The sequence below is a fragment of the Simochromis diagramma genome, unplaced genomic scaffold (assembly GCF_900408965.1).
Source record: "Simochromis diagramma unplaced genomic scaffold, fSimDia1.1 OVJJ01000466.1, whole genome shotgun sequence".
In the NCBI taxonomy this organism is placed as follows: domain Eukaryota; kingdom Metazoa; phylum Chordata; class Actinopteri; order Cichliformes; family Cichlidae; genus Simochromis; species Simochromis diagramma.
The window spans coordinates 284,530-355,294 of NW_024387287.1; the positions used below are offsets into that span (position 1 = coordinate 284,530).

At 42.4% G+C, this 70,765-nt stretch overlaps 2 protein-coding genes across 3 annotated transcripts; both read left to right on the plus strand.

The window, feature by feature from the left end:
• Positions 1 to 17,789: 17,789 nt before the first annotated feature.
• On the plus strand, positions 17,790 to 22,396 carry LOC120716304. Of its 2 annotated transcripts, none has more exons than XM_040003783.1 (2): positions 17,790 to 18,333; positions 19,384 to 22,396. In XM_040003783.1, the coding sequence occupies exons 1-2, from the start codon at positions 17,870 to 17,872 to the stop codon at positions 20,054 to 20,056; spliced, it is 1,137 nt and encodes a 378-aa protein (XP_039859717.1). In that variant the 5' UTR covers positions 17,790 to 17,869; the 3' UTR covers positions 20,057 to 22,396. The 2 variants fall into 2 exon arrangements, with proteins under 2 accessions (XP_039859717.1, XP_039859716.1); XM_040003782.1 differs by having other exon boundaries at positions 17,790 to 18,328; positions 19,379 to 22,396.
• A 15,544-nt stretch (positions 22,397 to 37,940) lies between these two features.
• Positions 37,941 to 40,507, plus strand: LOC120716308 (programmed cell death 1 ligand 1-like). The gene is made up of 3 exons (XM_040003788.1): positions 37,941 to 38,085; positions 39,120 to 39,455; positions 39,650 to 40,507. The coding sequence occupies exons 1-3, from the start codon at positions 38,025 to 38,027 to the stop codon at positions 39,787 to 39,789; spliced, it is 537 nt and encodes a 178-aa protein (XP_039859722.1). The 5' UTR covers positions 37,941 to 38,024; the 3' UTR covers positions 39,790 to 40,507.
• Positions 40,508 to 70,765: the final 30,258 nt, after the last annotated feature.

The window sequence follows — 70,765 nt, forward strand, 5'->3', positions numbered from 1 at the left end:
AACCCTCCATGCATGGTAAGGAGCTTTCTTGTCTTTATGTCAGTGGCTTCTATCTCCTCCTTTGGCCAGCCTATTACCCCAGCAGGGTACCTGATCACGGGCAGGGCGTACGTGTTGATGGCCCGGATCTTGTTCTTACCATTCAGCTGACTCCTCAGGACTTGCCTGACCCTCTGCAGGTACTTGGTGGTTGCAGCCTTTCTAGCGGCCTCTTCATGGTTCCCATTTGCCTGCGGGATCCCCAGGTACTTGTAACTGTCCTCTATGTCTGCAATGTTGCCTTCTGGTAGTTCAATCCCCTCAGTTCTGACTACCTTCCCTCTCTTTGTTACCATCCGACTACACTTCTCCAGTCCGAACGACATTCCAATGTCATTGCTGTATAGTCTGGTAGTGTGGATCAGTGAATCGATGTCTCGTTCACTCTTGGCATACAGCTTGATGTCATCCATGTACAGGAGGTGGCTGACAACTGCTCCGTTCCGTAGTCGGTATCCGTAGCCAGTCTTGTTAATGATCTCACTGAGGGGGTTCAGGCCTATGCAGAACAGCAGTGGGGACAGAGCATCTCCTTGGTAGATCCCGCACTTGATGGTGACTTGTGCTATGGGCTTGGAGTTGGCCTCTAGTGTTGTACGCCACATCCCCATTGAGTTCCTGATGAAGGCTCTTAGGGTCCCATTGATCTTGTACAATTCTAGGCATTCCAGTATCCAGCTGTGGGGCATTGAGTCATAGGCCTTCTTTACCTGATTTACCCGATGCAAATCAGTTGAGTCAGGAGACCAAGATCGCAACAGCACACCGTTCTCAATGAAATATTTTACTGCAGCTTTAGATCCCTCTCTGTCCACAACAGAGGAAAAACAAGGCACCAGTGAAGGATCACCCTGCTGTGCTTTGATCAACGGCTCTCTGGTAATATTCAAGCTCTGATTAATGTCCTCAGGAATCATTTCAGGGACGTCACATGTGGAGATTTTCACAGAATCAATGGGTGACACGAAAGAGTCGTCTTCATCAAGCGTAGCCATAAACGACCCCGACAAATCCACAATCTCACCCATTTTACGAGCCTGAGCACGAGTAATTGCGCACGCAGGAAGCACCTCTGAAGCAGTGGAGCTTGAGTCAGCAGCAAGGGCAGGAACATCAACAACTTCTGGCGGGGGAAAAACATGCCCACCAGCTAGATCATTACCAAGAATGAAGGAAACTCCTTCGATTGGTAATCGCTGGCGCACGGCGACTTTAACGTAGCCCGACACTAACGGCGAGTGCAGGTGCACCATATGCAGAGGGGCTTTGGTGACGCTCATTTTTATTCCCCACACTAGTATGTCGGAACCACAGGATGTTTTTTCAGACAAAGGCAGCACAGACTCTAGTAGAAACGAGCGGTACCCACCCGTATCTCTAAGAATCGTCACTGGCACTTTATAATTTTCTTCACCCGTCAACGAAACAAAGCCACATGACACAAATGGTAGAAACTGCGGATCAACGCCTCCACTTGCACCTTTGGCGAGCAAGCGGTTTTAATCAAACCCACGCCTGCGGGGAATTTAGTGCCCCTCGCTTCTTTTCTTTTTAATACTGGACACGCAGCAATCAAATGTCCTGAGTCGTGACAATAAAAACATTCTCGACCGTTTGATTTAGCACTAAACTGTGATACGTTTTTACGCACTGCTCTTGGTGACCTTTTTCGTTCAGATAGATTTTCCTGAAACGAATTCTGTGCACAGAACACACTTTTGTGTGTTAAAACAAACTCGTCAGCCAGGAGAGCCGCGTTAGTGAGAGACGACACCTTTTGTTCGTTTAAATAAGTCACGATGCCTTCCGGCAAACACCTTTTAAACTCCTCCAGCAAAATAAGAGTTTTCAACTCGTCCACGGTTTTAACTTTACATGAACAACACCATTTCTCAAACAACACATTCTTTTCTCGCGCAAACTCAACAAAAGTCTGGTTAGCAGTTTTATTAAGAATCCTAAATTTCTGTTGATATGCTTCAGGGACAAGTTCATACGCCTGCAGCACAGTTTTCTTAAGAGTTTCATAGTCTAAACTCTGCTCAATAGACAGGCTTGAACACACTTCTTGGGCTTTTCCCACAAGCTTACATTAGAGTAAGAGGGACCAAAACTCTTTCGGCCACTTCAAAGCAGCGGCTATGCGCTCAAATGCACTAAAATAGGAGTCTAACTCAGACTCGCGAAACGGGGGAACCAACTTGATGTGCTTACTTATGTCAAAACCAGCAGAAGAAGAAGCACTTGTGCTTGATAACGTTGGGGAAACACCCGCTGAGCCCTTTTCAAGCTCAAGAGCCCTGATACGGAGATGCATAGCTTGCACTTCCAGCTGCCTGTTGCGGGTCTCCACCTCTTTTATGCGGAGCGTGAGGTGCAGATCCTCAGTGGACGTACCTTCACTGGATTCAGAAATCTGATCAGCCTCCGTGCCAGCAGCAGACGCATCAACTGCGTTAGCAGCCGCTTCAGATGCAGTGCCATCTGCGCCTGTCACTGGCTTGCTTTCCGCATCATCTCCCCGTGGTAGAAGCACACCTTTTTCCACTAGCTTTTCAGCCAGGGTTTCCTCCAACTCTGCCTTGCGAGCACTGTAAGACACTTCCACATCGTAAGAGTTAGACACAATGAGCAGGTCCGCTTTCTTACATTTGTCAATTTTTTCCCATGAAGGTGCCTTCACGAAATCGTCAAGTGAAAACTCCATTCTCACACACACCCCCCACACAAAAAATAAAACTGCTAACCAGAACAAGACACGCCAACCCCACAAACCAACAAGCGAGAAAAGAGACGGAACGAGCCCCCAATTATGTTATGGCCCATCTAGGCGCGGCCAGACCACAACATAAAGGGTGATCCATCCCCGTCCAACCCCAAGCAGCACGTCACACACTTAATATTTTGTGACAGTGATTTATTTACAATAGGTGCAGTTAAACAAAGGAAGGGAGCATATTATAACTTCAGGGTGAACCCAAGGCCAAAACAACAAACAAAAGTAACCTATCTCAGGAATAAACGCAACTTACCTACTCAAAAGAACTAAACCAAACGACAATCACTTTCCTCCCTGCCTAACAAAAACAGGAGAAAACTGATCAACCAAAAAGGCGGTCCACCCCTACATGCTTTTACATTAACATAGTACTTTGACACAGTGAACGGTCTGCCGGTTGGGTTGGGCCGAGGATGAATGAATTGGCAGTCCCTGGCGGTCTCTTCTTATCCCCTGCCTCCCAGTCCTCAGCCAATCGGTGTGAGCCATCCACCCTGGATGCACCAATCCCGGAGGAGCACCTGGACACTCAAATTCACACACAATTACGGTCACAGTCGTAACAATATATATATATTTAACAGTGATTCAGTTCTCCATCCGATCTGATATACTCATTTCTAAAATGGAAATGAGTAAAAAAAAGTAAAAGATCTTGGCGTCTTTAACTAATTTTGGGGGGAAGGGCATGTGGTACTCAAAATAACTCCTAAAGTTTTTGTCCAGTTTAAATTAAAGCTACATAGTCAGAAACCACCAGGTGAAATTACAGCGGGGAAAATAAGTATTTGACACATCAGCATTTTTATCAGTAAGGGGATTTCTAAGTGGACTATTGACACAACATTTCCACCAGATGTTGCCATCAAGCCAAATATTGAAGTCATACAAACAAATCAGAACATTTAAGTACACAAGTTGAATCATATTAAATAAAGTGAAATGACACAGGGAATAAGTATTGAACACACTTTATTTAATACTTTGTAGAAAAGCCTTTGTTGGTGATTACAGCTTCTAGACGCCTCCTGTATGGATAGACCAGTCGTCTGCATTGCTCAGGAGTGATTCTGGCCCATTCTTCCACACAAACGGTCTTTAAATCTTGAAGGTTCCTTGGGCCTCTTTTATGAACTTTGATCTTCAGTTCTCTCCATAGATTTTCTATGGGATTTAGGTCAGGTGATTGACTGGGCCATTCAAGCAACTTGATTTTCTTTCTTTGAAACCACTTCATTGTTTCCTTGGCCTTGTGTTTGGGATCATTGTCTTGCTGAAATGTCCACCCTCTTTTCATTTTTAGCTTCCTGGTAGATGGCAGCAGATTTTTATCCAGAATGTCACGGTACATCTCTCCATTCATCCTGCCTTCAATAATATGAAGTCTGCCAGTACCCCTTGCTGAAAAGCAGCCCCAAACCATGATGCTACCACCCCCAAACTTAACTGTTGGTATGGTGTTCTTGGGGTGGTGAGCAGTGCCATTTCTTCTCCAAACATGGTGTGTGGAATGGCTGCCAAAAAGTTCAATTTTGCTTTCATCTGACCATACTATAGTCTTCCAATAATCCACAGGCTTCTCCAAATGCTGTTGCGCAAATTTTAACCGAGCCTTGACATGCTTTTTGTTCAGCAATGGAGTCTTGCGTGGTGAGCGTGCATGGATGCCATGGCGGTTCAGTGCATTGCTTATAGTTTTCTTTGAAACAACAGTACCTGCTGATGCAAGGTCTTCCTGAAGTTCTGTCCGAGTGGTTCTTGGCTCTTGGAGAACTCTCCTGATTATTCTTTGGACTCCTCGGACAGGGATCTTGCGTGGAGCACCTGATCGTGGCAGGTTTATGGTGAACTGATGCTCTTTCCATTTCCGGATAATGGCCCCCACAGTGCTCACAGGAACATTCAGCATTCTGGAAATGCACCTATAACCATTCCCATCACAATGCTTTTCAACGATAAGATTACGAAGATCTTGAGAGAGTTCTTTGCTTTTACCCATCATGAAGTCTTTCCTGTGTGCCTTCTGGGTAATGAGGAGCCTTTATAGGCCATCAATTAGGACTAAAGCAGCTGATATCAATTAGTACTGATAGGGGACAGGATTTCTCTATCAATACTGACAGATTTCAGGTGATCTCCTGGCTTTCTATGTCATTTTGCCCCCTGTTATCTTCATGTATTCAATACTTATTCCCTGTGTCATTTCACTTTATTTAATATGATTCAACTTGTGTACTTAAATGTTCTGATTTGTTTGTATGACTTCAATATTTGGCTTGATGGCAACATCTGGTGGAAATGTTGTGTCAATAGTCCACTTAGAAATCCCCTTACTGATAAAAATGCTGATGTGTCAAATACTTATTTTCCCCGCTGTATATAGTGTGGGGTATGTTGCCGTGCTGGGTAGATGGGAACAGACATAATAGTCTGTATTTGCCGATTCTGCTTTTGTTCTGTCGTGGATATAACGGTACCAGGCATTGTTTATCCACGGAGGGATGTGGTCTTGCGTCATGTCTCTTAGGTGAGAGTTGTCATGTGTCCATCTTCTCTGCCTTCCTCCTGGTTCAGCTGATTCAGCCGTCACGCCTCGCACTTGGTTGCCCTAGAGTTGATCAGAGGCTGGAGGTTGAAGTGCGAGCTTACCCTACGGGGGCTCAATCAGCACTCCCCCCTCACCACTGAAACAATACTTATTTTCCACCCTGATTTACGAATAAATTCTTTACAAATCCTACCATGTGGATTCATGGATTTTTTTTTCACATTCTGTCTCTCACAGTTGAAGTGTACCTCTGGTGCAAATTACTGACCTCTGTCATCATTTTAGGTGGGGGAACTTGCACAATCGGTGGCTGACTAAATACTTTTTTGCCCCACTGTATAGGCCATCAAAGCCTCATCTGAACATGGATGCACCACTTGCATAGGTTTAATACTTGTAAATAAACGGCTAATCACACAAATCACTGCAACAATAATAGTAAACATTGTTTAATGTTAATTCTGGACCCCACCTCTTGACGCATGGACACTCTCATGCGTCAACTCATCAAACCTGGATCCCTGTCTTAAAAACTGGCTCCACCAGGAGCCTACATACACACCATCATGGCCTGGAAAACAAGATCTGGAAATAAAATCAAACTTCACACTTATAAACAATTATATCATAAGAGTAATAAGCATTCAGCACGGGCAAGACAAGTGTCATGTGCAGGTTTTCTCAAATCATTAAATCACTATTATTACCATAATTCGCCGCAGACATGGATCATCCCATGTGCTCAGTCAACATTAATGTAATCAGTGACTTCTCTTAAGTAAAGTCACTCAACTCATCAATCACTATGAGCTCAATAGCCCATCTCCAACTATTCCATAAACAATCCCTTATGTATTTTTCTCATGTCACTTGTCCGCTTCTGCTGACTCCTCTACATACATTCTCAGAAAAACAAACATTAGCAACACACATTGATTATCCTGGTATAAATCATCTAGTCACATAAAGAACTGTAATGATGTAGAGAAGAAATGCAAATGTTAGCGCTGCGCAGGTGTGTACACACTTTCTCACAGTGATCTCTGTGAGCAACACAAGGTAGTGAATAACACCCCTGGTAGATGCACAGACACAGAAAGTGGCATTTAACAGGTTAAATCGTCACGCAACCTCAGATGTTGCTGTCATCTTTCTGCTCCTGTAAAAGGAAACACACATAGATTCATCTGCACCTTTGTCAGGTGGGGGTTAACCTTGAGTCGTGTTACATCAGTAAAGTCTTGTCAGCTTTTGTCAGCTTTTACCAGTCAGTCAGTTTTTTTTTTCCTTTCACTCATCCATTCATACATTCTTTCTTTCTTTGCTGATAGTGGAATCAATTGTCGCATTTAGTTTCCACTCTCAGCAAAATGACGTCATTTCAAAAGAAAAAGAAGAACTTTAGATAGGATTACATCGCTGAATCCTTTTTTTGGCAGGGACTCTCATTTAATAATTGTCCCAAATAAGTAGCTTTCTCTAGAGCACATTTTAATGTGGAGAACCTCACTTGTAACGGTTTTCTCAACAGGTCGTATAGCACTTTTAATTCCTGACGTGCAGATCTGCTTAAAGAAAATAAATAGACAAACAAAATCAGTGCCTGTTCAAAAATGAAAAATGAAAAATAACAGAGATTATCAAACCAAACTTTCAGTGCACTGTGAAAGTATCAAAATAAAAAGGCCTTGTTAAGTCATGACACAAACTCCTCATCAACTTCACAACAGGAGAAGAATCATCAGCTAGATTCACTCCAAACCAACCATCAGCTGCACAACACACAACATAACCCTAATGTCTTATTAGCTATGAGTTTAATCACCAGGTCTGTGCTCTTCACTCATTTAGGCCACAGATCTATTTTATTCAATTTCCCTTTTTCCCTTCATCATAAAACATGTGACATGCTGTCATGCACTTCACAAAGGAAGTTTGTTCTGACGTATTCAGAGTTGTGTATCTAAATACAGGATTCACTCGCACATCAAAACAGGAAACTCAGTGTTTTAGAGTCTCCACTCAACACACAACAAACTCCAACACATCTCATTCACTCGTGCTAGAATTCAGTCACCTTTCATTAATCTAAAACTGATCAACTAATTTGCATACCAGCTATTAACCCACTAAGTTGACAGGACGACAGAAAAGCATGTTCAAAATAGTATCACAAAAGACAATTTCCCTCATACAGTAAATTACTTGCTGCATCAGTCAAGCAGGAAGCTTCTCCCAATTTACTATATCAACAACTAAATTTATTGTCTGATCACTGGTTGGTCAAACCAGGATCTTTTTTCCCACAAAGTTAAATTGTTGTCCTGCAACCTGGAGAGTCAATTGTCAGCATTGGATAAATTCAGTATTTGATAACAAGTGTCTGCTAAATTGACACTATTTTAACACTGATGAAAGATAACAAGCTAATTTTCATTGCATGTGTGTTTGTGTTATTAGGCAGGTTTAATGCATGTCTGTGGAGCTGCATCTCCAGCAGAGCATGTTCTTAAAGCTGCCTTTCCTACACACTTCTCTGCTATTATTTGATCATTTCTTAACTAATGTGCTATGAGTCCACTGGTCTTTGCATCACACGAGGTGACTTGGACAAGATGATAAACAGACTCACACGCTTAAGATGTTGTCTAATCTTCATGAGCTCTCTTGTGTTTGTGTTAGTAGGGTTAATGCATGTTCTGCTTGTTTGTGTGATTTTGTATATGTATTTCTATTTTCGCACTGTTTCAGACTCCTTCACAATTTTCCAACTTAAGCAGTCAGTTTTCTTTTCCCCAGGTTTGCTAACCCAAATTTTGATTTCCCACATTAAATAACAGCATTCCTCTGTGTTCTACTTACTCACTCTGTTGTCCTCTCCCACTTCAACAGTCCAACAGCCGGCAGTTTTCCTTCAGCTTCGTCCTGTGTTCCACTGTCTCTTCTTGCCATTTTACTCCAAACATGGCAAATGTCAAACTCAGACAGTCTCCTCAGAAGTCCTTCACACACAGTGAGGTTGCAGCTTGCTGGAAACGCATCTCCATCCATCCAATCTAGATGGTGGTTCTTCTCTTTCTGATGCCGTTTGCCCACAGCGCTGCTGGACCTCTCTGCTCAGAACTCTGGTATTGTCTCTTGGACTCCTGTCCACTGTTGATGTTCATGCTCGTGCTTCTGAAACTGCACTCGGTGTCTTCAGGGAGAGATTAGTTTCCTTGGAGCTTGCTTGTTCAGGATGAGGACGGGAAGCTGCAAAACAATTCAGCCAAAAAATTCTGGCTGGGTGTTTCTAATTTTTTCTAATGATATCAACCTATAATTTTCTTCCGACTGCTGCCCGTGGAGAATTGATTCAGGTCTGCTTTTCACCTGAAAGTGACAAACTAAGACATTTTCATTATTATTAACACTGCTTAATCAACACACATCTCTCTCTCTCTCTCTCTCTCTCTGTGTGTTTTTGTGAACAATCCTTTCTTAAAAGCAGGAAATAAGATTGTAGTTGTTCTTGGTTGATCAACACAAAACCTTTTTCCTATGAGTATTTTTCATCTACAATACAAATTCTTTCTTCTTCACTCTTTTTTTCCCTTTACAATAGCTGGTGACCTGCAGAATCACTGCTCTTCACAATCAGAGGCAATTACTTTTGCACAGCGCACAAAAACACTGTGACGTCAAACACATTCACACTCACTTTTTCATCTGCATAAATAAATCATGTGGCTGGTGATATGTGCCATAGGCATGATCACAAGGTTATTTAATTATTTTCGACCCAACAAAACAAATAACAAAAACATGATGCTGATGCTATGAACTCTCCACACACATGAGTCAAGATGCAGGAAAACTGCTCACGGAAACGCTGCACACTCCAGTTATCACAGTTATCAGAGCTCTGTTTCCCTCTCTTTGAGTAGTTCTCAGACAGCTCTTGATCTGATAATGTGTAGCTTGCTCATCAGCTCAGAAGAGACCGCAACGCAACATCACACAGTAGTTGCATGCTCTGCCCACAGCGGCAAAGTCTTACACTTTCATATTCAATACAGCTTCTCCATCATGTACTTTTAGATGTTTCATACAGGGTTCAGCATATTAATTGTTTTCACAGGTGTGCTCTATATCTCAACAATGGCTCATAATAAGACGACAGTCTTTCACACAGGTCAAGTGCCTCTATGCACTTCATTAGTTTAAATATTTACCTATATCACTTCACCTCATATGTCATTGTACTGAATTTGAGCAACCACAAGCTTAATGCAGATTACTTTTAATAACTATCCACCTCAATTACGTCTATGGTCTGGCACACAGGCTGTTGTCAATCAGGGCAAGCTGAAGAATAAACATTTTGTGTCAGCAAGGGGTGAGGGAAAGCCATGTGGGCTTCTGAAAACTTCTAACATTTGAATCCCTTCCATTTATAAGCCTGCGATTAACCGCACGGCTCAGGTCCGCGTGAAACCCGCGCGACCGCGCTCGCGTGAACCCGCACAGCTAAGGAGCCGCCGCTCTCTCTCATCTTTATTTAAATACTTTGTGCTGCCAGGAGCAAAGTCCAGCACAAACGTCTGTCTCCCTCCAACTCACTCTTGGTTGCTTAGAAACCCATGATAGCAACAACAGTCGGTGTCACAGACCACGTGTTCTGCTCCGCACACACTCACACAACAACAACAACAACGACGACGACAACAACGACAACAACACAAAATAGGCCTACTGTCCAGCACAATCTGGACCCCGCGGAACTTCTCAACACCCCACTGAGCGGTGGAGAACTCACTACAGTATCCCACACAGCGGTCTGTATTTCGTCCCACTAAGACGGCGAACCAAAAAAGTTCGAACTGCGCAACTCTGCGACTTAATGCTTCTGTACAAAAAACCCCACTGAGCGGCTTTGTACATCGCCCCACTTAGACGGCGAATTTTAGCCCCACTGAGCGGCCACGGACAGTGCCCCACTGAGCGGCGAAGACGTACAGTTATAGAGTTGGACTCTAAACTTACTCGGTGTTGCTTAGCGTGTAATATCAGCCTCGAATTCCGCCGATCGTCATTCATCGAGGAGAAAAGACAGACAGCAAATCCACAGGAACTTCCTGGCTGACGTCAGTCTTTCAGCGTGGCTCTCCTCCCCTCGGTGAATGTCGCACTGTTACAACAACTGGTGCAACAGTGCGAACGTTGTTCCTCTCACACGCTCCTGCACACCAAATCTGGAACTACTGTCCATCATGTGTCGTCCTTTTTATCTACCTCGGGAATTTACATCGGTCATTGTAAGTGCCGTTTATATTCCACCACAAGCGGACACGGTCACCGCCTTATGCGAGCTGCATGAGGCACTCACACAGCACCAGACACAACACCGGGACGCTGCGCTTATTGTGACGGGGGACTTTAATAGCGCCAACCTCAAACGCGCAGCGCCGAACTTTTATCAACACATCACCTGCCCCACCAGAGGTGAAAGGACACTGGACCACTGCTACACTACGGTCAAGGACGGCTACAAGGCACAATCCCGCCCCCCGTTTGGCAAATCTGATCACGCCGCCATTTTCCTCATGCCAAAATACCAACTCCGGAAGACGATCAAAGCAGCCAAACGTGAGTACAGGGACAGGGTGGAGCAACAGTTTGACAACCCTCGGAGTATGTGGCAGGGACTAAACACGATCACAGACTTTAGAGGGAAACCCAGCACACCGCAGACCACGGCCTCTCTGTGTGAGGATCTAAACGTATTCTACGCCAGATTCGACACAGCGAACACCATGAGACCGAACAGTGTGCGCACCGCGGATGACGTCAGCGCGCACACTGTGTCTGAGGAGAATGTGCGGAAGTGTTTCAGGAAGGTGAACGCGCGCAAAGCTACTGGTCCGGACGGGATTCCCGGCCGGGTCCTCAAGTCATGCGCGGCTCAGCTGGCTGGAGTGTTCACGCACATCTTCAACCTTTCCCTCTCTCTGTCTGTAGTCCCAGCCTGCTTCAAAATGGCCACCATCGTCCCTGTACCCAAATCCTCCACCATCTCCTCCTTAAACGACTGGCGACCTGTAGCCCTGACCCCCATCGTGAGCAAATGCTTCGAGAAGCTGGTCAGGGACTTCATCCGCTCTGCACTACCCGACTCACTGGACCCTCTACAGTTCGCATACCGCCACAACAGGTCCACTGATGATGCCATAGCCCTGACACTACATACTGCCCTGTCACACCTGGAGAAGAGAGACACGTATGTGAGAATGCTGTTTGTAGATTACAGCTCAGCATTCAATACCATCGTTCCCTCGAAGCTGGACAGGAAACTGCAGGATCTAGGACTGAGCAGCTCCCTCTGCAGCTGGATCCTTAGCTTCCTGTCTGACAGACGCCAAGTGGTCAGACAGGGCAGCATCACCTCATCCCCCATCACACTGAACACTGGTGCTCCACAGGGGTGTGTACTGAGCCCTCTCCTGTACTCACTCTACACCTACGACTGCACAGCCACTAACAACTCCAACATCATTGTGAAGTTTGCGGACGACACTACAGTGGTGGGTCTTATCACCAACGGTGATGAGACGGCTTACAGGGAGGAGGTCAGCGCCCTGACCCACTGGTGTCAAGACAACCATCTCACCCTCAACGTCGCAAAGACAAAGGAGTTGATAGTGGACTTCCGGAGGTGCAGAGAAGTACACACCCCCATCACCATCAACAGCGCTGCTGTGGAGAGAGTGAGCAGCTTCCGGTTCCTTGGTGTACATCTGGCTGAGGATCTTATGTGGTCAGTACACACAAACAAAACAGTGAAGAAGGCGCAGCAGCGCCTCTTCTTTCTCAGGAGACTGAAAAGATTCGGCATGAGCCCCCGCATCCTCAGGACCTTCTATCACTGTGCCATTGAGAGCATCCTCACTGGATGCATCACCACCTGGTATGGCAACAGCACCGCCTACAACTGCAAAGCTCTCCAGCGAGTAGTGCGGTGCTCTGAACGGATAATTGGAGGTGAGCTTCCCTCCCTCCAAGACATCTACAGGAAGCGGTGCCTGAGGAAAGCGGGGAGGATCATCAAGGACTCCAGTCACCCCAGCCATAAACTGTTCAGACTGCTTCCATCAGGAAGGAGGTTCTGCAGCATCCGGTCCCGTACCAGCAGACTGAGAGACAGCTTCTTCCACCAGGCCATCAGACTGCTGAACACTTCATAGACACCTCAGCTTCACTACTGGAACTTCAACACTATGCACTCCACACTGTATATAAATGCCACTTGTTTTGCACATGTCTCACTTTGTATATTTTATATATTTTATTATTATTATTATTATTTTCTTACTATTTAATTTGTAAAATGTATATACACACACACACACACACACACACACACACACACACACGTAGGATAATATTTAGTATACACATCCAGAAATGCATACACTATTATATATTGTACATATATTTATTAGTTTCAGATGTAGCCATTCTTGTATTTGCTGGTTTGTGTTGTTGTGTTTGCACATTTCTGTTGCTTGTGGGGCTCGCACACAAGAATTTCACTCGCATGTGCTGTGCCAGTGTGCCTGCACATGCGATGTGACAATAAAAGTGATTTGATTTGATTTGATTTGAAAATACAAACAAAGGCTGAAACAGGAAGTTCCGGTTCAGAGGAAGGTCGCGCGCTGGACGGACCAATCGGTGGCCGCGTTACAGGACGCACTCGATGACGCAGACTGGGACATATTCAGAAACAGCTCCGACGATGACGTCAACGTGTTTACGGAAGCGGTTGTGGGATTCATCGGGAAACTAGCGGATGATACCATGGAGACAAAGACTATCACAACGTTTCCCAACCAGAAGCCGTGGGTGGATAAAACCGTCCGCGACGCTCTGAGATCCCGCACCGCTGCCTACAACACGGGACTCATGACGGGGGACATGGACCCGTCCAAAGCCGCGTCATATAACCTGCGGAGGGCGGTGAAAGAGGCGAAGCAGCGCTACGGGAGGAAACTAGAGTCACAACTCCAACAGAGTGACTCTAGGAGCCTGTGGCGGGGACTAAGGACAATAACGGACTATAAAGCACCAACAACCGGTATGACGAACGCGGCCGTGACTCTGGCAGACGAGCTGAACATTTTCTATGCTCGCTTCGAGGCTGCAGCTAAGGTCTCCAACAATGCTAGTGTTAGCGGCGCTAACGGCTGCAGACAGGAAGATGCTGCCAGCACCGGAAATGTGCTCGTCATCTCCGAGCATGAAGTAAGGAGAGCCTTCAAGAGAGTGAACACCAGGAAAGCAGCAGGACCAGACGGCATCCCAGGTCGTATCCTCAGAGACTGCGCATACCAGCTAGCTCCTGTGTTCACTGAGATATTCAACATCTCCTTATCTCAGTCGGTGATCCCCACATGCTTCAAAGAGTCCATCATTGTTCCTGTCCCGAAGAAACCCCACCCTGCTTCTCTCAATGACTATCGCCCTGTAGCCCTCACCTCAGTAGTGATGAAGTGCTTTGAACGCCTGGTCAGAGACTTCATCATTTCTTCACTACCAGACACACTGGACCCACTACAGTTCGCTTACCGTCCAAATCGTTCCACAGACGATGCCATCTCTCATCTCCTCCACACACCACTCACTCACTTGGACACTAGAAGGGGGAATTATGTTAAAATGCTCTTCATAGACTACAGCTCTGCATTTAACACCATAATTCCCTCCACACTCACCACCAAGCTGGAGCATCTGGGACTCAGCTCATCTATGTGTCAGTGGATCTCCAACTTCCTAACTGGCAGACCACAGGCAGTAAGGATGGGCGGACATGTCTCGGCCTCCACCACTCTCAGCACTGGAGCCCCCCAGGGGTGTGTTCTGAGCCCCCTGCTGTACTCTTTGTACACATATGACTGTGTGGCCACTACCAGCTCCACCACCATCATCAAGTTTGCTGACGACACCGTCGTGGTGGGCCTGATCTCTGATAACAACGAGACGGCCTACCTGAAGGAGATTAGGAATCTGGAGAACTGGTGCCAGAGGAACAACCTCCTTCTAAACGTCAGTAAGACAAAGGAGCTGATAGTGGACTTCAGCACTAAGCAGGAGAGGAACTACCAGACCCCCGTCATCAACGAGTGCCCAGTGGAGAGAGTGGACAGCTTCAAATACCTCGGAGTTCACATCACGCAGGACCTGTCATGGTCCTGTCACATCAACACCGTGGTGAAAAAGGCCCGACAGCGTCTCTACCACCTCAGACGCTTGAGAGACTTCCAACTGCCCTCCAAGGTGCTCAGGAACTTTTACTCGTGCACCATAGAGAGCATCCTGGCGGGAAACATCTTAACCTGGTTCGGGAACAGCACCATGCAGGACAGACGAGCTCTACAGAGGGTTGTGCGGTCAGCTGAGCGCACCATCCGCTCCGAGCTCCCTGACCTGCACTCAATCTACAGCAGGCGGTGCTGGACCAAGGCCAGGAAGATCGTGAAGGACCTCAGCCATCCCAACAACAGACTGTTCTCTCTGCTGAGGTCAGGAAAGCGATTCCGCTCCCTGAAGACCAACACAGAGAGACTGAGGAGGAGCTTCTTCCCGCAGGCGATACGGTCTCTCAATCACACCACCACACAGTACTGACCCACACATATGGTTCTTACACACACACTGGACTTTCTGGACATTGTTTTCACTTCATCACTTAAATCACTGCTGCTGTTATTGTGTATATATTTATTTATATTTAGATTTCTTCATACATTCTTATATAGTTCTATATTGTGTATTTTGTTGTACAGTTATTTTATTTTCAACTTTAATTTATATATTTTATCTTATTCTCCCAGTTAAATTTACCCTTCATTCTAATCTGTGTTGTACAGTTATTTCATTTTTAACCTTAATTTATATTTTATTCCTTCCTAGTTAAATTTACCCTTTTTAATTTTTCATATTTATTTCCTATCTTATTCATAGCCTTTCCTTTTTTGTTTTCTTCAGGTCACGAGCAGTTGTCCAAGCATTTCACTACATATCGTACTGTGTATGACTGTGTACGTGACAAATAAAATTTGAATTTGAATTTGAATTTGACTCCAGGGATCCGGCATCGAAGGACCAATTAATGATAGGTTTGTAGCTTGAACCCATCCGCTGGAACGTTGAAGACAATATAATTACACTGCAAAGCAAGACACGAGTAGGCAAAGTTCTTCATGTTTCTCGTGCACGGGAGAGAACCGGACAGGCGCCGTTCCTTCGCTTGACCCCAGTTGCTCTCACCCGCTCTCCCGTACCACTGTTCTTTTATTGTGGTTACATGAATATGCATAGGTTCATTAACATATGACGTCTACATACACACAAAGAGTACCTTGCCTGTGTATGTGGGTGTATGTGTGTGTGTGTGTGTGTGTGAGTGTGAGGTCAAGATGTGACCCTGTGAAGACTCCCCAAAGCTGGTGCCAGGAGTCTAGCGGGTCCATCTGAACAAAAGGCTCTTATACTTAAAGAAATATACGTGTGTTTGCTATACCATATATCAGCAAGAGAAGATACGACCTCTCCTCTGTAGGGGAGTGAACGCACCCCCCTCTTCATGCTACACAGAGTTGTTACAGACCTCTTAGAATGAGACATTCTTTCAATCTATAAATGATTATATACTTCTAAGCATATATGGGTAAATATTTCTAAGCATAAATGACAATCAACAATACAAAATCTATCATTGGCAAAGTGTGTTTCTGGAATATTATGTTTTTCTTGCTAAACCCATATGAAACATTTACAATGAAGTTTTTACATGACAATATTTATATCCTTTTAACCTGTAGTGTCTAAAATAGATATTTGAGACCAGGCTACAGCTATAAAAGACCAGGCCATGAAAATCTCCTTCATATTTTTCTGCGTTTGACCATCAGTCACTTTGACACAAAGGTATCTGCTGTGATGCTTACACCTCTGATGAAGTCCCTTAAGTGCCAGCTTTGTTTGTAACACATAGATCGTTTACACAGAATTTGTAATTGCAGAGAAATAGTCAAATAATTTGCAATGAAATATTCTTAATTTAAAAGGTTAATCAGGTTCGAATCATTTGTTGAATAGTTTAGTATTTTGTTTGTTTTTCTTTATTATTATTATTGTTATTTTTTTGTTATTTTCTTCTTAAGTATAACTGGACATTTTCTATATGCTCATGTAAAGCTGAGGAGCACGAGCCAAAGAATTCCATTATGGGTAAATGTGGCTGCACTGTTTATCTGTATATGACAATAAAACTTGAACTCAGTGACAATACCTAGTCGTACATATAAGGTCAAGGTTAAATTTGTCATTTTACGGGCAATAACTTTTGTGTGAACCCATAAAAATATAATATTGATATCCCTGCCCCATTAACTTAATCATTTAGGTCAGTATTCCTATCCTTTTTTGCGCCACGAACCGATTTAATGTCAAACAACATTTTCATAGACGGGCCTTTAAGGTGCTGCGGATAAATACGCCAGCCTGGGGTAAATCCAAAAAGCACATGAGTCCATGACACAATCTGGGTTTTGTATTTTCTCATCAACCAATGTTGAGGTATTCCCTAGAAAACTTGCAAACTTGCTCATATTTAGATAATGCATAACTTACACATAGACCTTCTGGGGGAAGCTCAGGAGACTGAAGATTATAATCCTCAGAGCTAGAGAGAGCAGAAATCTCTGAGTGGCACTTGGCAAAAGCGGGGAGAAAGAACTACTTAAAAAAAAGAATTTTGAATTAATTGCTTTTCAATTATAGATAACTAATGTGAAAATATGTAAAAGATTTATGAGACACAAATTACACGTAACACGTTTACAAAGTAATAGAGTTGATGGGACACATTAGCAGAAAAAGAGAAACTTTTATTTAAAATAAAAACATTTTTTTTCTTGTATAAATATCAAGACCTTCTCTCACTCATACCCTGCCTCTCCCCCTATGATAGCTGGGATAGGCTCCAGTGCCCCCCTGCGACCCTGAAAAGGATAAGCAGGGGGCGCTGGATGGATGGAGGTTGTGAAGTGTACTTCACTTGTTTCAGACCAAATTTATCTACTGGAACAAATACACTAACCTAAACCTGAGCTTCATCCTGAGGCTATGCTGACTTTAGCTTTTGGGTGGAATCATTGTCACTCTTTGAAACTATTGTGTTTTCAGTGTGTTGATATAGAATACTAACAGCCGCTAATATCTGCTGTCTAGTAATGTTTGTTGTTTGGTCCGCTTGGATTAATGTTTTTATTCTGGTGGCTTAGACTTCAGTAATTATTTTTAGGTCTGTGTTTATAAATGAGTAGATGGCTGCATGGAGGGAAGGATCATAGGTTTGTACAAAGATAGTATGATAGTATGATGACATCATCAGTCAACAATTATTGGACTTGTTTCGATTGGACGATGGAGTTCATGAAGTTCATGCAGTGGGTCTGGTGATGAAGGCGACAGATAATCGACTGAGTGAGCGACTGATCTACATATTTAATTCAGTGATGTCTCTGTTTGGAAAAGATGTGGAGAAAAACATTGTAGCTCTCATCACACACTCAGATGGAAGACGACCTAAAAATGCTCTCAAAGCTCTTGAAGTAGCAAACATTAAATGTGCCACAAACGAAAAGAATGAGCCTGCTCACTTCTTGTTTGATAACTGCCAGGATGAAGCACGAGCAGAGAATGAGCTAGAGGAACTTGAGCATTCCTATGATGTCACACAAAAAGGAATCAAGCAGTTGATGTGTTTCATAGCAGAACTTGAACCTCAACAGCTGGACACAACTGTGGATGTTTTGAACACACGCATCAAACTGACGGCCTGCTTTCAAAACTTGCAAGACAGAATTGAGAAGATTGATTTGAAGATCAGTGAGATTAAAAAGACCGAGGAAGATGTGAAGCTTGTGGAGTAGGGAAATTATTTTACTGCTATTGTTGAATAATTGTCATCATTACCATTGCATTAATAAGATAATCTGGAGTTTATATTGCGTTTAGAGGTTTAAACAGTGTGTCTTTCAGAAAGGCTAAAAGTAACAGGACAGGAAACAGGCTTGCAGAGAGTTTGTAAAAGCAGAAGGTTATTTTGAGCAGCAGGCTAAGACGAGGCTTTAACAATGTAACAGATAGCTTTAAAATGGCCTTAAGATGTTTATGATTATGTTAACTTTGTATTTCAGGTGCAGTTATGACTATTTTATACACAATGCATATCTGTGCTTATTAAAGAGTTGGAGCTCGGTCAATTAATTGGGGGTTGGAAGCTTTGTTCGGCGCGATGTCCGGACAATCTATTGTGCAAGTGACTTGGAGCTATAGAAGGTTAAAACTGCGTACATGCTTACAAAACATTTATATCAGGTCATTTTATATTAAGCTTTTAAGTAGAGGTTCTTGGTTAAAACATTTATTTAGTAGAAGACATACACATAGTCTCAGTTAGGTTGTAACACATAAGGATGAGCCTCTGGTCTGGTGAAAAGGTCAGAAGTGCAACGGGTGAAGAGGTGACACAAAGAGCATGTGAGGTCAACACACACACACACACACATATGAGTTAGATTTATTTAGAGGAGAGAGATTAGTCATGTCTCGGTAAAAGAGGAACCGTTCCTTGTCTTCTCGGCAAGAAAGAGGAATTGAAAGGTTGACCGGAGGAATCGGCCATGAAAATAGAAAATGATGTTCTTTCAAATTGGGTGAAAAGTCATTGTGGTGTTGATCTGATCTATGTATAAAATGTATCTGTGACGCATGAAGGGGCGTCAGTAAATCAAACCCTGATGCTATAAAAATCTGTGCATGCTTTGAGTAAGTCGAAGATCGATTGCTGTCTGCGTACAGAGTTGTTCTTCCCACACGTGTGTATTCATTAAAATCATTGTTTGACCAAGATCTTCTGGACCATGGTGGTTTGTACTCTCCTTCCTCAATTCTTGAACCTTAACAAGCTCTATGAAAAAGGCTTGAAGAATGATGAAAACTTCACCGTGGAAACTGATGAAGTTTACAAAGAAAAAGAAACTGTCCCAGGTGGAAAGAGATGGTTTGGTTTTTTGAAAGGAGCTGTCACTTGTACTGTCTGTGAGGAGACCTGTCACTATCCATGCACAATTGCCAAGACTCCTAGAAAGTGTGAGGTTATTCAAGATGGCTACTGCATTGTTTGTACCAAGAAGTGTCCTGCAGAAAAACATGTGAAAGACACCTGGAGATATGTGAACAAGACAAGGAAAGTGAAAAAGACCATGGAAATCTTGAAGAGAACATATGAAGTAAACCAAGAGGAGAAAAAGACCCTTTTGTCATCTCTTGAAAAGGAGAAAGAAAAGCTCGATGAGGAGAAGAATACTCTGGTGAATGAGTCTTACCAGCTTGTTCTCAAGCTGGAGAAGATCGCCCTGAATGTTGATTCATTGTCCACCAATGTCCATCTGGACATCCTGATTGAGAAGATGATGGAGAAAGGAGAAAAAGAAAAGGTTGAGAAACTAATGAAGATAAAAGCCAGCCAGAGTAAAGGAGTCCAGACAGTGCTGCGATATTGTTACAGCAAAGTAACATCAGCTGGAAGAGCAGCATATAACTATGTCTTCAAATCTGGCCCAGACAGCAGTGTAGACTAGAAGTTCTGCACTCTTCATTTAGATGATTAAACATCAATAAAAAAAAATGTATTTCTTTTGTAAGGCATTTGATGTTCATTTCATTACCAAATTAGAAAACAGATTTAATTAAATGGAGAGTAGAAACCTGTCTTCTGTACCTGGACAGGGGCTTAGAGACACTTGATTTCCCAGGAATCTTTTTCCTGTAGAACAACCTTTATCACATGAGCATAAACATCTCTAATCAGCTTTTAACATAAGATTGTAAATACTTTATCTACCCCATATTTGGGAAACGCTTCTGTTAAATCAGTTTAAAAAAAAAAGAAAGAAATATGAAAACAACAATAATAATAATACAGGCAGCATGATGGTGCAGTGGTTAGTACAACAGAATGGTCCTGGGTTGAAATCCAGGCTAATTCCCTCAAGATGACTCCACAATATCGTCCAATAGTTCTCCGTACTCCTCCCGTGATTCATACACCCAGTCACTGCAGAATCATCAGACTATGGCATTAACCCAGAGTTGTCCTCACATTTAACAGGAATGGAGAGGTCCTAGACAGAGAACTGCCCAGTCTCACATACTGTGGCCCTTCTGTCAGGTTGTCAGTAATCTGTGAGATATGTGTCTGTTTGGAACCTGTTGATGGTAATAATCACCTTTCTATTCTCATGGCTGCCAAACATAAAGCCTGCTCCCTCTTTGCTTTGCTGTATTGCAATTGAAAAAATCCAATATAAAAGACACTTCTGTACAGCTACTGAATCATGCTGTTCAGATACACCTGTTGTCCCTATCTGACTCTCCTGGAACTGTCAGAAGATCATGTGTGAAGAGGAATCCACACATGAAGAGACTAGCAGTGATGTGGCAGCCAGAGGCCATGGAAACTCAGTAAAATCCAGGAAAACGGTCATGAATGACAAACAAATCCCTACAAATATGGATGGAGCTTAAAGTTAGACTGAAATGCTAGCATTCCTTTATTGATGCTAAAATATTCAAAAAAGTACACAGAATGAAGTCTGTTAAGTAAAGCTGGCATGTTTTATTCCTTAGCTGTTTCCACATTACATCTTCTCACTTTTCCATGAAACCTGAATAAAAATCTGCTTCACTCAATCAGTTTGCTCAGTGTCTTTATTCAATTATCAGCTGCAGTTTACTGTTTAACATTTTATCTGCTTTATTGGAAGTGTTTCAGGTCACACACACACTCAGCAAACAAACACAAACCTCTACAAGAGCTGAGCTCTACAATTCATGTTTAATGCAGAGATGCATTCAAACCCTTTTTTACTACCATGTTTCACATTCTCCACAAATCAACTTCTCTCCACATATCATAGTTTCTCCCACCAGAGATGCAAGTATAGGAGACAAGGAAGAAACACAAGGACAGAGGAATCAAAGCAGCAGGCATTTAATGAAATGAGACATCATCACCTTGGTTTTTTTATTTTAAAGTTGTGCCATTAATGTTTTACAGCAGCTGCATCATAAACAGTTTAACCTGCTGTGTTTATTATCTCGGGAATAATAGTGCTCTTGTTTCATGTTTATTTACACTTTTAATTAAATCCACAGCATGGATCAGTGATACAGATATCAGAGCTTTTTTAATCCCAAACTCAAAACCAGTGAAGGGCAGAAAATGTGATCATCTCAAGGAACTGAAAGAGCTTCTAAAAAGAACAAGATGTTAAAGTAGTGCTTAATCTTAGCAAAAACTCTCTGTTATTTGTTAGTGTGTTGTGATGGAGCTGCTTAACCCGATAGATTTGTTTACATATTCCACTCTCCGTGTTCCCAGGGCCCTATAGGTCATGATTATGATCTTAAATTGGACCCTGAACTTGACAGGGAGCCAGTGCAGCTGAATCAGCAGGGGCGTGGCATGGGAGTGTTTGTGATGCTTTGTCAGAAGCCTGGCAGCAGCATTCTGAACACCCTGCAGTCGTTCCAGGGAGGCGTTACTTAAGCAAGCAAAGAAGGAATTACAATAGTCTAAGCGAGATGAAACAAAAGCATGAAGAATCATTTCCAGTTCAGAGCATGACACAATGGGACTCAGTGATATTTCTTCAATGGTAAAAACAAGAGCGAACCAAAGATGTAACGTGTGTGTCAGAGCTGGATCAAAGGTAACACCAAGGTTCCTAATGGAGGATTTAATATATGAAGCAAGAGGGCCTCAATTTTTAACCTCGAGGGTTGTATAATATATAATGTTCTTCTCCCCCTTTTGCACAAGTGGAGGAGCAGCCAGGTTACATTTCACTGCGTGTTGAACTTGTATACGAATAAAGAATCATGACTCTTGTCTGAACATCTGACTTCACCTGTTGACATACCTGATATATCCAAGATGGCGCCGCGGATGGCAGCCTCGGTACTGCACTCTCTCGCACTTTTCTTGTTTTTGTTTATTTTCTGCGCTTTTGGTCACTCAGACCACATCACTTTCTCCAGAGATCAACTGCTTAACATCAGGCAGTCATCTCACTATAGTTCTTATCCATTTTTCACAAACCCGGAAAGTTTTTTGGAGATTTTAGTTGGAGGCGCAGCAGCTCTCTGTGGCTCCTGGAGAAGACGTAGACGGGGGAGTCGCGCCGGTGCGCTGGTGAAACTACGTCGGCGAGGATTCCGCACAGCACTCCCCTCCATTCACCTCGCGAATCTCCGCTCTCTTCCAAACAAAGTGGACGAATTACTGCTCTTAAACCGGACTAACAAGGACTTTGCACGCTCTGCTGCCCTCTGCTTCACTGAAACCTGGCTCAGTGAGCGAGTTCCAGACGCTGTCTTAAATCTGCCGGGCTTCCAACTTCACCGGGCGGACCGCGAAACAGAGCTCTCAGGGAAAACAAAGGGTGGTGGAGTCTGCTTCTACATTAATGAAGGCTGGTGTACTGATGTCACAGTGTTACAGAAACACTGCAGCCCACACTTGGAAAGTTTTCTCATCAACTGTAAACCTTTTTATTCACCGCGGGAGTTTTCTTCCTTCATGCTGGTCGGAGTTTACATCCCTCCACAGGCCAACGCGAACAACGCACTGTGCGAGCTGGCTGACCAGATTACTACCCTGGAGAGGAAATTCCCGGATTCCTTTACAATTATTCTTGGGGATTTTAACAGAGCAAACCTAAACTACGAACTCCCTAAATACAGACAGCATATAGACTGCTCCACCAGGGACAACATCATACTGGATCACTGCTACACCACTCTAAAAGATGCCTATCGCTCTGTGCCCCGGGCAGCTTTGGGACATTCTGATCACTGCATGGTCCATCTTATTCCAGTTTATAGGCAAAAACTCAAACGTGCCAAGCCTGTAGTCAAAACTGTGAAGAAGTGGACTAACGCAGCAAAGCAGGAACTGCAGGACTGTTTTGACTCCACTGATTGGACTGTTTTTGAAGCTGCATCTGATAACCTGATGAGCTCACAGACACTGTGACATCATACATCAGTTTCTGTGAAGACGTGTGTGTGCCAACAAAGACCTTTTGCACATACAACAACAATAAACCATGGTTCACTCCTAAACTCCAACATCTTCGTAAGGCCAAGGAGGACGCCTACAGAAGTGGTGACAGGGTCCTGTACAAGCAAGCCAGGAACACACTGACCAAGGAGATCAAAGCAGCTAAAAGGATCTACTCCCAGAAGCTGGAAGAACGGCTCCCAGCCAACGACCCTGCGTCAGTGTGGAGGGGCCTGCAGGAAATCACCAGCTACAGATGCCCCCCACCCACTATTGAAGCAAACAAAGACCTGGCCAACGAGTTAAACACTTTCTACTGCAGGTTTGAGACGGACTCTCACCCCTCACCCCCCCTCCCCAGAGCCATTGTTTCAGACATTGACCCCCAACACACTTTCCACCTCTCCCCCCTTCACCCTGCCCCTCCCCAATCAAGACTCAACGACCACCCCCACCCTCTCCAATCCAGACTCAACGACCACCACCACCCTCTCCAATCCAGACTCAACGACCTCCACCACACCTCTCACCCCCCTTTCCTCCTCCCTGAAACTCAGAATACACACTCAGGATGTGAGCCAACTATTCCAGAAACAGAAGCCCAGGAAAGCCCCCGGACCAGATGGCGTCTCACCCTCCTGCCTCAAAACCTGTGCTGAACAGCTGGCTCCCATCTTTACTCGCATCTTCAACAGATCCCTGGAGCTGTGTGAAGTTCCCTCCTGCTTCAAACGCTCCACCATCATCCCTGTTCCCAAGAAACCCACCATCACAGGACTGAATGACTACAGACCTGTCGCCTTGACGTCTGTGGTCATGAAATCCTTCGAACGACTGGTGTTAGCCCATCTGAAAGACATTACAGGCCACCAGCTGGACCCCCTGCAGTTTGTCTACCGGGCAAACAGGTCAGTGGATGATGCAGTGAACATGGGGCTGCATTACATCCTGCAACACCTTGACCGCCCGGGAACTTATGCCAGGGTCCCGTTTGTGGACTTTAGTTCGGCTTTTAACACCATTGTGCCTGAACTTCTTTCCTCCAAACTCTCCCAGCTCAGCGTGTCACCAGCTACCTGTCAGTGGATCACCAGCTTCCTGACAGACAGAAAGCAACAAGTGAGGCTGGGGGAGATCACCTCTGAAACTCGGTCCCTCAGTATTGGTGCCCCTCAAGGATGTGTCCTCTCACCACTACTGTTCTCCCTCTACACTAACGACTGCACCTCCAATAACTCGGCTGTTAAACTCCTAAAGTTTGCAGATGACCCCACCGTCATCGGCCTCATTCGGGATGGTGATGAGTCTGCATACCGGCAGGAAGTTGAGCGGCTGGTACTCTGGTGCAATCAGCACAATCTGGAGCTGAACACTCTTAAGACTGTAGAGATGACAGTGGACTTCAGGAGACATCCCTCAACTCTGCTCCCCCTCACCATATCAGACAGCCCTGTGTCAACTGTGAAGACCTTCAAGTTCCTGGGTACAACCATCTCCCAGGACCTGAAGTGGGAGACCAACATCAACTCCATCCTCAAAAAGACCCAGCAGAGGATGTACTTCCTGAGACAACTGGGGAAGTACAGTCTTCCACAGGAGCTGCTGATCCAGTTCTACACTGCGGTCATTGAGTCTGTCCTGTGCTCCTCCATCACAGTCTGGTATGGAGCAGCCACTAAACAGGACAGGAGCAGACTGCAGCGGACTTTACGGGCAGCAGAAAGGATCATCGGCACCCCCCTGCCCTCCATCCAGGATCTGTACCTCTCAAGAACCAGGAAACGGGCAGGGAAAATCATCACAGACCCCTCACACCCTGCACACAGACTTTTTGACCTGCTGCCCTCTGGCAGACGGTACAGAAGCCTGCAGACCAGGACCACCCGACACAGGAACAGTTTCTTTCCCCTCGCCATCTCCCTTCTTAACAGTTGACCTGTCACACTGCTCCCACTGCCAGACTGTACTGGCACCTTATGTACATTTTGTAGTATTCATTCCACCTCATTCATTTCTGTATTTCATGTATATACGTTTAGATTCGTTATTTATAGTTGGTTTACACAGCTTTGTGTACGTATGTGTAATGTGTATATATAGACACTTGTGTGTGTGTGTTTGTGAGATTACATTGCTGTGATTGAGAGCCACCATCTACCAGAACCAAATTCCCTGTATGTGTCTGCACATATACTTGGCCAATAAACACGATTCTGATTCTGATGTCTAATTATCTGTTAATGTTTTTTCATTTGGCCAAACTTAATTTTCCAAAATAATTTCATTTTAATTTTTGTGTTTAGTTTTTATTTCTGTTTTAACTTTTCCACATCTAGTTTTAGTTGTGAGTTCAATTCTAGTGAACTACAATAACTTGTGTGTTTTGTAACACTTTTAGAGTTTGTGACACAGTATTTTCAAGACCGACATGTTGAATCTGCGTCTAACACACTTTTTTAAAAGAACTTTATTTAACAAAAATGAGTATACAACATACGAACAGATGAAGTATACAAGAGAACAGAACATGAACACACAAAGCCAGGGGTAAAAGAAAAAAGTAATAATTATATGAATACACGCAAAAATACACATAAATATTGTTTTTTGTTGGTGCAGTCTGATATTGATTGTATGTGCATTTGCACATCCTTAAAATAATGACAGAAATATGGTGTTTTGTTAGTAAACTTACATTTATGGATAAAAAATTTAGCTAAAAGTATTAACAAATTTATCATAAAAAACCATCCAGTCTCAGAAAGCACTGGTTAAAGTGTTTGTGTACTTATGGATTTATTTTAATTGTGTTTTATGTATATTATGGTTTTATATTTTTACTAATGCTTTATATACATATATTTAATGGTTTATACCGTGTGTGTGTGTGTGTGTACATTTCTCATACTTCTTGGGGAACTTAAAGAAACAGAATAAAACATTTTCCCATCGTAAAGAAAACTCCCTTAAAACATGTACAATAACAAAGCTGCTAAATTCTTCCAGAATCTCTGTGTAAAAGAACAGCACCAAAAAAGATGTGTCACAGTTTCTGGATGATCCCCACAGAAAGTACAATTAGTATTAATGTCCCTTTTAAATGTGACCATGTAGTGACTGGCTGGATAACACTTGTGTAGAATTTTCTTCTTTCACTTTATTTACAATCAAATATTTATGGGGGACCATCCAGACTGTCTTCCACTTGATATCTGGAACATGTCGGTTCCAATAAGACGTTATATATGGGAGAGAGACGACATCTTCTTGGAATCAACTACGTATTCTCTTATTGCTGTGACCAAGTTCCTGTGAAAAGCAGATTTTTCCTACTGCTGACTCAGCTGGATCAGGGAGAGTGACTGAGGCAGAGATCGAGCTGTCAGTGTTTTTATATAACATTAACGTCTAACACACATCTGTACTAAATGTTCATTTACAAACTCCGCTCTCCGTCTCCCGCTGCCCCTGTGAATATAAACGGCCGAGCTCCGACCACAAAAACTGAGTTTTTAAAAATCTCCGTTTTCAGTGACCGAAAACGCCGTTTACGTGTGGACGAAAGGTGCAAACGCATAGAAAAATCTGCGTTTTCAAAAATACCCGGGTACGTGTGGACGTAGCCTGACTCCCGGAGTCTGATCACACACACAGACAGAGGCGGACACACTCGGCCTCGTTAGAAAACATTACGCACTGACTTTAATACAAACACACAGTTTGTTGTGTGAAGAAATCCAACATGAGCTGAACAGTAAAGTTCCTAAAGACAAACTGTTAAAGGAGGAAACTTACAGTTTCTTCACACCAACAACAAGCTCCACTCCACCAAGTTCAGGAAAGACGAAAGAAGGAAACAGCCAAAGATGCGTTTGAGGACACTCGGGAGCATCCAAACACTATGTACTGCGTTCACGTAAACCTGGGAAACTCCCAAACCTCCGGCAGGTGGATACACAGTAGAGATGTTTTAAAAAGCGACGAGAACAATTCAGTCACAGCGCCTCACCCGTCACTTGTCACGGACCGGGTAGATGGCATGAAACTGTGTTAGCTACATCAACATCATTAATTAACTTGTATTTTCCAAAGACGTTGATGGCGAGGAGTTACGTAATTATAAGAGCACCGAGGCGTATAGTCATGTGTGCGAAGGGGGAGGGCGGGTTACCCTTTAAGAGCAGATGGTAGGAAACTGATTATTCAAATAAAAGTTAGAAATAATTGCTTAAAAATATACTGGTGGCAGGGGTGGGGGCCAAAGCCTAAGACCCTACCCCCAACACCTCTTACACCCGTAACCCTGCAAACCCATTGATCACAAATAATGTGGTGATAGAATATGGAATTATTAAGACGTTTATGAATATGGTGAGCTAACAAATGCACACATTATGCTTTGTTGTTCAGTATTGTAACGTTCGCAAGAACCAGACGTTTGGATCTCAGTTGTCCGTTCATTCGGTAACACAGGCAAACGGGCCGCTAACTCCGGGAGAGTGCTCTCGTACAGCCCCTCACTTCAGCCCCGCACAGTCACACAACAACAAAGACCCCCCTCCCCTCCCTGCACACATTAACTCCTTTTCCTGCAGCACAACCAAACATGTATCTTAAAGAAATAACAACAGTGTGCAGAGATAACCAACATGCCACTGTAAACAACATTTAACCATCATTACAGTACATTTCTATGCAACACCAGAGGGATTTCAATACACAGCAGTATATTGACAGTTGAAACCAGATGTTTACATACACTTTAGGGAGAAAACATAAAAACATTTTTTTTACTGCACAACATCAATTTGGAGTAAACTTGTTTTGTTTTGGATAAATAAATATTGAAATGTCTTTTGAATGAGTTAAATGTCAGAATAAAGAGAGACAGCTTTCTATTTTAATCACTTTCATCAAATGTAGGAGTGCTGCCATCCAAAACTTAAATATTACAATGAATAAAAGACAAACTGACATTATTTCTGCATCTTCATTCATCTTCATTCTGTGGCAAAATTGGGATTAATGACAAACCTCTGTGATGAAGCAGCAGTGCTTCATATTAAGATATCAAGAACAGTGGACAGGTCATCAAACACTATCTGTGTGTTCAAAGGAGATGTGAGGAAGGAAACAAAAATGGTTTAACTCAGGAGGTTTATTCACTATGAACTGGATTAAATTATGATCCCAAACAACACAGTCTCACTGGAGAGAACATCAAGAGTGAGTCATTGTAGCCTGACTCTTTACTTTTACAGAGGATATGTGTTTTTGGAACAGGATGGATACTTGCTTCCACATGAAAAGCTCTGTCTTTAAAGTGGGTAAACTTGTCTTTAAAGTAAGTTTAAAATATTCTAGAAAGTGTTAAAAATGCAACAATGCATGTTGTTCTCCCAGCTGCAAAAATCTCACCTGGGTGGTGTTTTGCAGGAGGCCTCTCACTGTGACAACTCCTGACTGGAGCAGAGTCCAGACCCTCTCCAGCAGACTGCTTCCACGGGCCAAGCTGTGAATCACCATATCGAGCCTGTACCATCAGTATTTCTCTCAAGCTCACACACACTGGCTCAGGATCACTTTCATTTCCTGCAGGTTTAGCAACTGTGGGTGGTTCTGTTGAAAAAGAGTGCAGGCCTGCAGGTCTCATCATATTTGTTTGAAGTATTTATTTCTTTCTTGTTGTTTGAGTATGTATTCATAATTATAACTGTTTGATTCAGGAGGAATGCTTTTATTTTAGGTAGATTATTAAAAGTGTCGGTTTTTGCTTTTTTTGTTAGATTACATTACGTCGAAAGGTTCACACAGACTGGACATGTGTCTCTACACCAATAAAAATAAGTTCACTCCCTGTTACTTTGCATATGTTCCTTTCGTCAGCTGATACATGGAAGGGAAACGTGGTTGCTATGGTCCCTGCTGAGGTCACACAGGTGTGTCGTATATAACAGCTGACTCGGGACTGCTGGGTACAGAGGTCCCTTTACATTTTTGACAGAAATCTTATTTCTAACATCAATCTTTATTTGTTTTGATGTTGTTTAAGATTTTTTATGTAGAACTTACTGTAAAACCTACTCACCTCTCAACATAGCTTCATATTTTTTTTACTAGATAATTTTCATCCTGATGATCAGAAGAGTGTTTGAGGGTTTCAGATCCTTCAGAACAAAAGTGTTTCAAATGACGTCTCTCAGCCTTTTACGTAATCTGACAGGTTGATGAAGTCTGTGAGCTTCAATGGATTAATTGTTAATGTGTATCCATCTGAAGCAGGATTAAAGCTTCACCTTGCAGATTACTGGTCCTGATGATGGTCTTTAGTATGTAGCTGATGGCTGATGATGATATAGCTTATGCTTGTATTCTTCTGTTTTAAACACTCAGACCTGCTTTAGAGTCCACCTCTTTTCTTATGACGAACTTTTTAATCATCCTTAAGTCCAACCCACTAAATGTCCCTCTAATGCGACTTCAAGAATCTGATCGAGTGGCTTCATGACAGATCTGCCGATTGGTGACTTTCAGCATTATTTAAACCTTTAATTTAATCTCATATAGTCAAGTTTTTAACTCCGTTTCTCTTCAGTCCGTTCTATTCAGTCTGCTTTAGACAAACTAAGTATCAGGTCAAACTCGAGAACGTGGAAATGTCTGCCGGAGCACAAGCATCGCTCTGCTCGGCTTTGCTGTTTGTGTCATGGACCCAGCTCTGGAGGACTCGGGGTCCGTGAGCAGTTTTGACTCACCTCCCGTTGATATGGTTGTTATTATTATTTTGGTGATGTGTGTGTTTTTCTGCACTGTGCTGTGTTAGTCTGTGTCCCACTCATATGTATAGGCAGGGTATGGGTGTGTATGTCTGCGGGTGTGGCTGGAGGATGGAGCTCAGCCACCTGCAGGCCTGAGGGGTGTGGCCCTGAGGAAGGACTGGCCACACCTGAAGTTCCTGCCACACCTGGTGGTGATCAGGGCTCGTCGGGGGAGCTACTTAGGAGAGTGTTGAGCTCCCACCGGCGCGGGATCATTAAGCTAAGACTCCAAGTCAGTGTGTAGCATTAGGAAGTGCGGATCGTGTGTGTGTGTGTGTGTGTGTGTGTGTGTGTGTGTGTGTGTGTGTGTGTGTGTGTGTGAGAGATTTACATTGCTGTGCTTGAGAGCCTCCATCTACCAGAACCAAATTCCCTGCATGTGTCTGCACATATACTTGGCCAATAAACACGATTCTGATTTTATTTTATATCTTTCATTTATTTTTGCATGTGTGTTGTTGTTGCCTGTGTTTAATTGAGTAATTTTTTATATCTGTGAGACAGTTGCTGCTGCCCATCTTGGCCAGGTCTCCCTTTCAAGGATTAAACCGAGATGGGGAAAAAGCAACGTAACCAAATATCGGTCTATACACTAAAAAACAAAGCCAGCTCTGAGCCGAATGAGTCGGAAATCCCATCACTATTTCACTCTCCTCACTCTAATTGGCTGCAGTAGAAGTGAATATTTGTACTTTGACCTTTAACCTCTCTGCTCCGTGTTTGATCTTTCAGACTAGAAAAATATCACAGCTGAGCCTGGACAGGACGTCACTCTGACACGTCGAGCTCCAAACAACAACATCATAGTTGTAAAGTGGAGCAGAGCTGACCTGGGAGATGGCCGATTTGATCCAGATCTCCAGCATCCATCTTTTATGAACCGGGTGGATCTGCAGGACAGACAGATGAAGGATGGAGACGTGTCTTTGATTCTGAAGGATGTGACGATTAATGACACTGGAACATACGAGTGTGGTGTCTAAATGACATGATGTGATCAGAGTGCAGTAGATAATGTCTGACAGCAGTTTGAAGAGCAAATGTTCTGTTCTTCACTCATCACCTGCCTGACAGCTCACACCTGTTTCTCACCTGCAGGTTTTTATTCTTAATCAAGGAAATAAAAACAAATACATGCAAGAACATAATAATTAACAGATGAGTAGGTCAAAAAGATGAGTTATAATGTGAGGGGGAAATCAGAAGCAGAGAGTGCTTGCTGGTGATTTCCTTAGACAGTAAACATCACAGAAAATGCCGCGTATATCTTGTTCATCATGACTCTGGTTTTACGTGGCCTATGAACACAATTTAAAAACTGTTATATGTCACCTTGTTGTTTCGTCTTTAAGTGGTCATCTGACTGACTGACCACGACTACTTTATTCTTCTGCTTCAGTCAAACAGCAGCACTCATGTGACTGATTTGCCCCTGAGCTCCAGGTGTTGTGCCAGACAGTGCTCGTGATCACCGTCGGCGGGAGAGCGCAGCTGCTTAAAGCTGCAGCGTCCAGATTACTTACAGCTACTTCCTGCAGCTGATATAAGCTGCAGGAAGCTGAACACAGCTTCAACGTCTGTTTGTTGAAAACTAGTAACGGACCGCATGTTCTTCTTAGTAACTGTAACGATGTTGTAACGATAGGAATAGTAATTAGTTAGATTGCTCGTTACTGAAAAAACTAATGCCTTTAGTAACATTGTTACTTGTAACGCCGTTATTCGCATCGCTGGTCGTAAACCCCGCCTCTGTTCAAAGATGGTCGCTCACAGTGGACATAGATGCTTCTTTCACTCCTCTTTCAAACCATCTGTCCTCTCTGTCCAAAATGTGAACATTGGCATCCTCGAAAGAGTGTCCTTTATCCTTAAGATGCAGATGGACTGCTGAGTCTTGTCCTGTGGAGGTGGCTCTTCTGTGTTGTGCCATGCGCTTGTGAAGTGGCTGTTTGGTCTCTCCGACGTAGAGGTCTGGGCATTCCTCGCTGCTCTGTACAGCATACACCACCCTAAACCTCTCATCCGAGAAGCAAGTCTTCAAGCAACCTAAAGACATCCAGACGCTTTTCTTTGCAAGCTCCTTAGACTACGATTGGAAGGTGAATCCAGAGCAGTTTTCAACCTGAGATGTATTGCTGCACTCAGGAGGACGAAATATTACAGATAACACTGAGCTTATCGTTGTGTGTTTTTATAATAATAATTTGAATCAGATGGACTATTTTCTGAGGTTAAATATTTTATGTTTTCCACGATTCACTGTGAATATAATGTGTTTATGAGATTTGCAAGTTTTCATTTTCATTCTTAATTAGACTGATGACCTTCACTTTGTGTCTGTAACACTAAAGAGAGTGCAGCACACTTTAAATTCATTCAGTTACCTCAACAGGAAGGATCTGCATCTTCAAGCATGCAAACAAAACAGGGAAAGCTTTTAGTGTTTCTACTCTCAACACAGAATAATTTTACTGAATCATTTGACTTCATCCTTACTCTGAACTGCATGCTACACAGGCAGACACTAGAGACTGTAAAGAAAAAGCAAGAAAAACATCCATTCATTATAAGCAAGTATTTCTTCTTACAATTGTGCACTGACAAAAACATGTTGGATTGACTTGAGTCAATAGAGGACACTGGTTGCACACAACTGTTTTGCTTTGGCAGAAACTTAAACAACTGAGTTCAATCAACACAACTTGTTCATATTCAGTAAACCTGCATGATGTGTTCATGAAACACGATTGAAACATGTTCAGATGGAGTAAGATGAGCTCCTGGAGTGTTTTAATTCTTTCATTTTATTTTATTATAGCCCAATACTACTTGGTCACTTAAATACTTCATGTTGTCTTCATATTACATAATGTTCAACAAAGTCTAGAGTCTGGCTACCATAAAAAGTGAATGGATCTACAACAACTACCATCCTCCTGCCTTTATCCAGGGAAATAACCCTGAAGTGATAGGTTACAAGGCAGAGTACAGCCTGGACAGCTCAAGTCTATCACAAACAACCATTTGCAGGTAATTTAGAATCACCAATTAACCCTAACAACTGCATGGCTTTTAACTGCGGGAAGAAACCAGAATACACAGAGAGAACCCAGTGCAAACTAGCCAGATTGTGGATTTAAACCCAGGATCAGTAACCACCAAGCCACCAATCCAGACTTAACAAAAGTAGGAAAGCTGTGATTTCACGGCTTGATGCAGAATTTTTTTGTACGTTTTTGTTCTTGACAGGTTAAACAATAAATAGTGATAGCAAACACGTGGTGTGTGTGTAGCTGTCTGCCTCTTATAACGCCAGTGATTTTCCTGCAGTTTGACATCTTGTGCCATCCTGTGAATTTCATGAGTTCAGCAACTAACCACTCTCACTAGATTGTATCAGGTCATCTCAACAAGAACAAATTAAGTTGTTGACTTTCGTACAGATCCTTCATGATTTAATAACGTTCATAGAAACATGAAATTATTGTGTTTAAATTACAAGTTAGACTTTTTTAATGTAACAACCAGCCAATTTACTTTTTTCGGGATACCTAACAAAGTAGAGGCGGCTGCTCGACTTGCCTGAGATGGATGCCTTCCTGAAACCACTGAGATCCCGCGCAGTGTCGCAGAAAGTTATTGACTTACTTCACTCGAACATGATATGAACAATTTAATCTGCCTCTCTGCATATCATGTAGTTTCTACACTATATAGTTACACTTAACGTTAAAGCACGAGGCACTTGTGTTAAATACACCAAGATGCTTACGTAAATCCAAGAGTTGGCCAATCCCTTTTTCTCAGTGTGCATATTGGAACGATTCAGCACTCCTTAGTTTTTCTTATCTTTTTGTAGACAGAGAAGACACCAGTTGCACTCTTCTTTACAGAACAAGGCCAGAGTTGCTGTTAATATCAGAAATATCTACAACTGTAAGTTGTTCTTTAAGATTTTAACAGTTTTAGATCCATTAGCACTCTGGAGGATGACAAGAGCTAGTGATGGGACGTTCTGTATCGAGGCTTCGGAGCGTGTGTCGAGTAATGGAGGGGGCGTTTCCGCGAAGCGCGTATCGAGGCTTGCTTCATTTATGGGAGGAGCTGAAAATGATGACGTCCGAAGCCTCGCTGCCCGGCTGTACCACGTGACTGGTTCATGAAGTGGTTCGAACTTTGCCGCGAGATATGACAGCGATATAAACCCTCAGACTTCATTCAAAATGTAGGTGTTTGATGGAGATCTGCGGTTAGTGAGAGTTTGGAGACAGTTTGGAGGTTTATGAGAGTGAGGAGAGAAAGTCAGGAGAGAATGGAGCCAGCTAAGAAGAGGAGGATGTCCTCCCCTGTGTGGGAACATTTTGATCTTATTCCTCCCAACAAGGTATGTAAATTTCTACAGAAGATGTATTTTCATGATACTGATGGTGCAATACAATTTATGTTAGGCTGTCGTTACTTTTGTACAAGGTGAAGTGTTTGCTATGTGCCAGGGAGCTGGGATATAACAACAACAACACCTCTTCCATGCTTAGGCACTACAGAGCTTTGCATGAGAATAAGGGGGACACCGATTGTGGAGCAAGACCAGGTGAGCCATCAAATGCAATGATAATATAGCATGCTGTAATGTTACTAAATGATATAACAATATTATACAACTGTTATAAGTTACGTGTGTGATATTTATATTTGTGCTTTATCTTTATTGTCTTTCCTCAGGAGAACAATCTCAAATAGATGAAGACCTGGTTACCATGGTGATTGAGGACTCCCAGCCATTTAGCATTGTGGAGGACAAAGGATTCAAAAGATTTGTGAAATCATTAAATCCTAGCTATGTTCTCCCCACTGAAAAGGTCATAAAAGCAGTGAAAATTTAGTTTTTACAGAATAAAATGTGAACAGGCAGGACTGAGGCTCAGTGTGTAGCTGTCCATACCTCAACGTTACAAAAGCACAACTACTGTCCACACCCCAACCACACCTCACAGTAAATGATCATTTCCATTTCAAGCATTTCCAAATAATCATTTTCCATACTGCCACTATAAATATACACAGTATACTGCATCACTACAATATACATGTTTTACACACTCCTTTTGTTGTTGACATTTACAGGCTGTGTGCAAAAGGCCACACTCTTCAAATTCATGCCAGCTATTATTTTTACGTCCAGTAGGTGTCCTGCTAGAGCAAATGAAGCTTCATGAAGCTTCACGTTGGGGTGAACCAATTGGATGAAAAGCTTCAGTGCTTCATGGGGCTTCATCTGCCCATCACTAACAAGAGCCACACATCAAAATAAAGAATTTTGTGCTTAATCTAAAATAAATTATGCATTTGCAAATAATCTTTTATGATTTTATTTATTCAAACACTATTTTTAAATCATTTTTTCAAAATTAATTCTTAATCCCGGACAGCATGGTTAGCACTGTTGCCTCACAGCAAGAAGGTCCTGGGTTTAATTCTGCCACCTGCCCGAGGTCTTTCTGTGTGGAGTTGGCATGTTCTCCCCGTGTTTGCGTGGCTTCTCGATGGGTATTTTGGGGGGTTAAGTTAATTGGAAATTGCCCATAGGTGTGAATGCAGGTGCGAAAGGTCGTTCAGGGTTGAAAACCTGAAGCAAAGCAAATTAACCACAAGGCTCTATGTAAGTAGCTCCCTGATTGGTTGGAGAGAAACATGGATTCGCTGCATGGATTTTTCACTTGATTCGCTCGTTGGTAGATGATTCATTGGTGGGTCCACAACCCCCTTGGAGACACTTAAAATCTGGGACTTTCCCCTAAATATTTAAAGAAAAATAAAGAAGTGCCTATGCTTATCTTTGCAAGCTCTTTAGATGGCTGTTATAGTGTTCAGACTCCAGTACTACATTAACACGAACTCAATACATGCAGTCAGACTCAAGACCAGACATTAGAAATAAATCTTTCAGGTTTCAGGATGTGAAGAAATGGCACAGTGATCAAGTTACAGCACGTTTTGGGAAAATAGTTTCCTGATAAATTTGTGCAGTAAAGAAAAATGTGGCAGTTTTGAATGTGAAAATGAAGTTAAGAGTAAGCTGCACGTTAAGAAGAAATACGAAGAGTAATAGGACAGAGGCTGGGCATGATTACAGTATTCAAAGGCAAGTGGGTGTTTTTACATAATGTGCTATAATGTCAGGATGGAGCCGTGTGCTCCGGTGTGTACTGGCTCACTGTTGGTGGCTGCTTAGCAGGACTTGCCCCCCCCACCTTCAGAAAATAATTCTGATTGTTACAGTGCCACACAGGACAGGAAAAGTAAGAGAAATTACTTAAAAAACCTGAAAAACCAAAGAACGAGAGCTTCAGTCAGGCTGGAATAAATAGCTTAAAGTCATTATTAAAATGGTAAAAGTTATTGTGATTATTGCAGGCGAATGGAAAGAGTAGAGCACATTGTTAGATTGTTATAAACGCTGCCATCAGAGAGAAATATTAGTCTTCATAAGAACAACAAATAATTTAAGGATAATTTATTTCTAGATGTCTCTTTTTAGTTTTTGCTGCTATCTTTTGATTAAAAACAACAGGAGGTGGTGCTGGTGGTGCTGTAGATTCTGCTCCATACTCCAATCTAAAGGCTGGCAGTAATGCACTTGGAAGTGAGTGGTCTGCTGCCTACCGCCATCAAAACATAGAAGAAAAAGAGCAGCATCAGCAGTAGTTATGTGCCACATTGCTGGCATTAGAATGGGTGGAAGACAGTCGAATATCAAAAGTAATAATATGTAGTGAATCATTGTCGGCATTATTATTGGAAAAGGCAACACAAGTAACCATCAGCTAATTCTGTATGAGCTTCCTTTTGCTCATCATAGATTGTGTGAAAAAGTAAAGACATTGTAATAATGTAGACTCTGGCTCATGTAGGTATTCTGGGTAATGGAAGAGCAGATAGTTTTGCTAAGGAAGCTGTTATATGAGTAGATGTTGATGTGCAGATACCACTGTCTAAATGTGAAGGAAACAGTATGTAAGAGATTAAAATGGAAATGGCATGGGCTGATGAAATAAAAGGGAGACATTCATATAGATTGCAAAACACAATAGAAGTTCAGAGGAGTGGAGGATTAAATAGGTGGGAGGAGATAATTATAAGTAGAATATGAGCAGGGCATTGCTTTCTCTATGGCACTATTTTTAAGATGGAGAAACATCCGACTGGGTTGTGTAATTGGTGTAATGCTAGAAAGCATTGAGCGTTTGCTTATTAGTTGCAGGAAATATGTCAGTCAAAGGAGAATGTTGAGGGTAGTAGTGGGTAGTACTACAGAAGTTTGAAAAGGTGACTGAGTGCTTAAGTCATGATGAAGGGAAAGGAGGGGTTTATCAGTTTTTGAGAAATACTGGACTCATCCAGTGGCTCTAAGGATTTGGAAGTGATGTAACAATAAACCCAGCAGAGGGCAGTAGTGCAACATCTTTGGATGCAAGCTGTTCCTAAAACGGATGAACAAGAAGGAGAAGAAGCTGCGTTAGTATGAAATAGTGGGAGGAGGAGCAAGAAGAGCTGAAAGGCAAAACATTATTAAATGTAATGTGACGTGTTCAGGTTTAACCTCAGCTGAAAACAGCAGCAGACTTTAGGACAAACTAGCTAACCTCCCTAACTCTCAGCAGAAACATGTCTGCTGTAACTGCGTCACTCTGCTCCGCTTTGGTGTTTGTCGTGTTCGTCTCTGCAGGTGACATTTCAGAATTTAACTGGATTAAAACACAAACGGAGGTCATTTGAGAAAAAATTGGCTGCATGATAAAAATATTAATATTTGTTCGACTTTTTTAAAAGCAAACATTTTCCTGTGAGACGAACAGCTGGCAGCAGAGTTACTTTCATACTGGTTCAGTTTGTCCGTGTGTGCAGAGACTAATAAAGTCTCTATTCTGAATAATACATTCAGTTTGATACCGTGGAGCTGGTTAAAGAACAGCTGCGCATTTTTATTTATTTATTATTTTTCTTACCATTGTTTTTGCTCTAAAATGAAACCTCGGAGCGATCAGCTGTGATTTTCAGCTTTACTGAAGATTTATTTAAATGCCATCGACACAAAACAATAACAAGGGTTATGACAAAATAAGATCAGCAGAACTACAGAAGCCGTATCTCTCACTCCACTTTGATGTTTGTCATGATTTTGTGTTTATTAACTGGTACAAACTAAACTGTCCCCGAGATACATCAGCTGGTTTACATGTTACTAACAAACCCTTATTTTCATATTGTTTCAGTGTGTGTGAAGGAGACACGAGGCTGGGTGGACACTTAACATCTGTAATGCAGCTGTGACAGAGACAAAGAAGTGGACTGTGTGTGTCAGTGTGACGTGTTGTAGTGTCAGGATGCAGCTACAAAGCTTTTTGTTCAGTGTACACAAACAGCTGTAGCTCCATAAAGGCAGCATGCAGAGGCTCACAGTGTCCTATACTGAGAGGCTGCTTTCTCTCACACATTGTGTTCACTTATTACCAGCACATGTTGTTGTTCTGTGGAAGCTAACATCTTGGAGTTTCTGACACTTTGCATGTTTAGCATGAGGCTAAAATTCCCCCTCAGTGGGTCACTGGTGACCTGCTGGATGTTCAGAGGTTCATTAAATCCAACATGACTAAAAACTCAAATGTCAAAGGAAACAAACAAAATTTTAAAGTCAATCATTCTGATCGTGATTGTACTTTGACCTTTAACCTCTCTGCTCTGTGTTGTTTCCTCTTTCAGACCAGAAAAATATCACAGCTGTGCCTGGACAGGACGTCACTCTGCCATGTCGAGCTCCAAACAACAACATCTTAGTTTTAGAGTGGAGCAGAGCTGACCTGGGAGATAATTATGTCCTTTCATACTGGATTGGTGACTTTGATCCAGATCTCCAGCATCCATCTTTTAAGAACCGGGTGGATCTGCAGGACAGACAGATGAAGGATGGAGACGTGTCTTTGATTCTGAAGGATGTGACGATTAATGACGCTGGAACATACGAGTGTCGTGTCTACATGGCAGAAAGACACTCATCGCAGCTCATCAGCATCATCAGCCTGAGAGTTGATCCTCCAGGTGAGTGAGTGATCAGAGGTGAAGCTGCTTCCTGCTTGTTGATGCTTGTTTCTAAAGATGTTGTTGATGAGACTTTGTAGAAAGCAGCTGGTCTGAGTGATGTGATCAGTAGATAATGTCTGACAGCAGTTTGAAGAGCAAATGGATTCTGTTCTTCACTCATCACCTGCCTGACAGCTGTTTCTCACCTGCAGGTCACACAGGAGGACTCAGAGTGGATGGATCTGTTGGACTGCTCATTGGTCTGAATGTTTTTGCCGTGTTTCTTGTTGCTGTTGTTATTGTTTTTGTGATCTATAGAAAATATGAACGACAGAACCGGGACTCCTACTAACCTCTAACCTTAGGAGGTAGAAATGTCTCAGAGCTTTTTCCAGCTTTGAGTCTGCTGCCGCTGTTCAGAGTTCTGGCTGTTGTCAGTGTTTAAAATCATACAGAAACAGATGAACCGAGCACAGACAACAGGCCCACAAACACTGTATGTATATTTCATTTTTACTCAATGTTTTTGTCTTGAGGTTTAAAAGATTGTCGATCAACAGACCAAACAGCCTCTTCGGACTTCCATGCAAACAAGAAGTGTTGGCTCCACCTTTAAAGAATAAGAGGAAGTGAAGCGATCATCCATCTTTGTTTCCTGGTTCACACTAAAACGCCAGGAGTCACTTTTCTTCTTCTCTGATGTGTTTGTGTCTCCTCGTCTGAAGGAAGCACAGCTGTGTCCTTAGCAGCAGAGTTTAACCTTCAGCTTTAATAGAAGGCCACAGCTGGAGGATAAACAAGTCTTCCTTACAACTTTACAGTCACCCAGCATCCTGTTTCTGAGGACAGGGCTGTTTATTTTAAACACTAGAAGGAGCCTGGATAAGTAAAAATGTTAATGAGAGACACTGAGATGTCTTTATTTAAATTGTGAATCTGACTTTTATAAAATTGATCATTTGGTCGTTTCTGTAACATCCTGACATGTTGAACATCATATCACAGCCAGAAATATGCATGAAAAAGTTGCTCCACTTCAACATTATTCATCAACAATGTTTCTCCACCATCTTATTATACAGCTAATATATGTATTGTTTATATTAAGCTTTGCTTGTTCCACATTCAGCTTTTCAGCTAAACTTGTTTGAGTCCATAAGAAAAGATTCATTCTTAAATCTGGAGGAAGATTTTTTTTCAATAAATATTAACGTTAGCCCGCGACTTTGTTTGAATTTTGGCCCACTGTGTTTGAGTTTGACACCCCTGCTGTACAGGATAAATGTGTGAAACAGAAAATTTAAGTTGTTCTGGTTGATTGACTTTAATGATATTGAATTGATAAGAAAATAAAGACTAAACCACAACCTCAGCCTAAAAACATCTGGCAAGACATTTGGTGTCTTTAATGATTTGTTCAATTTGTTGTAAAGAATAAAAATCATTCTCTAGTAGTTGTTGTTGAATATTTGCTCAGTTTGTTGTTTTATATGACTTCAAAGTCCATTTTCTGTTTAATTCTTAGGTTCATTTTTGTGGTGTGAAGAAAGGTTGTCCATTAACAGGGAAATTAAAATATTTCCATTTTGTCACAGGGTATCCTCCAGATCTTTTGCACGACCTTTTTGAAGGCATAATTCCACTAGAATTAGCATTATGCCTTCATGTGTTTATCCGTAAATGTTACTTTTCCTTAACTGAACTCAATAACTTCATAACAGAATTTCCTTACAAATGGACCGATAAAACAGATCGCCCCCAAATCATCCCCCTAAATTTTTCCACTCGCAAAAGCATTTGTGGCAACGCACATGAAAATTGGACGTTATTGAGACTATTACCTTTTATTATTGGGGAAAAAGATTCCCAAAAATGATGAAGCATGGCAAGTTCTTATGACTCTAAAAGATATAACTGAACTTGTTGTGTCCCCTATTCACAGAGAGGAAAGTATTTGCTACTTGGACACACTTATATCTGAACATCGCAACAGGCTATTGGAGGTTTTCCCAGAGCAAAAACTAACTCCAAAACACCATTTTTTTTGGAGCATTATCCTGACTTGATCAGAGGATTTGGTCCATTAGTATGCCTCTGGACTATGCGCTTTGAGGCTAAACATAGTTTCTTTAAAAAGGTTGTTAAACACACAAACAGCTTCAGAAATGTACTATTGTCACTTGCCTCAAAGCACCAGATGATGATGGCATACTATTCAGATGGTAATGCATTGAAGCCATCAGTGTGTGTCACTAAAGTATCATCTCTTCCATTGGAACTGCTTGATGTAGAAATACAGCAGTGTCTCAAGGAGCTTTATCCAACACAAGCCTATGTGAATTTGACCAACTCTCTGACTCATCATGGAACTAAATATGCCTCAGGAATGGTTTTGCCTCATGGATCTACTTGTGGCTTACCTGACTTTGTGGAGATTTTACAGATTGTTGTCTTAAGCAATGAATTTCTTTTCATTGTGAAGTTGCTCAACAGCTGGTATGATGAACATTTTAGGGCATTTATTCTGGATCCTTCTGGGAAAATGACCTCAATACATCCCAGAGTACTTGGTGACACTTACCCCTTAACACCATATCGTGTTGAAGGCAAGCAAATGGTGTCAATAAAACGTCACATTGTTTGTTAGTGTAAGGGGAAAGACTCAGATACCCCCTTTCTTTTTCTTTTTTCTTGTGGTTTTTATTCTGCAGATGGACCCCGTTGCCCTGAAAGTAATTTTTGGACAACAGAGTGAGAAGCTTGTGCTCTCTTCAGGAATACCAGGACTGTTGAGGAGTTGCATGAGACAGTGAGAGAGACATTTGGGCTAGTTGAGGATTTCACATTGCACTATTATGATGACTCATTTGGAGATTTCTTTACACTTCATTCTCCCAACCAAATCAAAGATAGGGGTACAGTCAAAGCTGTGGTCATTCCATCAGTAGTGCTTACATTGATTCCTCAGTGTGAAAATCCCTCAGATGTAAGTTCACTGAATGAAAGTTCAAGCTCTTCAACCTATAAAACCACAGAGGACCAAACAGATGGATCATCTCTGTCTTCAGACAACACTGTCATACTCTCCCCTCTTCAAAGTCCTCTGGAGACTACATGACCAGATGAAATTGTCATTCCACTTTTCTCTGTGGCAACAGAGACTGTACTGAAAAATGCCAATGAAATCTTTGTTCAAAATGGCACTGTGCTGAACGATACTTCAGTCAAGTCAGATATAATGGAAAAATTAGCTGATTATATGTACAGCTACACAGCCTACCCTACTGGCCTTCAGATTGTAGAAGTGGCAGAGGCTCTGGTCAAAAAGCACCCATGTCTGACAGAGCCAGGCAGTCGTAATGGCTGGATGGGATGGATGTATAGTCTTAAATACAAGATGGGAAATTACAGGTCAAAGTTACGAAGTCTTGGAGTTCCAGAGGTTATTTGCAACTCACTGAAGAACAAGCACCCTGATGACAAGGCTCCAGCGAAGAACATAAAGAAGGCGCGGAAAGGAGAAGTGCTGTTTCTGCCACACTATCCAGGACAAGATGGTAAAGAACAGCAAGAGCTGGAGCGACAACAACTGATTGATGAGTGTAAGAAGAAAAACAGCACAGCCATCAAGGATTTAATGTGCAAAACCTTTGCACATAGAAGACATGATATTATCAGCCAATAGCTGAGTGTCAGCGACATCAAGGACAGATGGCTGGCGTTGTTTGACGTCTCCCAAGTAAGTGAACATTTAAAGGGATATCCACTTGTAAATAAAATTTGGTCTGTTAGATCCCCCATCATAAGATAAGTGAGGAAAAACATGTTGCTACCATCCTAGTGATTTTGATGATCTTGCAGCAGCCAGGTTGCTTTAATTTGTCATAAGACTCTAGAATCGCTAGGAATTTGAATCAAAATGAGGAATCTGAATCAAAACCAGAATGGTTCTAATCGAAACCATTCCCAAGCCTAGGGAACAATAAATGCTAGTAATTTCCGTTCACTTAACTTGTTTTAGGCTAAGCTAATGTAACCTGACTGAAGAATGACTGGGCTGATTGCAAAGTGCCTTTGTCTCACTTATCTAACTCTGGAGCACATAACGACAGACTAGATTTTACTGAAGAGTAAAGACTGAAGAGTAATTTAATATTTTTATGAAACGTTGGTTACGTATTGTAACCCCAGATTCTATGAGTATAGGCGCAGCCCTTTAAGTGGGTATTCCCCTTGTGCGCGCAGCACTGAAGTATTTTAGTCCACGCCCACCTGCTGTGTGGGCCTCACCCTGGTCTAGTATAAGTTATGGTGAGACCAGGAAATCGGCTCTACCGTTTTTCTTCAGCCAGCCAGAAGATGTCCAGCAAGACCATCCGTCTGTGTCCATCCTGCCAGACCGGCTACATCATGTCGTATGACCGACATGCCATCTGCGTGGGCTGCCTCGGTCCTCACCTTGCCCTCACACCTTAATCCTATTGCCGCTCCTATAGCTCCTCCCGCCAGAGGAAAAGCAGCGGAGGTCAGCCTTTTTCAAGGCTGATGCTGAGGAGGCGTTCCCGCTAAGAGAGAGGTACTCGCTGGAAGAAGCCATCGAGTTCTTCGATGGTGGGCCGGAATTGGATGATTCCACCCACCGTGAGGAAAACGGCAGTGGTGGCAGCTCCACTGCCTCCCAGCTGGGTAGCCTGGCAACAGAAGGGAGGAGGATGAGCGGACGCTCATCCACCCCTGGCCTTCACATGTCGGCGAGGACGCCGCTCCCAGTTGTTGGTGCGCTGCTCCTGGATCTGCCTGGCATCATCCAGGAGGCAGCTGGTGAGAAGGGACTTCCCGTCCCTCAGCCTGCTCCACCCCAATCTGATGATCTGGCAGGAAGGTATGGCTCCGCTCACTCTCGTTGCCCAGATCCCATCTGGCCTCAGTTCCTGGCGGTGATGACCTACCTCTCTGAGGCAGCAGCAGAGCCAGCGAAGATTAGAGCGCCGGTCTCTACCTAGGGCTTCACAGACCGGAGTTTTCCGCCTGTTCCCCCTCTAGAGCCGAGCCTCGCTTCAGTTTTCGGCACCAAAATGACCAAGGTCGTTGGACAGCGACCGGCCCATCCCGCCAAACTTGACCAGCTGATAGCAAGGTTCACTGATCGCGCACATCAATGCACTGTTCAGTCAGCTGCAGTGACTAACAACACTGCCTTGCTAGCGTTTGTCATCTCCAGGAAGGTGGAGGAAGCAGAGCTTCCAGAGGAGCTGAAAGGCTTTCTCTGTAAAGCCGCTGACGCGATTCTGAATATGTGCGCCACTTCAGCGGTGTGTTCCTCTTGCATCGCTGCCTGGCAGACGATGGTTCAGAGGGCAACCTGGCTCCGCCTCTTCCCTCCAAGATTATACAATCTCACAGGGAAATAGTGCAAGCAATTCATAACATAAAATTTAGAAGCTTAGTGGAAGATAATACTTTATGTTAAGGCTTTAGTCTGCATACTGAACAACTCCACTTATATGGATTTATGTCTGGATGAGTAAATTAATCTTTTGCATGTTAGAAAATAAGGTCAAGGTTGCAAAAAATGGTAGTTCCACTTAAAGATTTTTTTTTTTTTTTGATTGAATCAGAATTTTGGCCTTCAGATTTTTTGTCCTCTCCCATCCAGGTCAGTGCAGAGTTTCATAGGATCACGACCCTGAACCTTGAACCAAAGTTCATGTCATCATTGGACTTGTATTCATCCAAACTCCTGTCCTTGTTTCAAGCCAAAAAAGGTGCTGCTGGACAACGCCACAGGGCACAGTTAAACCTTCTGCTTCAGGTAAGGAAGATTGCATTTTCTAACCACAAAAACGTTCCAACACAGCATTGAAGAGGCCCTTCCACTAAAAACGGCTTTTCTTAGGTTTCTGTTCAATATTTTAGCTCCACAGGTGTTCTTACCTTGATGGTGGGTGTGAAAACAGGTCAACAACAGAAAAAAACTAGTTATGTTTAAGCTAGAAATGGTAAGTCATGTTTTAAATGTGCAAATTTTGCCTCAGTTGAGACTTCCTGTTTTACAGAGTGGAAATGCCATCGAGAAAAAACGAGAAGTCATCATCAGATGTCTCATTGACCATCTGGGAGAGGATCCAAGTGCCTTAATCAAAACCTTTGAGGTTGGTGCAATAAATCTGTTTTAGGAATATTAGTAGTTTATTTTAGCTTGTGAGATCATAGAAAAGTTTTAAGATACTGTTCTAAAGAAAAAAAAAACACTTCAAAGCATACAAAAGAATAGCATTTGCTCAAAGATTTTGGAGCACAGTGTCCACATATTATGAGTACCGGTGATGTCATACAAATGAAACTTTTTGTTTCAATGTTTGGAAATATGTGAGCTTAAAACAGTTGTTTCTCTTTTTAAAGGACGGTGCTGATGCCGTCTTTGTTGAAGAGGCTTTGGCTGAGGAGGTGATGAAGATTTACCTGCTGCAGAATCAAGACAGGTCAGGCGAACCTACTGATGTGGGTATTGTTATTGAAGGCGTTACTGTTCTGGGCAAACTTGGGAATCTGAGCAAAGCCTGTTGCTATCTTTTCGGACTGTGCTATGCTCTGGATCTGAAATACCCCAAGAATTTCAAATGCACATTTGAAGCATTTCAAAAAGTGTTCATGGAGCTGGATCCAGGAAACCTTTCTGTCAAGGTTCAAAGACTGAAAAATGACCTCTGTTCATTGTAGACAAAATTTCACAGGGCTGTTCTTAAAGTGTTAGACTTGTTAAGTGACATGTAATGCTCATCAAAAGGTTCAGTTGCGGCATTACATTGTTTTGACATTCCTGTTCATAAATAATGTTTGTACCATAAACTGTGTTTTTGTATTAACTTTCCAGATTCACATTAAGGTGTAAATGGGAGAGTATCTTCTGTATGTTTTTTTTTTTTTTTTTTTTTTTAGCGCAATCCTTTTTGAAACCTTTTTATTTAAATTATGGATGTTTTTTGGTCACTCTTTAATTATAATCTTCCCAATTTTTTGGAATCAAAATAAGATGTTCAAAAACTATGTCACAGTGCAAATGTTTTTTTTGTTTTTTTTTTCAGGATTTATATTTTTTTGGGATCTTAATTTTATTTTTGTCATTTGACCTTTTCTGAAAAGGTAAAGCACTGCGTTCACTTGAGCCACTTTTATTCTTTGTATGGCAGGTACATTTTTCTTGTTGTTAGCATCAATATGCCAGTTTTACAGAGTTTTATCAAGCATGCCAATTTGGATGCAATTTTATTATATAAGGCTGTTGTGACTGAAATTTTATCCAAGTTTTATCCACTGAATGTAGAACAGATTTCAGCTCACTGTGTTCAGAGAAGGAATCTGCTAAATGTGCGATTCACAAAAAAGCTGTTTAAAATAAATCATTGTGAACAATGTTGAACTGACGTGGTTCTTTTTTCCTGTGTGTGTGTGTGTGTGTGTGTGTGTGTGTGTGTGTGTGTGTGTGTGTGTGTGTTACAGAATCATAAATACCTTTTTCAGGTTCTTTAAATCCGAGACTCTAATTTCTGAGATACAAAGTGATAATGAGATATCTAAGAAGTGAGATGGTATTTTAAAGACTGGCACATGAAATTGATGCTGCTGCCACTAGAAATCCCCATCAAAGAAACCCACTCTTTAAATCAGCCTTGGATACTCTCATTTTTTTAATTGAGCTTTTATTTGTCATGAAAATCTTTTAATGCTGGTGAAAGGGGAATATTCACTGTATGTTTCAAGTTCTGGGACTAATCAATACAACTGTGATTAAAGCTTATGTACTGTATGGTAATTAGCTGTCGGGCACTGCAGTCTTGTTATTTGTTTGCTCTTTCTATAAATGCATATAAAGTCAGACAGGCATCAAAGATCTTGAGCCAAGCAAGCATTGTTTTTGGCAATCAACACACTGTATCCTAATCTTACTGAGAGTGGGGAAAAAACCACCTTTCCAAATGTTCCTGTGATCAGATATTTTCTCCTCAATATACTTAAAAATGAAATCCCTCAACATAGGTGTACCCTAAAAACCATCCAAAGGAGAATCAATACCAAGGTGCATCAGACAATCTGAAAAGTGTGGTATTTGAATTTCTAAGTAGTCAATGGTAACTATGGTATTATTTCTAAAATACTAATAATTTTTAAAAAGACAACATTTAATATACTTTGAAGCTAACTTGGAAGACTGTTTAACTTTAACCACATATTTGACCATGCATTTCATATAACCTTTTTCTCTCAGGGTGGTTTTAAATTTTATCCATTATTCAGGCTATTTAAAAATGCAATTTATGAGGATATGCATGAAGACCTACAATGCTGTTAGGTCATTTGCAAAGCTGTTATCAGGTCAAATGTATTGGAAAACGCCACATAACAATGAATGCAAAGGATAAGGGACTGCAGAGTCTGCTGCCATACTGAAAATTTTAATTATTTAGTTAACCTTACTAAGAAAAACAGTCGGATTGCCTTGGGGGGGAAAGTTTGTAAAGAATAGAATATGAAATGTCTGTACAGGGAGGACAGAGAACTGACCCAAGGCTTTGTGGACTGGTACCAGCAGAACTACTGCCAGATCAGCACTAGGAAAACCAAGGAGCTGATGATAGACTTCCACAGGCACAGACACCCTCTGCAACTACTAAATATCCAAGGTATGGACATTGAGGCCGTGGACAGCTACAGGTACCTTGGTGTTCATCTGAACAATAAACTGGACTGGACTCATAATTCAGACGCCCTCTACAGGAAAGGGCAGAGCAGGCTGTACCTGCTGTGGAAGCTCATGATAAGATTTCTTAAAGGGACTCAGGCACAGGCCGGGTTTTCCTTAGTCAGAAGGGTCCGTGGGGAAACAGGGGTCGGGAAGAAGTGCTCCACACTTTCTGTCCAAATCCAACTCTCCACTGCCGCACCTCAAGTAGTCTGGTAATCACGTCCAGGGAAAATCTACACACACAAAAAGGTCCGGTTAAAGAAAGAGTCACACACAGATTCTGATTTGTAGGTTCACGGGTTGACTGATGCTGATAGCTCAATGATCCAGCAAAGACTAGTGTAGATCCGCCATCTTAAATAGTGCGGCAATCAGCTGGGATCGGCGACCAGTGTGGTGATGAGCGCAGGTGTGTAGGCCAGCAGCGGGAGCCCGCAATGAGGATCACTGCGGCGAAAGAGAGAGGGAGGAGGGAGAGAGCGAAAACAAAAACAAACATGTTGCCTAACAGAGAGTCAATCAGAGAGACACAGGGACCATGACAGCTCAGGTCTTCTATGACTCTTTGGTGGCCTCAGCCATCTTTTACGGTGTGGTCTGCTGGGGCTGCAGCATCTCTGCTGGGGACAGGAAGAGACTGAACAGGCTGATCAGAAGGGCCAGCTCTGTATTAGGATGCCGTCTGGACCCAGTGGAGGTGGTGAGTGACAGGAGAATGACGGCTAAGCTGTCATCCCTGTTGGACAACATCTCCCACCCCATGCAGGAGACTCAGCACTGAGCAGCTCCTTCAGTGGCAGGCTGCGGCACCCACGATGTGGGACGGAGAGATTTCACAGTTCTTTCCTCCCCACTGCTGTCAGACTCTACAATATGGACTTCACAGCTGACCAAACACACACATCCACACATGTGCAATAACACTTAGTGTAATTAGTGGTATTGAGTTCCCCTTTAGAACATAAGGTACAACACATGCAGGCTGTATCCCAATTCAGGGTCTGGAGCCTTGGAGAACGTGGTCTTCGTGAGCTGAAAAGGCCAGAAGTGCAAGCCTTGTAGGCTTGTGAAATGGGACGGTCTAGCCTTCAAATTTGTGTCACCAGCTGTACACGCCCTTACCACTTCTCCTGATCAGAGAAATGGATGAGGAAAACGTACTCACTACTCTTGTCTGTCTGCTACTTGAAGAGCGACTAAAACAAAACCACGTTCAGGTACAGTGAAAAATACATACTGATACTGACATTTGAAGCGTGTATTTGAAAACGGTTCACTAGCTTAAAACTCCAATATTTACCACTGTAGACATGATTTTCTCATAGGAGTATTTGGGCCATCATCCTTTACAGTGAACCAGTACATTTTAGTACATTTCCCTCAAGTATAATAATGAAAACAATGTTTCGACAAGTAAAGTCATATTTTAAACTACAACAACAGGAACATCCATAATGATGCCAACAATAAAACAATTCCTGTCATTTTCCATATTTCCCTTCACCAGACCAGACCCCTGTACTGCAGGATTAACCTGAGTATCCTAGTCCTGAACAGGTTTTTCAATGATGAGGACACTAGGCCCAATTTTTGCCTGAGCAAGGGAGTCTCTGAAAGTGCTGCTGAGCTCCCTCCTTTTGAATGCTCTGCCAGGCCTTTACCGCAGCGTTTTGCAGTGTGTGTTGTCTTCAGCAAGTGAAATACACGCTCAGTTGAGTTAAGATCAGGTGACTGACTTGGATATTCAAGAATATTCCACTGCTTTGCTTTAATAAACTCCTGGGTTGCTTTGGCTGTATTTTTTGGGTCATTGTCCAAGCCATCACACTGCCTTTGCTGTGTGCTTTTTTGAATGCTTTTTTTCAAAACTGTGCTGGCTTTTTTAGATATTTTGATTCAATCTATCTTTTCCGTTCTTGAGGCTTATGAGTGACTTGCACCTTGCAGTGAACCCTCTGTATTTACTTTCATGCAGTCTTCTCCTTAAGGTACATATAAGATATCGATATGCCTACCTCCTGGAGTTTCATTCACTTAGCTGATTGTTGTGAAGGGGTTTTTAATCTGCATGGAAATGATTCTGCAATCATCCACCACTGTTCTCTTCCATGGACATCCAGGTGTTTTTGGACCTGTTCACCAGTGTTTTGTCTTTTTCTCAGGATGTACCAAACTGTAGATTTTGCCACTCCTAATATTGTAGCAATGTCTTGGATGTTTTTTTTCTGTTTTCGTAGCCTAAGGATGGCTTGTTTCACCTGCATAGACCATATGTTGTGTGTTCATAGCAAAATCTCTCAAATGCAAGCACACCACACCTTTTATCTGGTTAATTGATAATGGCATAACAAAGGAATTGCCCACACAGGCAGGGGCGGATCTAGAGAAATTTTCTTAGGGTGGCATGAGGGTGGCAAAGAAATCAAATGGGGTGGCAAAATCGAAGCCTTTTTTTTTCAAACACATATGCAGGTGGTTATATATGGTTAAAATAATTCAAATGCAGTAAGTATACACGTTTTTCATATAAATACAGTCTATAACTTAATAATTGTCTGTAGCCCACATAATTAAACACTTTATATACATAAAACATGTGAGTTTTGATTTTATGTCCTGTATAGCCTGTATAATAAATAAATATGTAGCCCAATAAGTATAAAATCCAGAAAGCTACACAACATGGGGTGGTTCATTTACAAACACAAGTCTAACTTAAGTTTCACACTGTTTTTTGTTAGAAAATAATCACATTGTTACAGCTTAAATTACACAAAATGTCAGAAATCTGCACTGTCATGAACAAAAATTTAAACCTAATTTTTCATGATTTGTTGGATTAACCCTCTGAGGTCTGAAATACAACCGGCCATTTTTGACTCCTTTTGAGTTTACGTTTGTTTTTCCCCCTCAAATTGTTTCATTTTATTTTTTTCCCCCTTGCCTTGTTTGGTATCATTCTTTTCAGCTCAACTGAATTTAGTTGTTTTTTTTCACTGACATACTGCATTAGTATTACTGATCTGAATCACACAAAGAACTTAAAATCCTAGTAGTATTTTTTTGCCTGTAAAAAAACAAAAAAAACACACAAAAAAAACCACAGACATGTTGAGTCAATTTTTATAACTTGAAATGAAAATATAAAATGTACATTTTGTAAACATATACAACTATTTATCTAAAAATGCAGCCAATACACCTGCCATTTTTTTTTCTTTTTGTACAACCATTTAAAAATATTACTAAAACTAAAATGAGAGAACAATCAGGTGTCGCAATAAGATGCACTACAAATTATGTGTGTCAGTAAAAAAAAAAAAAAAAAGTTTGTCCACCAAAAGACAGAGGCGAACAGCACAGGGATAAACCTGCAGGCCTGACAACAGGAGGTGTATCACTCCGCTGGGGTTCTACTCAGTGTTTACATTGCAAGCTAGCGGCGCGTTCCAAGATGGCGGCGCGTGAACAACGCGAGGCTCAGTGTCTCTCCAGAATCTGCTATTTAGCGGTTTTTTATCTACTTTTAACCGGATTATTCGTCCAGAATTGCTGTGCGTTGCTGACCTACAGCAGACAAGAGCTTCTGGACATCTGGACTCACAACTCCAACAGTTTTATCGCCGATCTCCGACTCATCCCAGAGATCTCCAGAACACCGGAGGCTGCCCACTCTCCCCGGCCGGGCGGAAGTGCACGCAGACGGCGCCGAGATCGTAAACAAAGGCGAGGTAGGCGCGGAGGGCTACGGGCTAAGCTAAAGCTAACACCACACCGGCTGCCTTTACCCAGTATTTTTCTCGCCAATGTCCGTTCTCTGGCAAACAAAATGGATGAGATACGGCTCTCCATCACTAACAACAGACGGATTATGGACTCAAATGTCATGTTTTTCACCGAAACATGGCTGAACAACAGCTGCCCGGACAATGCTATCGAGTTAGCAGGACGCCACACACACCGAGCCGACAGGCTAGCAGATGACTCCGGCAAGACCAGAGGTGGAGGTTTGTGCATTTATATTAACAATGCTTGGTGCATGAACTCCACTACTACTGAGAGTCACTGCTCACCTAATGCGGAGTTTTTAATGGTCAAATGCAGACCTTATTATCTCCCCAGAGAACTCACCTCTATCATACTCACTGCCGTGTATATCCCCCCCGACGCTAATGCTAGGTTGGCCATGAAAGAACTTTCTGCAGCCATTAACAAACACCAGAATAAACACCCCGAGGCTGCTTTTATTGTTGCTGGCGACTTCAACCACACCAACTTAAAGACAGTCCTCCCCAGATTCCACCAACATGTCTCCTGCCACACCAGAGGAGACAAGACTTTAGACCATGTGTATTCCAACCTGGCTGGAGCCTACAAAGCCACACCCCTCCCCCACATTGGACAATCGGACCATCTCTCCCTGTTCCTCACACCTCGGTATTCACCACTCATCCAACGTGTGAAACCTGCTGTGAGGACAATTAAAGTGTGGCCAGAGGGGACAGACGCAGTGCTCCAGGACAGATTTAAAAACACAGACTGGAATATGTTCACCCACACAGACCTGGACCAGTACGCCTCATCTGTACTGGATTACATCTCCAAAACCACAGACAGTGTCACCACCCAGAAATGGATCACCATGTACCCCAACCAGAAGCCTTGGATGAACCGGGATGTTCGTCTCCTCCTGAAGGCCCGCAACACTGCCTTTAGGTCAGGAGATGCACACGCCTACAGTACAGCCAGGGCTAATCTAAAGAAGGGCATCAAAAAAGCCAAACACCATTACAAAAAGAAGGTAGAAGAACACTTCTCCAACTCCAACCCCCGACGCATGTGGCAAGGACTCCAGACCATTACAGACTACAGGACCACCAAACCCTCCCCCGCATCCTCTGATGTCTCCTTCCTCAACGAGCTCAACAACTTTTATGCTCGTTTTGAGCGAGGGAACCCCACAACCACAACCAAAGCAGACATGACGCCAGACCACCAACCTCTGACTCTCTCCCCCACCGATGTAGGAGCGGTGCTGAGCAGGATCAATGTCCACAAGGCTGCAGGCCCTGATGGCATCCCCGGGCGTGTTCTCAGAGCGTGTTCTGGGGAGCTTGCAGGAGTGCTCACAGACATATTCAATCTGTCCTTGGCCCACGCTGTGGTACCGGCCTGCTTCAAACCCACCTCCATCGTCCCGATACCCAAAAACTCCAACCCATCTTGCCTCAATGATTACCGCCCAGTAGCACTCACCCCCATCATCACTAAGTGCTTAGAGCGACTGGTCCTAGCACACTTCAAATCCTGTCTCCCCCCCACCCTGGACCCCCACCAATTCGCATACCGCCAGAACAGGAGCACAGAGGATGCAGTCTCCATCGCAATGCACTCTGTCCTCTCACACCTGGACAACAACAACACCTACGCCAGAATGCTGTTTATAGACTTCAGTTCAGCATTCAATACAATCCACCCCTCACAACTCATCAGGAAACTGACAGACCTGGGCATCAGTTCCCTCATCTGCAAATGGTTACTGGACTTCCTGACCAACCGCCCCCAACATGTCCGGCTGGATAACCACTGCTCATCTACCATCACAATGAACACCGGTGTACCACAAGGCTGTGTGATGAGCCCTTTCCTCTACTCCCTCTTCACCCACGACTGCAGACCTGCTGATGGTTCCAACACCATCATTAAGTTTGCAGATGACACCACGGTGATTGGCCTCATCAGTGACAATGATGAGGCCGCCTACAGGGAGGAGGTGGATCGTCTGGCTGAGTGGTGCGACAGAAACAACCTGCTGCTTAACACCGAGAAGACCAAGGAGCTCATCGTGGACTACAGGAGGAATGCTGACCCACATCCACCCATCCACATTAAGGGGACGGCTGTGGAGCGTGTGAGCAGCTTCAAGTTCCTGGGAGTCCACATCTCCGAGGATCTCACCTGGATGACCAACTGCTCCAAGCTGGTCAAGAAGGCTCACCAGCGCCTCTTCTTCCTGAGGACTCTGAGGAAGAACCACCTGTCCTCAGACATCCTGGTGAACTTCTATCGCTGCACCATCGAGAGCATCCTGACCAACTGTATAACAGTCTGGTACGGGAACTGCTCTGCCTCGGACCGGAAGGCGTTGCAGAGGGTCGTGAAAACTGCCCAGCGCATCGCCGGAGCACCACTTCCTGCCATAAAAGACATCTACAGGAAGCGGTGTCTGAAAAGGGCTGGGAAAATCATCAAAGACCCCAGTCACCCATCGCATGGACTCTTCACCCTCCTGCCCTCTGGGAGGCGCTACAGGAGCCTCCGGACTAAGACCACCAGGTACCGGAACAGCTTCTTCCCCACAGCTGTCAGACTCCTGAACTCTGCCTCCTGACATCTGACCCACGTTAAACTCATGGACTGAACATACACACACCCACAATGGACAACTGTACCCTCAAACACACAATAATAACATGGACTGAACCACCACTCACAACCACTAGCACTTTATATAGCCTCTGTAGAAACTATCTACACCCTCACTTATCTTAACTGCACTACTGTATAGCTCTGTGTAAATAATCATTCTGTACATTCGATAATCTTTAATCCTACAACTGTTTACAACTTGCATAGTTCCCATTTCTGTATAGCTGTATATCTCAGATTCTGTAAAGTTATTTATTTCATATTCTGTATAGTTTTTCATATTTATATCCTGTTCATAGCCTGTACATAGCTTGTACTCACTACAGCCTGTACATACTTATAGTTATAGAATATTCACAACATACTTCATACCGTGTACATTATAACATACCATAATAGACCCATTTCTGTAATATACTCACATATCTATATTATTGCTAATATATATTGTAATATATCTATATCACTAAAGCACTTCTGGATGGATGCAAACTGCATTTCGTTGCCCTGTACCTGTGCATGTGCAATGACAATAAAGTTGAATTCTATTCTATTCTATTCAAATGTGCCTTTGTGACATTCATTAGTGCCCTCACTGACACACAAAACAAAACGACTACACAACAGAATAACTATACAAGACAGCACAACACACTAAGTATACACTCCACACTAAACGTCACAAATCTCCCACATCTAAAAACTAACTCTCTCTCTCTCTCTCGCTGCCGTTACCGTCACTCCCAAAACTCTTCCTCTTCCTAAACAACCAAATCCTACGTGTTGACTTTTTTTTTTAAATTGGTCGACATGGTACATTTTTCCACTGATAGGAAAGAGGTGGTTTTTTTTTCCTTTTTTTTTTTTTTTTTACTGTTTTTGCGCTGCCCTTACAAAATGCTTAAAACACACAAAAACGTGATGACAGTATTTAGAAAAAAGTGTGGCTTATATATATTATCATAACTCTGGATTTACTGGCCTGTAATTAAAATTTAAAAACTTTGAAGTCTGAACTTTCAATGTGGGCTGAAATAGAGACTCAGCGTGGCTGCAGCTTGTTGCTATGTCAGCTTAGATCAGTCATGTGATTTGGAGGTGCAGCGTGTCTGTGGACCATGGAGGGTTAATAACACTCACCTTCTTCCATTTCCAGAGTGTAACATCCAACCACCTGTGTAAAAGCGAAATTCCCATGGTGTTGTTCAAAATGTGCTCTGGCACAATCATAAGCATGCTTGCTACTGAAAACAAGAAGAAAGCTGGTCCTGCTATGGGCTGAACCATTTGTAAATGGTGGGGGGGACACTATGCAATTCAGTTTTAGCATTTATATTCACTGTTGACTGTAACTACACTCAAACTGTTCATGCTATCTTATTTTAATAAACAATACTGTCATATGAAAACTGGGGTGGCACTTGGGGTGGCAAGGGATCATTTTAGGGTTGCACTTGCCACCCCATGCCACCCTTCTAGATCTGCCCCTGCACACAGGTCCATGAAGAGCCTTTGATTTCCAATTGTCCAATTACTCTTAGTCCCTTCGAAAAGGGCGTGGCACATGTTAAGGAGTTGAAGCTCCTAAACTCTTTGTTCAATTTAAATGTGGGTTCCGTCATTTGAAAGCTGAGAGTCCACAAACTATTATGTTCATAATATAACTATAATTGGAATATGTTTCAGTAAACATGTAAAAAACAAAACTTGTGTCAGCGTCTAAATATATATACTGGGAGTGCAGAATTATTAGGCAAGTTGTATTTTTGAGGAATAATTTTATTATTGAACAACAACCATGTTCTCAATGAACCCAAAATCTCATTAATATCAAAGCTGAATGTTTTTGGAAGTAGTTTTTAGTTTGTTTTTAGTTTTAGCTATTTTAGGGGGATATCTGTGTGTGCAGGTGACTATTACTGTGCATAATTATTAGGCAACTTAACAAAAAACAAATATATACCCATTTCAATTATTTATTTTTTACCAGTGAAACCAATATAACATCTCCACATTCACAAATATACATTTCTGACATTCAAAAACAAAACAAAAACAAATCAGCGACCAATATAGCCACCTTTCTTTGCAAGGACACTCAAAAGCCTGCCACATCCATGGATTCTGTCAGTGTTTTGATCTGTTCACCATCAACATTGCGTGCAGCAGCAACCACAGCCTCCCAGACACTGTTCAGAGAGGTGTACTGTTTTCCCTCCTTGTAAATCTCACATTTGATGATGGACCACAGGTTCTCAATGGGGTTCAGATCAGATGAACAAGGTGGCCATGTCATTAGTTTTTCTTCTTTTATACCCTTTCTTGCCAGCCACGCTGTGGAGTACTTGGACGCGTGTGATGGAGCATTGTCCTGCATGAAAATCATGTTTTTCTTGAAGGATGCAGACTTCTTCCTGTACCACTGCTTGAAGAAGGTGTCTTCCAGAAACTGGCAGTAGGACTGGGAGTTGAGCTTGACTCCATCCTCAACCCGAAAAGGCCCCACAAGCTCATCTTTGATGATACCAGCCCAAACCAGTACTCCACCTCCACCTTGCTGGCGTCTGAGTCGGACTGGAGCTCTCTGCCCTTTACCAATCCAGCCACGGGCCCATCCATCTGGCCCATCAAGACCCACTCTCATTTCATCAGTCCATAAAACCTTAGAAAAACCAGTCTTGAGATATTTCCTGGCCCAGTCTTGACGTTTCAGCTTGTGTGTCTTGTTCAGTGGTGGTTGTCTTTCAGCCTTTCTTACCTTGGCCATGTCTCTGAGTATTGCACACCTTGTGCTTTTGGGCACTCCAGTGATGTTGCAGCTCTGAAATATGGCCAAACTGGTGGCAAGTGGCATCTTGGCAGCTGCACGCTTGACTTTTCTCAGTTCATGGGCAGTTATTTTGCGCCTTGGTTTTTCCACACGCTTCTTGTGACCCTGTTGACTATTTTGAATGAAACGCTTGATTGTTTGATGATCACGCTTCAGAAGCTTTGCAATTTTGAGACTGCTGCATCCCTCTGCAAGATATCTCACTATTTTTGACTTTTCTGAGCCTGTTAAGTCCTTCTTTTGACCCATTTTGCCAAAGGAAAGGACGTTGCCTAATAATTATGCACACCTGATATAGGGTGTTGATGTCATTAGACCACACCCCTTCTCATTACAGAGATGCACATCACCTAATATGCTTAATTGGTAGTAGGCTTTCGAGCCTATACAGCTTGGAGTAAGACAACATGCATGAAGAGGTTGATGCGGACAAAATACTCATTTGCCTAATAATTCTGCACTCCCTGTATGGACCTAGCTGTACGTATTATTTCTTCTCCAGCCACCTTTCTCGCTCACTATGTGTTAATAGACCTTTCTGCATTTAATCATTAGTTATTATTAATCTCTGGCTCTCTTCCACAGCATGTCTTTTATCCTGTCTTCCTCCCCTCACCCCCCCACCCTTTTGAGTCAAATGGCCGCCCCTCCCTGAACCTGGTTTTACAGGCAGTTTCTTCCTGTTAAAAGGGAGTTTTTCCTTCCTACTGTCACCAAAGTGCTTGTTCAAATGGAATCGCATAATTGTTGAGGTTTTCTCTTTTAGTTTTTGTTTTCTGTTGTATCTTACAATATAAAGTGGCTTACAGCAACTGTTGTGAATTGGCTGTATATAAATAAATAGAATAGAATAGAATTCAACTTTGTCATTGCACATGCACAGGTACAGGGCAACAAAATGCAGTTTGCATCCATCCAGAAGTGCTTTAGCCATGATATAGATATATTACAATATATATTAGCAATAATATAGATATGTAAGTATATTACAGAAATGGGTCTATTATGGTATGTTATAATGTACACGGTATGAAGTATGTTATGAATATTCTATAACTATAAGTATTAGGGGTGCAACGATACACAAAATTCACGGTTCGGTTCGATACTTTGGTGTCACGGTTCGATATTTTTTCAATACAAAAAAAATGTTCATGCCTTTTTAATTTGTCATTTATTAAAATTATAAATATATATTTTAACTCAAAAGTACAGTTTTTAAATTTAACCCTAACCCTTGTGCGTGCTTTTTATTTTGACAGCGAATGCGCACCTGCGGACCACTTATGTGCAGCCCTGGTTATTTAGCTCGTCATATTGCAGCCACAGAAATTATTTTGTCCATGAAACCATAAAGCTGCACTTTCTTTTTGCCTTATAGTCTGATTTGTCATAACTTCTCCGTTTTGTGGTAAGCTTTTCTTTGGCTGTCACTTCTTCACCCTGACCTGTCTTATTTGGCTCAGCAGAACTAAAATATATATCTGTCTGTGAAGGTTCTCAGTCATCCAGGTCATCGTAGTCAAATATATATCCTGCTGCTTTTACACACGCACTCACATAAGCTCAGCGATTCTCTGCACGATCAACCTCTCACATGTTTAAGCTTGCTGCGTGAGATTTCACTTGTCATGTTTGCATAGTAAGCTAACAATTAATAAGACGATGTCAGAGGAATTGGTGCACAAATTATCATCACTCACAGATCAGTGCTGTTGCTCTCTATACACAGTTCGCGCGATTGCAAAGTGAAAGCAAAAAAACAAGCGCAAATTCAAACGCGATTGCAATATGTCACATATTGACAGTGGCTCACCGATGCCAATGACATAATTACCCAGCTACATTTCTGAAAGAATGCAAAAGCACTGACATATATTTTTCCTTCCTACAATAGCCCGACGGGCAGGGCAGAGATAGATTTTGGTAGCCCGACTGAAAAAAACCGCTAGCCCCGGGACGTTGGGCTAGCGATATTGCGAGCCCTGTATCTGATTGAGGAATCACTCATCTTTGTAAAAGAGAGTTTATTACAGAGAAATGTCTCTTTCCAAAATAAAAGCTATACTATCCGCTTCTTCTGGGCTATATTCTCAGCAGCATATTAAACATATAAGGAGAATCATGTGCTAACAGCTGTCTAAATGACTCGGCTAAAGTTAGTAGCATGCTTGCTTGTTTTTTTTCTGCTTCCACTTGTCTTTGCACTAGGATGATGTCGGCGTAAATGTGCAGTCATATTCGTTGTGTTCCCACTAGTGCTTTCAGGTTAATCTCGTTGAAATGACCTTAACGCCACAACACGGCAAATCTCCATTAACGAGCTACCGCCGATCGCCCCGTGCATGGGGCTAGACGGCCAACACGTTAACGAGCTAACTGCGCTAACACACTAGTTCCCACCCATGTAATTGAGCATTGCGTGGCACATCCAACATACTGTTTTACTTTAGTCCATGACTCGCTTACCTTCAGGGTCATACGTCACATGAAAACCAAAATAATTCCAAACGCCAGATCTGAATGAGGGTGGGGGAGGTCCATGTTACAAGGAGAGCTTAACTTCTGTCTCGCTAGCTTGCCCTGCGCTCTTCCTTCTGACGATGCTGTCTGTGTTGAGCGCTCAGTGAATCTGCATTCGACTACTCCGCCTAGGCTGCACTGTCGAGCCTAGGCGGAGTAGTCGAACGCAGATTCACTGAGCGCTCAACACAGACAGCATCGTCAGAAGGAAAGTTGATAAAATAAATTACAAATTTTGTATTGTTCGATACATATGCGTACCGAACCGAAAGCACTGTATCGAACGGTTCAATATCGATACGAATATCGTTGCACCCCTAATAAGTATGTACAGGCTGTAGTGAGTACAAGCTATGTACAGGCTATGAACAGGATATAAATATGAAATAAAAAACTATACAGAAATCTGAGATATACAGTTATACAGAAATGTGAACTATTCAAGTTATAAACAGTTGTAGGATTAAAAATTATCGTATGTACACAATGATTATTTACACAGAACTATACAGTAGTGCAGTTAAGATAAGTGAGATATGTGGATAATTTCTACAGAGGCTATATAAAGTGCTAGTGGTTGTGAGTGGTGGTTCAGTCCATGTTATTATATATGTCCATGTTTAAATAAAATGGAATAAACTGAATTGAATTGGAACTGGGACAAGTGATCCATGTGGCTTGCCTTGCAGCACCTTCCTCTGGTCGGAGAGGGATGTACAGCGTGTCGGTAAAGTGCCAAAGGGGTACACATTGTGCTATGGTGGATTCAGGCTGGTTCAAATATTGGACATTTGGACAACATTCAGCTCTCAAAAGCCCAGCAGCACTTGTTCAATTCCCAGATGTTTACATATTGCAAAGAAGAGGGGATGATACACAGTGGTATTCATTCACGTACCCAGATATGTTTGAGACAAGTTGGTGCCATCAAATTCAAAATGACCAAAAGTCCCACTTTAAACGGTACATATTGTTAGTTTAAAAATTAGATTTTTTGTTTTTTGTTTTTTTCATTTTCTGTGTTCTTCTGCTGTTAATAAAATACGAGTTGGAAATCACTGCACTGCATTTGGGTTTGTTTTTTTTAAAAACACATTACACAAACTCCCAGTGTTTTGGGGACTGGGCTTGTACATGTAGACAAGTATGTAACTGCAGACTTCTGCACCCCAAACCCATCTGGCCTGCTTGGATTGCTGAAATGTACTGCAGTGCAGCCAGTGTTCCCTTTGTGTACCCAAGAGAAAATGGCGAATAGAAATGCCAGGTGTGTTTTGCAGAACGAAGATAAAATGACATCAGTTTAATAAGCTCCCACAATTTCCAAAGCCCTACCAGGAGGCAAAATGATGAAAAGCTGTGGGGTGGTTGACTCACTTGTGTGGAGCTGGAAACTTTTATTTAACCCAAGTTAATTAGATATGTTCATCTCTTTCATCAAGGCCACCTTTCTCTACTAAGGTTCCATAACTCGATCTGGCATAATGGCAATGAACAGGCATTTTGGCTCCGGTGTCAATCACTGACACTGCTCTGTTTTAACTTGCTTCTTTTGTTGCACATTTTTATTCATCGGCCATCATTCTTGTAAAGAAGCAGAGAAAGGTTTTTCAGATTAATTGGATCAACGATTAAGTGGGAGGCATCCCACCCCGCTGAGCAGAGACAATAGCAGAAGAAAGGGTAAATGCAGGCGCCAGCTGAAAATTGACACTTGAATTAGATAATGAAGAATAGAGGGTAGAAGAAAAGAAAAGAGGCCCATCGGTGTGAGGTCTTCAAGGAGGTGCAGACTTTAACTTGTCTGGTATGTTTTTATATATATATATATATATATATATATATATATAAATAATAAATAATTTATAATAAATAATTTAGACAGTTTTTTTTCCTGGACACACAGCATTATGACCTTGAATCAACAGAACTTACATTGGATAGATTCAGCAAAACATATTAAAATGAGAGATTACCATTGCAGTGTAATCCCTCGTCTGTCTGTAATTTCATCATAGTGTTCAAACTCTACAGATCTCCATTTGAGTTATCTCAATTTACCTGCAATCCACACGCTCTAAAGGATTCACAGCCAAAATCCTAGTCCCAGCTCATAAATATACAGAATCCCCCACCCCTGCTTACAAGCCGTAACCCTGCATGGTTGACCACACCTGCTTGATTTTGCTTGGCTCCAGTTTCCTTCTACAGTCCAAGGTCATGTTTATTAGGTTAACTTAATTCTAAATTGGCCATAGGTATGGAATCCACTTAAAGCACCATAATTTATCCAGGACCTTATTTTATGCAGTCAAGGCACATATAACACTTAACTGCATAAAATAAGGTCACATTGTCCCAAATGATATGGGATGCTCTGCCTGCTCGCGATGTCTCTGCTCAAGCAAAGCATCCTGTAGACCATCCAGGAATGTTGCTAGAAGTTCGGTGTTGTATGGCCCAACAGTAATATGACAGTGGAGAACCCCATAGCTGCTGATGGCAGCACAGTTACATTTCCACCACGCTGGCCAGGCAGTTCAATAATGGCATGTTGACCTATGACATTGTAACCTTTCCTTCTCCTTTTTGCGAGATTCAAAATAAATTTTGTCTTCTATATTCCCTTGCTGCAGTTCATGCAGTCAAATTGCATTATTCTGATGGACCATATCCACAATAAGTGTCTCCTGGGGATGTGAGCACATGTGTGTTCTTCCACCCTCATGTGGCCGTCTTTCAATTCTAAACAAAATACCATTTAGTTATAAGTATACTTGTATACACAGCACATGTATACATTATACTATTTCATTTACAGAACTAAAATTAGAATCTTTGAGCTTGACTCAATGGTTAGGCCTCATGAATACATATTTGTGGATGAAGCTGGATTCAATCTAGCAAAACGCAGAAGAAGAGGTTGCAACATGCGTTTTCAATTTTGAGTGGTAGTGTGTTACAGTTGTTTCTGATGGCTTAAGCAATTTTTTTGTAACTATTGCCTATTTTTGCAAAACTCTACACACAAATAATAAAACCCTTCACCAAATCAGCAAAACATTGTAGTTTTCTTGCAAAAGCTAATAACTCTTGCTTAACTCTCCAAACCTTTGTAAAAATGGTATTTTCATATCAAACAGTTAACACAAGCCATCACATTAATAAGCACACAATGCACCAACTACACACTGATAGTATGAATAAAAAAACACATCTGGCTTTTGCTTTCTCTGTGCACAAGGTAGGCTATGTCAGTTTGAGGTCATACTTTTGTCATAGGTCCGTAAACATAGAGGGATCCAAACTTCAAGTACTGGTGTTTATTCACACACACCAAAACAAACACAAGTGCTTATTTCCAAGTCAAAACAAAATAGTATTTTCACTGAGGAAAAAAGAGCAATCAGTCTACATCGCGTCATCTCTCCGGCCACAAAATTTCATCTAGATCACATGCAAAGTCCTCTAGTCCAAGGCACCGGGGAAAATATCTTCTGGAATGGCGCATCCAGGCCTGACATGATGGCTGGTCAATATCCCCATATGCCTCCTCCATTGCCTGTAAAAGGGCTATGCGTTGATGGGGATGACGGTCATAGACCTTCCAGCGCCAGGCAGAGAAGAACTCTTCAATTGGATTCAAGAATGGAGAGTATGGGGGGAGGTTGAGTACAGTGAAGAGTGGGTGATCTGTAAACCAGTTGCGGACCAAAGCAGCCCTATGGAAACTAACATTGTCCCATATGATGACGTATCTGGTCTGCTCTGGTCTCTGAACATTAGTGAGCATGTCATGTAAGGAGTCCAGGAATGTAATAATGTGTGCAGTGTTATATGGGCCCAGGGTTGCATGATGGCGAACAACACCATTTTGACTTATAGCTGCACACATAGTTATGTTACCACCACGTTGTCCTGGAACATTGATTATGGCATGGTGTCCAATGATGTTCCTGCCACGTCTCCTTTTCTTAGTGAGGTGAAAACCAGCCTCATCCACAACAAACTGCTCATGACCCATGGCATCTGCCTCTAGCTCCATCACTCTCTAGACAAGACAAAACAAATTCATCACAGCAGGCACATGCACAGCACCACAGTATGCACTTCCAGATTCAGTACCAATGCTACTATAGCTTACCTGCACATAGTCATATCGCAGCTGTTGTACACGTTCACTGTTTCTTTCCAAAGGTACTCTGTAGATTTGTTTCATTCGGATTCTGTTGCGGGCAAGTACACGACCTAATACAGAAATGCTCACATTTTGGTTTTGTAAGGTGGTGTCATCCACAATTATGCGCTGCTGAATTTCGCGTAGCCTTATGGAATTATTTGCAATCACTATATTGACTATATGGGTTCCTTGGTCTGCAGTGAGCATTCTTCCTCTGCCCCCAGCATCTGGTAACAATTTCAGTATTTTTACATCTATGGTATTGTTGTGTTTTTCAGTAGCATATGGCAGTGCTACAAATCTTAGTGCAAAGTGACTGTACTAACCGAGTCTGATTTCGAAATGTCCTTATGATGCTTGCTACAGTGTAGCGGCTCAAGTTAGGCTGAACCCGTTGGCCAGCTTCCCTCAGGGTCATTCCATGGTTGATTACATGATCCACTATTGTAGCTCTCATACGCTGTCATCACTAATTCTATTTCTTACTCTTCTTACCCTTCCTCCTCCCCCTCCTCATCCTCCTCTTGCTCCTCCTTGTCCTCTTCCTCTAACTTCACCTCCTTGTCCGTGTTGTCCTCTTCGTCCTACTTCTTCACCTCCACGTCCTCTTCCTCGGCCTCCTCTAATTCTCACTCTTCCTGCTCCCTCCATTGTACTCCACACGGACAGCTTACCTGTAGCTTATTTATAGTGCTTAGGTTGATTGCAAATTGAACTAATTATCTCAAACAGTTTTCACATGTGACAGTGTGCCAGACAGTTGGCAAAATAGTGTAAATAATAGCCATAAATGTGTATAGTCTTGCTAGGAGTGTGTTGATCATTTGGAAATTGAGTGTAAAGCAGTGAGTTGTGTTTACAGCTCCGCAAAAAGAGTGCTGTGCAGTGGATTGTACCTACAGTTTGGTACAGTGAGGGAAAGATAGCGCCGGTGTACGTGGCTTGCCGTCCTCGGTTGGATCTGTTTCGCTGCTTTTTACCCCCTCTACGCTCTTTTATGGACCTTGGCATCATATCTTTTTATCCTTTTAGTTGTATGCTCATCTAATGGCTGTGCACTGATTACATACGATAGGCAAACACTTTTAAATCTCCCATTCCTCTCAGGCTGATCCTTGCTGGAATCTGGGCAACGCCACCCCGCCACAACTGGACCCTCCGACCGGCTTCTTCCACCTACCCTATTCCTAATCTACACAAGAAACGCTACAGGAAACGCGGTAGAAGGAGTGGCCGTTGCATTCGCCCCAGGGTCTACTTTAAAGCCAGAGCCACAGGCTACCCACATGCCAGGCTGGATATTTTATCTTTTTTCCCTCCTTCCCAGGAGTGCTCTGATGCTAAGTTGCTCACCCACCGTTGGATCTGCTCGCACCACACGTGGCGATTTAGCCCCTAGGATACGGTCAGGTCGCTGGTCAATAAGACTTTTCTCTTAAATGACTTCCTCTCCAATAATGGGCTTGATGCTTTATTCCTGACTGAAACCTGGATTTGTCCTGGGCAGTTTATCCCTTTTACCGAACTTCTTCCATTGGACTGTGTCGCTTTTAGCTCACCAAGGCTTACTGGTAGGGGTGGCGGCGTAGCCTCGGTTTTTAAAAATTCATATGCAGTTCGGCAGCTACCCTCACCTACCTACTCTAGTTTTGAAGTCCAGTTATTGGAGATGACTGCATCCATGACCACACTCTGCGTGGTGATTTACCGACCGTCTAAATATAGCAAATATTTTATCACAGATGATCTCCTAGGCTCCGTTGTTTTTAAGTATGGTTGTATTCTCATTGTTGGTGATTTTAACATACACACTTGCTGTAAGAATGACCCATTTGCTAAAGACTTCCTTGCTTTAACTGACTCTTTTAACCTGGCTCAGTGGGTTAATGACCCAATGCATGTTAACGAACATACTTTGGACTTGGTTTTTTCACATGGTCTGGACATTTGTATCAAGGTTATAAGTGACGCTGGGATCTTGGATAATTTCCCAGTTATATTTGATACTGGCTTATGCACTAATGAACTATATCCTGCGGCTCCCCTTTGCCCACTACTTGTATTTAATGCTGAAGCGGTGTCAAACTTCTCTATGTCTTCCTTCGATTCTGCATCTGTCACTCCCGACTGTTGTTCTTTCCGCTCGGTTGATGACTGTGCTAATAATAATAATAATGGATTGGATTTATATAGCACTTTTCAAGGCACCCAAAGCGCTTTACAATGCCACTATTCATTCACTCTCACATTCACACACTGGTGGAGGCAAGCTACAGTTGTAGCCACAGCTGCCCTGGGGCAGACTGACAGAAGCGAGGCTGCCATATCGCGCCATCGGCCCCTCTGGCCAACACCAGTAGGCAGTAGGTGAAGTGTCTTGCCCAAGGACACAACGACCAGGACAGAGAGTACGGGGATCGAACCGGTGACCTTCCGGTTACAGATGTGCTTCCCAACCCCCTGACCCACGGTCGCCACCTTGTTATCGTTATTTTCTTCTATCCTTGATACTGTTGCCCCTATTAAAATGAAGCGCCCCAGAACCTACTCTCGGTGTTGGCTTAATGACACTACGAGCGCTCTACGTCGTGTGTGTTGGCGCGCTGAGAGAAGTTGGAAAAAAGATAAACTTCAGGTTTCTCTCGACATGCTACGGACTAGCCACTTAAAATTCCAAAGTGCTGCTAAAATGGCCAAAGCGTCTTTCTTATCCAAAATCATCCTGGCCAATGGCCATAACCCCCGCACCTTATTTAAAATTTTTAACTCAGTGGTTAACGCTTCCCCAGAGATGCCTTTAATTTATTCTCAGGCTCTTTGTGAGCGATTTCAAATTCACTTTTTACATAAGATCACATCTCTTAAGTCCTCCCTTCCCCCTGTTTTATGTCCTCTTCCCATTCCTGAGTGCATTTCAACTTTCCACCAGTTTGAGCCTGTGTCACTTTTGTCTCTTAAGTGGCTAGTTGATCAAATGAATAACACCAATACTGTGCTTGACATTCTTCCATCTCGCATAGCTAAGGACTGTTTTGATGTAATTGAACCTAGTATCCTATTTCTTATGAACTTTTCCTTGCTCTCAGGCTGTGTTCCTTTGGCTTTTAAACATGCTGTAGTCCACCCGATTCTTAAAAAAAGAAACTCTGACTGTTATGACCTTTCAAACTACAGACCGATCTCTAAGCTTTCGTTCTTGTCCAAGATCCTGGAGAGACTAGTTCTCTCCCAGCTCCAGGTGTACTTGGACACGAACAATATTGCTGAGAAATTTCAATCTGCTTAGTACTGAAACGGTGTTGGTTAGAGTTCTTAATGTTAGAGTTCTCTTGTAATTACTAATACTGGACGCTCTATGGTCCTAGTTTTATTGGACCTCTCTTTGGCTTTTGATATGGTGGACCATAACATCTTATTATTAAGACTTGAGCACACTGCGGGTATTAGAGGCACTGGCCTCGACTGGTTTAAATCATACCTCGCTGACAGGTCCTTTTCGGTTAACTTAGGTGCCTTCTCCTCTTCCCCTGCCTCAAGGATCAGTTTTAGGCCCTATTCTTTTCTCATTGTATTTGCTCCTTCTAGGCGCTGTCAGGGTTCCTGGGTCGTTGACCCAGTGATTTCAGTTTGTTCATGTTCAGTTTAGTTCGCCACATTAATGTTCTCACTTCCTGTTTTTTCCCCGTGTCAGCTTGTCTCCCGTGTCATTAGTCAGATTATGTTCAGCCCTGTACTCACCTGTTTCCAATCATTGTCATCATTCAACCTGTGTATTTAAGTTCCTCGGTTTCACCAGTTCTTTGTCGTGTCATTGATGTTATGTCGTCGTTCCCGTTAGTGCTCAGTTATTTAGCCAGCCACTCAGTCTTTCAGTCAGCTAGTCAGTTCTGCCGTTCCTGCGTTGTTCATTCACTCACTCCAATAAATCCTCATCATTTCTGCACCGTGAGTCCTGCGTTTGGGTCATCTCTTCCACGCCTCCACACACAACCTCTGACAGGCGCAATCTTTGAAAAATACAATATCACCTTCCACTGTTACGCCGATGACATACAGATCTATTTTGAACTTGCTGACGACCTTGCTGTGTCCCTGCACTACTTTCAAGAATGCATGCGGGAGGTCAAAGAATGGTTCCTGAGTAATTCTCTCATTTTAAACGATAAGAAGACTGCGATTGTGGTGTTCAACAGTAAAATCCCTCGTGCCCAACTTTGTGCTGCCCTGGGTCCCTTTGCTAGCTCTTCCTGTGACTATGTCAGTAACTTGGGTGTACTGCTGGATAGCTCGTTCAAACTTGATAAGCAAGTGTCTGCTGTAGTGAGATCTAGCTTCCACCAACTGCGCCTTATCTCTAAGCCTAGGCATTATGTTCCACATGAGGACCTGGAGAAGCTTATTCACGCTTTTGAGACCTCCAGGTTGGATTATTGTAATTCCTTGTACTACGGTCTTCCCTCTTCTCTTCTTCTTAGACTGCAAACAGTCCAAAATGCTGCGGCCCGCCTCTTGACTGGTACCAGGAAATTTTGCCCTATTACTCTTGTTCTAGCTGGCTTGTACTGGCTGCCCATAAAGTGCCATATTCAATTTAAAATATTACTCCTTACATTCAAAACTATTAATAAATTAGCGCCGAGTTATCTTAGTAAACTTCTCAAGCCACATACTCCTGCTAGAACACTTAGATCTGAAGTCTCGGGGTGACCATGCGTTTGCTCTGGCTGCCCTGGTACTGTGGAATACCCTTCCTCTTGATATCCGAGCATCTGATTCTGCTGCACTGTTTAAATCACGACTAAAAACCCACTTATTCAATCTTGCCTTTCCCTCTAGTTAACACTTCTTTTATGATTTTATATTATGCACTTTTATGCTCATTAAATTCCTTGTTTGTTCTGTATCTGTTGCTTTCCTATTTATCAGTGACAGTTATCTGCTTGCATATGTCTGTGAAGGTTCTCAGTCATCCAGGTCATCGTAGTCAAAGGAGCTTGCAAAGAAAAGCGTCTGGACTTCTTTAAAGACGTCCAGACGATCTGCTTGCATACCTAGTACTTGCTTTGGTCCTATTTCTGTTATCTTCCTTTTATTCTCTATGTTACTTGTTAAGCACCTTGGCATACCCTTGGTTTTTTAAGTGTGCTTTATAAATAAAGTTTCTTCTTCTTATTATTATTAGAGTTTTGCAAAGTGTGTGTTACAAAATGGCAAACTGAGTGCAAAGCAGTGTTTGTGCTTTTAGTTTTGCAAACCCAGTGAGTGGTTTTGCCATAAGTATTAATAGTTTTAGAAATTGTGCTATAAGAATCACAGTTTGGGTTTAAGCATTCAGAAAAACCTGTAATACTGGCGTGTCACTTTCACTTACATGTCAAGCTAAAAACTTTCATCTGGGTTTTGTTTATACAGTGCTTTGCTAAGATTGTGTGTTATTTACTAAAATGTTATTAAGTGGCATTCAGAGTAACCGGAGAGAATAGTATACATTTTAAACAAATTGTTTTCTATGGGACTGAATATGACATAATTTCGTAAAAGTCCAGAGCGTTTGTACTTTAACTGATTACACTCTTCATAAAGTGCTGGGTTTGTTCTGCCGTGGGCTGACAGGGGAAGTCTGATGGAGATATTGGTAAAAATTGTGAGTCTTTGTTGAGCCTTGCAATGAACTTCGAATGTTTCTACTATGTCGTCTCCCTCATTGGATCAGCTGAATATCTGGCACAGGACGTCTGTGATAAGGAGGAAGTTTCTAAAAACCACTTGACCCAGGAATCCTGACACAGCTTGGCCCTGATGGCGTCCCTTACTTGACTAAATATTGAAACTCATTGAGTGCAACAAAGCTGGGTAGAAATGCCTACTAGCTAACTTCAACCTTGTGTGTGGTCACTGTTAATCTAGCCAAGGCATGAATGTTATGATGTTAGATGTGATGATGAACAGTTAAGATGTGTGCCCTTCAAAATATAGCAACATGATTGTATTTAACTTTATTTAGTGAGCCATCACTGGCAGTAAAATCATCAACACAGGTTAACACAACGACTCAACCCCAATCACTACTGCGCAGACTCTGGCTTCAAAAATGCAAGATGGCAGGCAGCACAGGCAGGAAATTCTGACTTCACTTTTCTACAGTGGGAAGTGGAGCCATTAAGTTTCTCTGCGTCTTTTCCAAAACACTATGAAAACACATCGCTACACATTAAACTGTGTTATTGGAAAACTGTGGAAAAGTATCAAAAGCAAAATATGTAGTCTGCACAAAATGATTACAATTAGTGTTAAATTGATTATTATTACTGATGCAAAAGTTTAAGGTTGAGCTTATTTCGTTATCTGTTTAATGTCCAGAATCATATTCTATAAGTATGTTTGTAGTCGCTGTCCTATGATGATCACATATCTCTAAAAACAAAAACAGTTGGTCATGGTTGAACAGTGTGTAACTTTCAATATCTACTGGAGGATTAAACATATCAATGAGAAATGAAGGTGTAGTCTTTGTAAAACAGCTGATTAAACTTAGTGAATTCATTGAGCCAAATAATTTCTTACACATGCTTTTCTGAGAGTGATGGATCAGCCCGCACGAGGTCAACTTTAGCCCAAGATGG

What these genes read in the sequence shown, in the direction of transcription:
- LOC120716304 (XM_040003783.1), top strand. Translation starts at nt 17,870, where the DNA reads ATGAAGGCGACAGATAATCGACTGAGTGAGCGACTGATCTACATATTT. An exon ending in ACCGAGGAAGATGTGAAGCT is followed by an intron (nt 18,334 to 19,383) that starts TGTGGAGTAGGG and finishes CCTTAACAAGCT; the next exon opens with CTATGAAAAAGGCTTGAAGA.
- LOC120716308 (XM_040003788.1), top strand. Translation starts at nt 38,025, where the DNA reads ATGTCTGCTGTAACTGCGTCACTCTGCTCCGCTTTGGTGTTTGTCGTG. An exon ending in TGTCGTGTTCGTCTCTGCAG is followed by an intron (nt 38,086 to 39,119) that starts GTGACATTTCAG and finishes TTCCTCTTTCAG; the next exon opens with ACCAGAAAAATATCACAGCT. An exon ending in CCTGAGAGTTGATCCTCCAG is followed by an intron (nt 39,456 to 39,649) that starts GTGAGTGAGTGA and finishes TCTCACCTGCAG; the next exon opens with GTCACACAGGAGGACTCAGA.